Source organism: Elaeis guineensis, chromosome 16 (genome assembly GCF_000442705.2).
Source record: "Elaeis guineensis isolate ETL-2024a chromosome 16, EG11, whole genome shotgun sequence".
Lineage (NCBI taxonomy): Eukaryota > Viridiplantae > Streptophyta > Magnoliopsida > Arecales > Arecaceae > Elaeis > Elaeis guineensis.
Genome location: NC_026008.2, coordinates 30,470,579 through 30,542,667, shown reverse-complemented (window position 1 = coordinate 30,542,667; position 72,089 = coordinate 30,470,579). Strand labels below are relative to the sequence as shown.

The 72,089-nt window shown below is 36.6% G+C and overlaps 1 protein-coding gene and 1 pseudogene across 2 annotated transcripts; one reads left to right on the top strand and one right to left on the bottom strand.

Annotated features, from left to right (window-relative positions):
- The first annotated feature begins 11,808 nt into the window (after positions 1 to 11,808).
- On the top strand, positions 11,809 to 19,798 carry LOC105059343 (transcription factor PCF2). 2 transcript variants are annotated; one of them, XM_073250026.1, is made up of 2 exons: positions 11,809 to 12,991; positions 19,606 to 19,798. In XM_073250026.1, the coding sequence occupies exon 1, from the start codon at positions 11,906 to 11,908 to the stop codon at positions 12,989 to 12,991; it is 1,086 nt and encodes a 361-aa protein (XP_073106127.1). In that variant the 5' UTR covers positions 11,809 to 11,905; the 3' UTR covers positions 19,606 to 19,798. The 2 variants fall into 2 exon arrangements, with proteins under 2 accessions (XP_073106127.1, XP_010940911.1); XM_010942609.4 differs by lacking the exon at positions 19,606 to 19,798 and adding an exon at positions 14,807 to 15,219.
- Positions 19,799 to 43,373: 23,575 nt separating this feature from the next.
- LOC105059344 (cytochrome P450 704C1-like) lies at positions 43,374 to 57,961 on the bottom strand (annotated as a pseudogene).
- Between the last annotated feature and the right edge of the window lie 14,128 nt (positions 57,962 to 72,089).

The following is a 72,089-nucleotide window of genomic DNA, read 5'->3' as shown; positions in this document are numbered from 1 at the left end:
TTTTGTTAGCCTTATTAGATAACATCTGGTCTATTCATAAACTATGCTCCAACACCTACTAAATCATTAGAGGGTCAAAGGGCACTTTCTCACTCGAGCTGCAAGTTCGTCTCTATTGCTACAAAGGTCCAATGGTGTAGTTGGTTTGGGTTTGCTAACCATGGCCTACTTCCATTTGGAGGCTAATGGCTTAGCCTCAAACTGAGCAAGCCGAACAAGGATGGCCTCCATAGGAGCTGTAAAATGAAATGAAAGGATTAAGTTAGTGAAGAAATGATATTAATCAAATTATCATCAACTCATATTTATAGCCAAGAGTTACAAAGATTTTCCTCTAGAAAGCTAGCAAATTCCAATCTAAGCAATAATCACCAATCAAGATGACCGAGCTATCGATAGTGGATTCAATGGGAGTTACCAGGTCCTCACTTCCAAATCTAGCCATTATCCATGGAGGCTAAGATCTAACCAACCATGCATGGAATTGCTTGCCATAGGCCGTCTAATCTATATATAGCCTCGACTATTTTTTCTTAGCCATATATTTTGCCTGAAACTCTATCCTCAAATGAAACTTGACTTTTTATCTCCAAACCTCATTAACATGCCCCAAAGGCCTAGCATTTTTAATCCTATAAAATTTTTTATTTTCTTAATGGCATCACAACATCTTAGAGAATACCTTTGTCATCGAAGAATGTTGAATCTATTTTACCTACATGTTGAGAAAAAGAAGGATCATCGATTGTATTTGCAGCAACAAAAGATGGTTCACCTTCTAACTCGAAGTCATCAATCCAAGCAAGGATGGCAATTGCCAATTCATACAAAACTTGTAACATATAGGCATCCTACCATATGTGGAGGCCCAGCTTTGCTATTCATATATGGATGCCTGTATTGATGACGGGTAGATTGACCGAAAGTGGCATGTAAGTATTCAAATCTAGATGATCATTAACCATCATTAATGGTAGGAAATATATTCTTCTTACATTTCACATGTATATGGAATTCAAATTTTTCTATCTGAAATGGAGGCTCAACTTGTACAAAATTCTTCATTCACCATATGAGTACCATAATGCTGGATAAAATATCATTGTGGTATATCCTCCAAAAAAACTTAAAAAATATAATCATATTGTCTCTTTTATCATTAAAATCTACATTACTTTTTTTTTGTGGATGAGTAAAAATAGATGTTAGATTTTTCTAGAGGTATATAGAATATGATCTAATGGTGGATTGTATTAAATTTGCTCATATTCCACATGGCCCACTTGAGCTCGGCACTTTGAAATGGGCTTGGGCCACATTTTTCAACCTGACAGATCAGATCAGGCCTAAAAATTAGACCTGTTTATTAAACAGTCGGACCCAACTTGAACCTGATATATAAATTTTAAATTAATAAATATAATATATAATTTTACTATATCCTTAAGAATTTAAACTATTACTTCCCTATCCCTCTCCTACTTGTAATCCTTAATCTATCACTTTTTTTCATTGTGATTAGAAGGGGTTCTTGAGGAAAGAGGTGACGGTAGCTCTAGGGCTGCTCCTCCTTGCCACTTGCTTGCCTCTTCCTTGCCTTCTGCTTGTTGCTCGCATCCTCCTCCGATCCTTGCCTCCTACTCACATCCTCTCGGCCTCTCTATCTCCTCCTTGCCTCACCACCTCCTCCTTGTATCCTCAGCCTTCTTGCATTCTCCTAGTCTCTCAGCCTCCTTTTTGTGTCATCCCTACCTCTCAGCCTCCTAATCTTCTCCTTATCTGCTCGCCACCTTGCGGCCTCCTTGCCTCCTCCTCACATCATGTTAGTGAAGCCTACAGTCCAGCCTAAAAGCTTGAAACATGGTATGGAGTGAGCTTTAGCCTAGGAAGGAGGCCTAAAGGCTGAACCAAGTAGGCTTGGGCTTGGAAAAATGCTATAATACGTCGGGCTGAGGTTGGTCTAGTCCGTCTGATAAGCTGCCCTAGATTGTATTTTGGATAAGAAATTTTTATAAGAGATGGGGAATAAGTAGAGAGCAACTCCTGGGTAATTGAGTGAAGAGACGGATCTAAGCATTTCAATTCTCTAGTGAAGAACCCTACATGTTGCATAGTGATTGTGTCACAAGCAAGCAATTCTGGTGTCAATGTTTCACTTTAAAAGAACATACATGAAAATTCCAGTTGGTGAGCCCCAACTAAATTTTTGTCTAGATTAAATAAGAGGTTAAGAATTGAATGCAATTCTTAGTTAATTTCATCTTGATGAGACAAGATATTAAGAATAAAATGTGATGTCCATATATAATATACTTGATCGAATGATTTGTGTTGCTATAAGACTCCAGTCGAATGTTGATGTTGCTGGAGTAAGGCACCATCCGAGATGCTGAGACATCGGAGGGCATCTGCAAGAAAAATCTGCATACGCCAAGGATTTTCCGACGGGGGACCCTCCGATGTCGAAATTAGTCAGAGCTTGAGAACAATAGAAAAAAGAGAAATAGTGTAAGAGAGTAGAGTGCTATTTTCCTTTTCTTCCTTGTTGAGCTTCCTTATCTTAGGGTCCCCTTCATACATCTCTTGTAAGGAGGTTAAGCCGTTGGCTATTAGCTGGAATCTATAGGTTATTAGACTTGATTCTTTAGGATGTTCAACCATGTTTAGGTCGTTTGATGGAGACAAAGATCCATCCACCAATCTTCAAATAAAGGTTGTTAGTCATGAATCTCTATAGTGGGCCTCACCTGTATGAAAAATTGAGTTGGTGGTCTAAAACATGTGCGGGGTCAAGATCCCGAGCCTGGATCCAGCATAATTTTGTTGAGTTGATCTAGGTGCACTCCAGAGAGAGGAGTTATCTCGATCGGCAGATTATCTCCACAACACTTGTCCCTCACTTTTGAGTTCGAAGTAGCTTTTTAGCTTTGAGTGAAAAAAATAGTCAATTTGATTACTGGCTGCCAATCTGATTCCCTTTTGAAGGTGTCTGTCTTACTACATAGGATATCGCTTTATAGTCCATACCATTATTATGAGGGAAGGGAGCTCAAGGAGCCACAGAACAATATCCTAGAGAGGAGATCTAGAGATCGTTCCTAGACCCATCAAGACCTACCACATGTCAGATTTTGATAAGACTCGAAGTATGCCTCGTAGATTGCCTTATGCGGCTTGATATGAAAAAGAGGGTGCAATGAAGAGTCGCGGGGTTCGCTGCTCTTAATGTTGGTCAAGTAATAAGATCTGATGATTTGATGGTTGAATATGTACCATCGGTGATCCGTATATTAAGTTGGTGGTGAAGAAGAGAATAATTCTTCCAACAAAAAGCCCTCTTGAAAAGGTCAAGGAGTACCCAATTGGAGATTCCTGATCCTATTGCATCATGATACCTGGGAGCACAAGTGTAAACTTGGTGGAGACTAAAGATGAGTCGGTGTTGTTGGGCTGCATTGTCTACCACATTAACAGTTTTAGAGCCGCTTTGAGCTCCCTATCCTTCATCAAGTTGGGCCTAGCTTTCCCCCAGGATGTCAAGTGGGTCAGCGAGGCTTGGGGTGGATCTTTCTTTGCTTGAAGGCAAAGGGAGGTAAGCCACAATTGCAAAGTCGATGCAGAGGGATGCCTTTGCCCTTCAAGACCATCAGTCCGCTTGAGAGCTGATGGAGTCGATTCTGGTGTTGGTCGATCCATTGAAGAGGGGATCTTACCCTTCAGATGAGATCGTAGGGACCTCTTATGCCAGTCTTCTCAGGGTGAGTTACTGATTCTCATACTCATTTTTGACTTTTGGTCATGGCTTTCTGATTCTTACCTTTTCATGTAGTTGGCGCATGACATTGTTGTCCTTGATGGGGAACTCTGGGCGTCCAAGGCTCGAGCTCGGGCCCCGGCCATAAAGGAGGCAAGGCACAAATCATCAAGGTGGCTAGAAAAGTGGTTGAGGACAAGTTGAAGGTCATCGAGGCTATTATCAAGGGGGAGAAGGCAAAAGTCATCGCTGATGCTAAATGCCAAAGCATCAAGGAGTATAAGGCCTTGGTGGAGTTTGAGAATGAGATTGTCGAAAGCACCTCGATCGTCTATATATATGGTATTTAGGACTATAAGGCATGCCTGCAACAGATGGTCCCCAAGTTGGCTTGAGGTGCCTTCATCCTAGGAATAGCGACAAAGAGGTATGGGCATTCTTGTTGGATGAGAACGAACCCACCTCCTCCAAGCTTAAAGAGGCTGTCGAAGCCACCGAAGGAAAGTGTGGTGGGTGATGTGCATATATTTTTAAAATTTTATAGCAGAATATACATAGATTAAATAGTTTAATCTATAATGATGCATAGATTAAATCTAAATCACCATACAAGATCTATGATATAAACTAATATGTATGTATACACATCTAAAATCTAAAATTCAGCAAGTACAGAATATATCTAATTTATATTTAGATCATATCTAAATATTAATTGAATTTAAAACTTCATATTTGAGTATGGATAGCGGATCACTGCATCCAAAATCTATGATAGATGATTCTTCATGATGCTTAGCAGCCGAATATATATCCGGCCTCTACAGATATCCACACGAAGCCTTTGTACTGATCGATCTCTCCAAGAGTGCTAGCTCACAAGGACACCATCTTTTGACTGATCTAAGAAGAACATGATAAAATTGAAGGATAAGAAGACCCTCTCATTTTTCTTTCTAAATCTATGTATCTGATCTCTACAATAGAGATCAAGAGAAGAACCCTTTCTTCTCAATTTTCATGTATAAAAGAGAATCTTTCTCTCTTCCTTTCACACCTTTAAGAAGAACTTTTCTTCTTTAATTTTTCATGATAAAAATCAAATCAAATCTAATTTTTTATGCAAAAAATTATATAAAATCTTAAGTTCTAAAAAAATCTAAAAGAGAGATCCAAGAGAAGAACCGTTCTTCTCTTTTCTTCTTCCTTTTCTTCCTCTATCTAGAACTCTAGGAAGCCCCAAACACCCAACTAAATTTTTTTGATATTTCTTCTCTAAATTTTTATATTAAAAATTAGATCTAATATAATTTTTATCTTAAAAAAATAAAAAAAAGCTGAAAGAAGAACTCCTTCTTCAAGACTGCGCACAAGGAAGAAGATTTATCTTCTTTGTTGATCTAGAACTCTAGAGAGCCTCAAACCCCAACCAAAATTTTTTTTTGATATATTTTTTTTAAATATATATATTAAAAATTAGATCTAATCTAATTTTTATCTTAAAAAAAATAAAAAAAATCTGAAAGAAGAACTCCTTCTTCAAGACTGCGCACAAGAAAGAAGATCCATCTTCTTCCTTGATCTTTTTCTTTTTGAAAAAAAAAAATTTTCTTTAATTTTCTATTGTATAACCAGCAAAGGAGCCTCTTTTTAATATCCAAAAACTAACAACAAAAGATTTCAAAAATTTTTCAAGAAGGAAGGAGAAGAGGAGAGATAAGATGTATAAGATATGGGGTGTCCAACTCTTGGACGCCCCCTTCTCTTACCTTTTCTTTTTGGGCGATATGAAAGAAGGGAGGATGCCTCCTTTTTCTTCATAGAAGAGAGGAGAGGGCACACAAAGAGGCGTGAGAAATATTTTTCACGATGAAAGGGAGGTGTGGCGTGGAGATATAATTATCACATGGGGTGGCTTGGTTTGGATTTAGTCCTATTCCAAATAGGATTCAAGATTTTGATCAAACTTTAACTAATTCTTAGACTCAATCTTAACTAACATAGAAATTAATTATAACAAACTAACTAATTGGATTCTAGCCCAATTATTAGGCCCCAATTGAATTTGTAATTAGTTAGATTGTAATTAGTTAGATTAAAATCCCATTGATCCAGAGATTGATTCTTGATGGATATTAGGGAAGCTATTTGATAATAGGGCTTGATCCAATCAAACCTATTATACAATAAAATTTGATTCAATCAAAAATATATATAAAATAATTGATTCATATTCAAGTTAGAATTCAATTTTGCATCTCTGAGATCTATTGGAACAAGTCCTATTATTCAATAGGAATACATCCAATCAATCCAAAATCAATCTAATTGAATCCAATTTAATTAGATCTAATCCAATCCTCATGGCTTAATCAAATTGAGCCAATTAATAATCATATTATTAATTAATTATTTTTTTAATTTACTAACCATTAGTAAATAATTTATTATAATTTTTATAAAAGATTAATCATCAATCAAATTGATAATTAAATCCTTCAACGATTCATAATCATCGATCAGCCATTTGATTGGATATGTACTTCTATGTATGTGATCCCATAGATTCGAACCTAAGCCGGTAGCACATGAATAATTTTTGTATTAATTGATGTAATCATTTAGCAATGGGACCCGACGTCCAGATAGACCGAATGTATGCCTAGCAACACTCTAGAACCCATGTGGATATAGTTACCATATAATTTATCTCTTTGACACTCAATGCTTAAAGATGACTTTGGGTTAAACTGTCAACCCAAAAAAAGTGATCCACATTGTGTCTCAACTTCATAATTTCTGTGACTCCTCACTAGGACTACTTTGACCAAAATTTTACTGAATTGAAATACAATGATGCATCATCTCTAATTTTACTTAGAGCAGTCAATCCCATCTTGACTCGCACTCAGACTTCATAAGTATTTGGCTGTACCCAGAAGCCTTCAATCATCGAATTAAAAATTTAGATAGTCCAACATCAAAGCACAGTGAGTTGCTTGCAAGTCATCGAGACAGCTTCAAATCCGAGAAACACATATACAGTAGAGTACTCTGAAAGTGGTCACCTCAGTGAAATATACTCGTACATATCATCCTATGCCATATCTGTATCACTACACATCTTGATTAAGAGGACAACCAACTAATATGGCATACAACGACCTACACTCGATATAATTATCGTCCTTGTGATAATTGTATCATTTGATCGCGAGCAAGATTTAAGAACCACATGATAAATCTTTCTTTGTCATTTTGGTAGTAGTTCTAAAGACTTCATCATAACATATGAGTTCTATTTTGGAAGATATATTCCTTATGATGATCTGTCAGATAACATTTATTATTTTATAATTCGTATACTAGTATGAAACACAATCATCTACAACCTAGATGATTGACTTTAGGACATATTTTTTAACTCCACCAGAAGACTAGCTTTTTTTTTTTATCATTATTTTTAATTTTTTTGTTGTCAAATATCTGCAATGAACATTGATTAGCTTCTCGTATGGTCGAGTTTTTTGCCCAAACCATACTCCTAAGCCTCGGTGTAGGAGGCCATACTACCAATGGTCGACGCAAAGTTATCTCGCAATGGTTTTCACCAAGTTATTGTTGTTGGCTCCAAATAGCCTTGTGAAATCTCCAGAGGGTTAGTCCTTTTACTATCATTGCTGTCGGTCTCAAACAGTCGTGCAGGATCTTTAGAGGGTTAGCCTCTTCATTATTGTCGTTGTAGGCCTCAAATGATTGCACAGGATCCTTAAAGGATTAGCTCTTTTATCGTCATTGTTGTCGGCCTCAAGTGGCCATGCAGGATCTCCAGAGGGTTAGCTCCTTTGTCATCCTCATTGTCAGTCTTAAGTAGCCATGTGGGGTCCCCAGAGGATTACCTTCTTCATTATCGTCATTGTTAACCTCAAGTGACTGTGCGGGATTTTCGGAGGTTAGTTCCTTTGTCATCATCGTTGTTGGCCTTAAGTGATTGTGCAGGGTCCCTAAAGGGCCAGGCCCTTCATCGTCATCGTTGTGGGCATCAGGTGGACATACGGAATCCCTGAAGAATTAGCCCCTTTGTCATCATCGTTGTCGACCTCAAGCGGTCGCGCAGGGTTCTTAGAAGATTAGCCCTTTTGTCATTGTCATTGTCGGCCTCAAGCTGTCAGATGAGGTCCTCAGAGGGTTCACCCCTTTGCACTTTCATAAATATCGAACCCTCTTCGATCCCCCAAGCCTTGGGAGATTTGAAGCTTCATCCATGTATAATGTCTGATAAGGAGTCTCGGCTCCCTTGATTTGCTCTAGAGTTGGTTCCTCATTGGGTTATCTCAAACTTCATGAGCTTTCTCAAGATTGTGCCAAAACACACGCTCATTGGTGTTAAGCCTTACTTAACCCCACTTTGGCCAACGCATGCTTCCACTTGATCATCAAGCAATGTCATTCTTCAAAGAGCATCGTAAAACAATATGTTTGTCGAACTTTCATTGCGAACTGAAATTTTTTTTATATTATGGCTTCCATCGTCAATAATGTAATGATAGCACCATTGCGAGGAGTGTACTCCCTTCAAAAATTATTATTAGAAAAGGAAACAATTCCTCCGAACACCGTATCTTTTTCTTCCTTAATTTGGTCTTCTGCCCCCTACCGCCCGCAAAGCTGGAGATGGTGTTGATGATGCCGATCATTGATCGGTTGCCATTATTTTTCTTATCGGATGCTTGATTCCACTGCTCTCGAATATACTTGCCGAGATGATCTTTTCAGATCAGAATCTTGATCTCATCCTTAAGCTGGAGGCATTCTTTAGTATTATGGCCATGATCATGGTAGAAGTGACAGTACTTTCTTTTGTTCCTCCTATTCGGAGGGACTTTCATTGGCTTAGGTTGCTGTACATATCTTTGGTGCTCGATCTCCATCAGGATCTGAGATTAAGAGACACATACAGGGTTATAGCTATCGAACTGCTAGGTCGGGCTCCTCGGTCTATAGCTTTTTGGTGGTCAGAAAGATTTTCCTTTCGATTGGGCCGTCCAAGGATTTGTTCGATCCCTCTTCTTATCAGAGATCTTCTTTCCTTCTACTTGCTTGCACACCATCCAGACTTCTTTTACCTAGGTGTACTTTCAAACTCGGGCCAGTAGATTAGCGTAATCCCTTGAGAAGGTCTGATTGAGAGAGAAGATGAGGCGCTCATTGCACAGTCCTCGTTTGAGCAACGACAATGCTACTGACGCATTAAGGTTGCGCACCTCTAGCATGGTGGCGTTGAAGCACGCGACATAGTTGCGCAGTGACTTGCCCTCTTCTTGTCAGAGAGAGAAAAAGCTATCGAAATTTCTAGGTTGAGCTCGATTGTTGTCAAAGTGGGCAATGAGTAGCCTATCGAGCTGCTCAAATGAATGGATGGATCCGGATTGGAGTCCGAATACCACACCTATACCAACTTTTCAAAGATGGCCGGAAAGATGAGGCAAAGGAGGGCGTCCGAAATACTCTACAATATAATAATGGTCCTGTAACCCTCCAGGTGATCGAAAGGATCTGTGGAGACGTCATATGGCTCCAGCTGAGGCACCTTGAAACGATCTGGAATCAGTTTACTCAGAATGGTCTAAAAAAAGGAAGATTGGGAGTTGAAGTTGAGGACGTCATTACTCCGATAAGGCCTACTCTGGACTTCATCAAGACAGCGCTCGATATCTTGGATTTTTTTTTTGAGCTCCTCCTCTCACTGCGATCTCTTGGATCTGGAGGAGTAACTCAGAGTCGAATCTCTAACGAAGGAAGAGCCTCCCGATCGAGCCTCCTCCCTCAAGCTCTAACAGGAGGAGGATCACACCATAGGGATGGGGGAATGACAAGAGTGTCGCCCGAGGTGGATCTCAGGCTTCGAGAGTGAGATCATTGACTGCGATAGGAAGGAACTGCTTGAGGATTCGGCTTCATGCATTACTACTGTTCCATCACTTGTTGGAGCCACTGTACGGCGCCAGTCAGTTCCTAAATCTGGTGAGCATGGACGTCGAGCGGCAGTGGGACTATTATGGCCAGGAGTTGCACTGCAACAGATTTGCGGACAGTACTACTTTGACTACGACAGATAGATTGTCGGTGGGAGGTGATAGAATTACGTGTTCTCATTTGCACCATACTCTTTTTTCTCTTAAAGAGAACTAGGCTCTTCCTTTAATGTCAATATGTTATTATAAGACTCCGATCAAATGTTAACGTAGCTAGAGTAGGACACCGTCTAAAAGTCAGGACATCGGAGGAAACCTGCAAGGGAAATCTGCATGCATCGAGGTTTTTCCAGCCAGAGATTAGTCGATGTCTAAGTTAGCCAGAGCTTGAGAGTAATAGAGAAAAGAGAGATAGTACAAGATAGTAGAGTGTTATTCTTCTTTTCTTCCTCGTTGAGCTTCATTACCTTATGGTCCCTTCGTACCTCTCTTATAAAGAGGTTGGGTTGTAGGCTATTAGTCGGAATCTATAGGTTATTAGGCTTAATTTTTTAGATCGTTGGATCACGTTCTGACCATTTTGTGAGAAGGATAATCCACCTGCCAACTTTCATATCAAGATTTTTAGTCATGAATGTTTGTTGTGGGTTTCATCCACATAGAAAATTGAGTTGGCGGTCTGAAACGGGCACAAGATTAAGATCCTGGGTTTGGATCTAGTGCAACTTTGCCGAGTCGCTCTAAGTGTGCCTCAAAGAGAGCGGTTGTGCCGGTCGATAGGTTACCTCCACAACAATCTGGACCATAAGATTAAGCAAACCATGCTCCATGCATTGTGTGAGTTATATTGTTAGCCACTAACCTGAATCAAATCCAATCTATGCGCCATTCCTACAGCTGACCATGTGTTACCGCGTGCGTGAGGCATGTTGTGGGGTTGGTTGGGTCAACTTAGCCACAATTTATATTTTATGTTGACGGAGTTTAAGATCCAAAAGAATTTATCAAAAAAAAAAATCAAAAAGAAAAAATGATTCCCCATCCCAAAATATAAATTTATAAGTATACTTGGACCCAACTCAACCCAAGATGTCTTGCGGGCTGGGTACGGTAAATTCTTATTGGGTCGTTTTCCAGTTGTGTCTCGGAGGACCCGTCCTATTTGTTTTTAACTAATTTCGTCCGCAGGCAAAGCAAATGGAATCACCTCCCAGACCAAAGTTGCACTAATCCACGCTATCCAGTCAATGGACCTCCGCCAAACCATCTACCCCACATCACAGACGGTACCATCAATCATACGGCTCAGATGGAAAGAAGCTTCCCGGCAGTCACCATCGCTATCAAAGCGATAGCACTCACCACCATTGTTATTACGCTCCCATCCATTCATTTCAAGATAAATTTTTCTGCAGAGAGAGAGGCATGAAGAAGTGCAGCTGTTCAAAAAACGGCGCATAATATATAAAATTTTAAATTAATAAAAAATAATAGTATAGACTATATGAGATCAGATAATGAACTTTGCTCACGATCAAACATGACGCGTCATTACTTTGGCCAATCACAGAAAAAGAGATACGTTTGGATCTCGGTAACTCGGTGGTCCCACGCTCGCTGGCTCCAGCTGGTTGGCTCCGCAAGCTTTGCTCGTCCGATCAGCGCACCCTATCGTACCACAGAACTGGATCCTCTGTTGCCCACGATCCATGGTAAAAAGAAAATTATCCACTTGAAAATTCGACACGTGTACACTGAGGACATCAAGGCACGTAAATTATGGGGCCCACGCAGATTCGAGCCGATGAAATGTAGAAAAACGAATGGAGGGATGCCATGGGTACGGGTGCGAAAGGGACGGCGATGGTGTGTCCCAGAGACGGTGGACCCAACGGACGGAGGAGACGCGCTCGATGTTTATGAAGAATTAAATTAAATTACAAGCATATCCTGATACGACAAATTACGCTGAACCGTTGGATCCGGTGGGGCTAGCTGGATCGGGCGATTTGGTGGGCGAGAAGTGGGGGCGGCGGTGGGGCAGATGAGGAGAGAGGGGATAAATGGAGGTGCCCCCGGCCTGGGTTTCAGGGTTTTGCTATGTAATTGCGTGTTTTGGAGCTGGAGACGAGGAGGGAAAGCAAGTAGGCTGCGCGTCTTTTTGCTTTTGGAAGGGATGGATTTGCAGAAGCAAGAAGAGGAGGAAGACGAGGATAGCCAGAGAACTGATCTTCGGATGGGCGGTGGCGGGCGAGGAGCCGCGATGCCGGTTCACCACCGGCTGATCGTTCCCAAGCCGGAGCCGATGGAGTTCATTGGGGCGGGGCCGCTACCGTTTCTTAAGCGGCGGCCGGCCGGGCGGAGCAAGGACCGGCATACCAAGGTGGAGGGCCGCGGGCGGAGGATCCGCATGCCGGCCGCTTGCGCTGCGAGGATCTTTCAACTCACCCGCGAGCTCGGGCACAAGTCGGACGGCGAGACCATCCGGTGGCTCCTCCAGCACGCCGAGCCCGCCATCATCGCCGCCACCGGGACCGGCACCGTACCCGCCATCGCCACCACCGTCGACGGCACCCTCAAAATCCCCACCGACGTCTCCTCCTTCTCCGGCTATACCACCTCCGCCGGAGGTGAAGAGTCCGCCAGGAAAAAGTTACAACCCACGCGGGCAACCGCTGTTGCTGCCAACGGTGGCGGTGTCGCAGCAGTACCGTACTGCTGTCCGGTCGCAGTAACAGACCCGCTACTCCAAGGCGGCGGCGCCATTTCCATCTCGACGGGGCTGGCTCCCATCGCGTCGGTGGGGGCGGCGCCGGCTGGGCTGGTACCGATGTGGGCGGTGGGGAACACCGTCGGCGGGAGGGTAATACCTCCCGGAGCTCTCTGGATGCTACCGCCCTCGTCGGCGATCGCGGCAGGGCCGTCGACACAGCAGCCGCAGATATGGACGTTCCCGACGCCGCCGCAGATCATCAACCTCGCAGGTACCGGGCCAGTTCCCGCCGTGTTCCCCGGCAGCGTCCCGGGGTTGAATCTTGTGGATGCCCAGCCGCCGCCGGCGGACGGCTCGGCCGCCGTCGGTGGCAAGCGGGGCGGGGACGGGGCCTCGGCCGCCGGGGGGGCGGGGAAGACGCAAGAGTTACAACTGATGGGAGAGTCGGTGGCGAGCCAGCACGGCCAAGAAGCTGAAGAACAACGGCAGGAGCCGGAGGAAGAAGAAGAGGACGAGGAGCCGCTATCGGAATCTAGCCCGGAAGATTAGGTTTTTCTCTTTCCTTGTTCTTTGTTTCTATTCTTGGCAAAAAAAAAAAAAAAAAAAAAAAAAACGTTGTATTTAGTTCGGTAGAGTGGCGATGGCCCATGGACGATTTTTTTTTTTTTTCCCACTTGTAATCCTAAGCAATGGTCAAAGTGGGACGCACGAGCGCACGTGAGTATATATCATCCTATATCATCCTTTTGCTGCCTTTCTAGAGCTCCTGTTTGGGTTTCCGGATGGTGGTCCCCACTGGCGGAGCCACCAACTATCCATCACGTGATTGGGTTGGCAACGGGACCCAAGGAAGGGTAGGTGGCAACCGAGCAGTGAACCCCATCCTGAGGGTGTACGCGTCCTGTGAGAGCCGCAAGTGTTTTGGTGGGTGGGTGGGGACCGAGTCGACACGTGGACCGGGGTAGACGTGGGGACACCGAATATTCGCTTGGTGGATTCCGTCTGCTGGTGGGGCTTCTCGGGATGAGAAGCTTGGGATGGTGCATATTATTATGATGTATTAAATGCTAACTTTTTTTACTCTAGGAATTAATGTTTTAATTAATTCTCTCACCTCGCATGCTTTGTTGTTTTCTTCTTCTTCCCTTTTTTTTTTTTTTTTTTGGTGCTGGGCTACAATGGGTTCTGGTTGTAGGAACGTGGTAGTGGCAGTTTTTTCCTATGTGTAAGAGGAAATGAGTTATTTTATCGAAAATTTAATGACCTACAGATTTTGGATGGAGTAGAATGTTAAATTGGTGTTGATATTTTCACACTTCTTAAAAGCTGGTAAGGCATAAAATCTTTTTTAGCATCTGAGGGCTATAATGTAAATAAACCATTTAGGTCCTTCCAGTACATTGTGGATATTGCAGCACAATGTCACATATAAACCGCTTAACTACATTATTCCTGCAATTTACGTTTTTTAAATCCAAATGAATTGGTATTGCAAAACATAATGGATATCGCAATACAATCCCATTGGCAAAACATAATGGTTATCGCAATACAATCCCATTTGTAAAACATAATGGATTTGCGGCTTGGACATATTCTTGATCTTCTTATAGATCACTGACTTGAAAAATTTGATTACTTGATCGAGCTTCTAGCATCGCCACAAGAGGATTAGGTCAAGGTTTAGTGTTAGAAGCAAGATTTTCGGGCTCAATACCCTGTGAGATCGAGCACGAATAAATTTAAAATTTTTATTTGATCATTATGCAAGTTAAAGATCAAGTAAATATAGACGTAATTGTTTGAAAAATCTTATAGTTTTTTTTTTCAATTTTAATATATTATTTAAATTTTTTAATTAGATATATGTACTTTGTAAGTTGTTGCATTGCTGGTTGATGGACGATCAACGGACGTCCAACTCTGCCTTTAAACTATAGATATGGTAATTTTGATAATAAAGTTGGAAATATTTTGGAACATAAGTCGGATTAGCAGAAAAGGGGTGGGAAGGAGAGATAAAGGGGATAAAGACTTATCTTTAGGTCTTCATTTGTTTGATAATTGGTGAGAGGCCGAAATTGGGAATTTTGGAAGACTTCCAATAGATGTTCTTGGAAGCTTTGGATATGATCAAGAAAATAGCTATCTCAGCCACTTCAATAGTGTTCAAAGATGAAATGCAATATCATCACCAAGTTAAAGTTGGGTTGTATGTTTCATTGATAAAAGAATCCAGGAAGAAGGTTTCTGCAATGCTAATCTGGGAAGATATTTTTTTTCCAAATGCTTAGCTGAAATTAGAAGCTAGTACTTATTAATTGAACTATAATTTTGTAGGATAATAAGTGTTTTTTTTTTCAGTGGATTGACAATGATATGTGTGATCGTGGAAAGGAGGTGGTTGCCATATTAAGTAACCAGAGAGAGGGATTTAAAGAGAAGCTTCGACTGGTAGAGGAGAGGAAAGAAATCACTAGAGAGAAGGTGAAAATGATGGAAGAGAAGAGTGTCAAATTGAAGATTTTGAAAGCAAAAAAATGAAGGATAAGCTTGAGAAAATAAAAATTGAGTATGCAAAGTTGCAGGAGGAGAACATGTCTATAATGATCAAGATTTTAGAATAAAAATGAAGAAAAAAAATTATGTTAGGACTCTCATACTCTTGTAGATAATAATGCTACTGATGTAGTGGCTGTTGCTGAGGATGAATTGAAAATAATCTCAGTAGTATTTATCTTAGTTTCTGATTTTTCATGTGAGATAGTGATTGAAGATTGATGTTTCATGTTTTGATGTTAGGATATATTGATGTTAGGACGAGAATGTTAATTACGGTCAATAATTTATATTATGCTATATTAATATCTATATGTCCCAATATAATGTTTTGGTGTGTATGTACTCATTGAATTTTCATTAACATGTTTTTGAGTGGACCTATGTTTTCACTATTATAAAGTAATTGGTATTGTAGAGTGCTTTAATAGTTTTAGTTGTCATGTGTTGGATACAATGCAGCTGTCTAAACTAAAGTCTTGAATTGATACAAATACTTGCATATTAATATAACAATGAAAAGTTACAAGCTATGACAGAAATATGCTAGTTTGAACAATATATAGTTAATTTAATGGATAGAATCAGTAGTTCATGTGATACAACCATTATATCTAATCCTATGACAAAACTACAACCTATTGTTCTGGTCCCGTAGTTAATATAGTCTTCAATTCGTATGATATAACTACTATGTCAGTAGTGAATCATCTGAATAAGTGAAAGTTTCAAAAGAAAGTTTCAGAAGAAATATATATACTAGAATAGGAGCATTACCACGTATGAACAAAAAGAGCTGAATAAAAAAGGGAATTTCATTTCATGTTAATCCAATATAGATTTGCAATGGCTATTTAAAATGTCACTGTCCAGAACAAAATAATTGGAACACTTGTGTATGACATATTCCAAACCAAAAAAATTTATAAAATCATTTACAAATTATCCAAAACAACTGAAACAATCTACTATAATAAACACTCTATTGACTCTCTTTTTCTCTCCGACTTAGCTGAATCTAAGTTAATGAAGATATTTGGCTACCCCCAAAGCTTTCTATGATTGAAGTATTTTTAAATGATGGTTTAATTGCAGTACCTTCAATTATAGATCTGATGATAGTACCTTCAAGAGTTTGAATGGTGCTACTTTCAGGCATCTTTAAATTACAAACATTATTAATGATTAGAGTCAACATTACATAGAGACTCAATACACCAGCAATTATAAATGATGTTACTCTAATATAATTTAGTCCAGTCTTAGGAGATTGATGGGCACCATAATCTTGCATGACCTATGATGAAGAATGTATACAATTTTAGTATTATAGTGCATAGAATTATAATTAAAAGAACTAATATTCCAACTGAAGTAAATATAAAATAATGTTATCTTTTGTCTATCACTTGCAATTGGATTTTGCCCTTCTTGCCTTTCCAAGACTCTTGGCTTCTTGCACTCATTAGTATTTAAGAAGTGGCTCCCGCACCTTGGTTGTTTCGTGGTCTCCCTCTTTTCCTAACCTGCGAGTAGCATAAAATTTTGTAGAGTCATTGTGACTTATGCAGAAGGCATTATACATTATATTCTTTATACATATTGGGAGCTTCTTAGGTCTAGATCATTCAAATTAGTTCTTGTACTTGCATATTCTTTTGTTATGGTCATATTGGCCATATGTCTTGCATTGTATTTTCAGTCCAATCCTAGCTAGCTTATTATTGATCTTGGATTCTTCATTTTTATCTTTCCTTCTGCTCTTCTAAGACTTTTCAGGCATTTTTTTGATAGGAGGGGGCAAGATAGTCTTATTATTATCTCGGGGCTACATCTTTTGGTCATTCAATGATTGTAATATATACTGATAAGCCATCAAGTATATTTTTTCTTGTAGCAATTATCAATATATATATTTATATCTTGTTTTATCTAATTTATGCATGAAATTGTATGGATGCAAGATATACCAATTAAGTCCTACTATCTACATGAGCAAGACTTCTAAGTAAGATCTATAATATATGTATTTTCTAAAACTCTAACTTTAAATTTTAATTTTCTATTAGATCTCGAAGTACAAATCCTAGATCCCACTTTAGCATTTTCAAACTTCTTTCTTATTCTTGGACATATGTTGTCATCTCTAAGTCTACCATCATTTGTTTCTTCTCAAGCATCCTCTCCCTCAATGCAGCTCTTATTTCTTTTAATATATTTATTACATGTTTATGTCTTGCTTGAACAATATAACTATTAAAAATCTCTATTAAGCTATGGTGAATTATGTCACACTTTGAAAAGATATTGATAAATACTTTACAAAAATGGCTGCACTTTAGTTTATAAAATGTTCAATAGTCTTGCATGATAATTCTTGTATCTCCTTAAGGGCATCATTAAAATGTCTGATTTGAGTACAGCTATCCAAAACTATATTTTAAGTATATGATTAGGATTGGATTTCCTCTAGTTGGCATATATATGCTTCGCACAGTTTCAATGCTTTATATGTGGAATTATTTTTCTAACTGCATTAAGAAGGCTCTATAGCAAACAAAAATTATATATTAAGTTATTAATATAATATAAGAAAAATGATTAGAAAAGAAGGAAAATAAGTTGTTAAGGTACTAATAGAAGTACTTTCAACAGGTCACTAATAGTGTGTAGCCGTAGCTGTTATGAATTCTAAGATCATCAGGTAGTAGTTCTAAAAATCAAATCCAAGTATGTTTATTCTCATCCTTTACAACTGCCTAAGCTATTAAGAATATTTGGTTGTTCCTATCTCTTTCTATAGCACAAAGAATTGGCCTTTTAGAAATGTCTTTAAGAAACAATCATCCAATTCAATAATTAGCCTGCACCTTACTAACCAACCTCTCTTCAGAGCATCAAATTCTGTATAAATAATCTATGAAAATATGGCTTCCCTCCAGTAGTTGGCCTATTATCTTCAATCTTAAAATTTCTATTTTTATTTGTCCTTCTCAACTCTGTAGTATAAGATCACAACTTGCTATCTTGATCTTTTAGAGTACTTGCAATTATTGTCAATGCCCTCTACTTAGCTCTATAATACCATATCCTAGTTACAATCAAGGTATTTTTTTTTACATCTTCTTTCATCTTTTTTACACTCTAATTAGAATTAACCCTGAACCTATTAAAATGTTCCTTGACAAGCTATTTAGAATTAGCTTATCTATTTCTCAAACTTATGAAATGCTTGTGTTCATTTTCAAGTGTTTTAATAATAAATATCTTCTGCATTTGCATCCAGTTTGCTTATATCTTCCAAGAACACTTATTCACATATTTGATTTCTATCTTTTTCTTACCACTTCTTTTCCATCTAGTATTGTATCCATTTACTATAACATATCTCTAAATGATTTCTTTAAAGTGTTTAAGACCCTCGAATTTCATCCTTAGTTCAATTTTACATCATTATTGTCATATTTTGGATTATAATAAGTATATCTTATCCTCTACTTACTTCTAAATTCAAACTAATCATCCTCACCACTTTATGGAGTTAGAACTTCAGCATTTGAAGCTTCATAGTCACTATGATAATCATGAATTTGTATAGAATGGGATGCTTTGTTATCTTTAGCTATTTCAAAATTTAGCCCAATAGTATCTGGTCCTTGTGTATCTAATCCAACGGTACTCGATCTAACATCATCAACTCTACTTATAACTCCATCTGCTCCAAATCCAAAATTACAAACTCTAGTACCATCCTTTTACCTCACATCTTTTTTCTTATTCTTCGTCATCTATTATAAGCTCATCATCACTTAGAGTCTCTTTAGATTCATTTGGCTCCGTTGACATATAGTCAGGATCATTATCTTCATTAGTAAGTCTGTCACTATCTACAAGTGCTGCAATCTGATTATTTCAATCAATTTCATGTAGTGTATCAGTAATGATAACCTCAGCATCGAACTTCTTAACTTTAATTATATTTTTACCCTTCAAGTTCTGAAGGGCCATAACTTCTACATGCATCACAATGGTCTCATATTGAAGTGCAATGGGCATCATTTCCATCATTGCACTATTCTTCTTAATTTTTCTAATATCCTCACTTACATTCATGTCTAGAACTCTATACCAAATTTTGATATTTTTTCATACCCTAAGTCTTTAACCATGTCTACAAACTCAAAATATAAAATAAAATTTAGATCATAGTTGTCCCCCATATCAACCTTCCCTCTTATATATATCATTTCTAGATGCCTTTGCAAAGTATCCCTATGACGCATTTGTGTATTGAACCTATCTTTTATTCTATATGATAAAATTATACTATTATATATTGTTAGTAAATAAATAATATAAAAGTTATTAAAATAATTAATTTGTAACCTCCATCAATTTAATTATTTAATTTCAACTACTCAAATATTTCAAATAGCATATCTGACATATGTTGTATAATGCATATAACATTAGGTAATAACCTAATAATTTTTACTTGTTTGTTACCCTAATGCGGTATAGAATTATAGTTAATTAATCAAATAAATAATCAATTAAATATAATATGAAACTCATCATTGTCTTTTGTTACAAAAATATTTCAGGCTTTTATTCAAATAGCTTGGTGAGAGACCATCGAGGGAGAGGTTCGATGAGGGATTATTGAGGGAGAGGTTCGATGCTTTGTTATCGTAGTGATTATCTATACCATTGTATCGAAGCTTCCAAGGCCTTTGGACTTGCATTTTCTCAATTCCAAATCCTAATGTAACCTTTTATCCTTTTAAGCACATACAAATACGGGGCATTCAAGAATAAGTTCTAAAATACAAGTCTTAAACTCAATCCTCACCCCTTCAACCCTTCTCCTCTCTCTTTCTCTTCGTCTCCATCTCTCTATCTTGGTATTTCTCTTATTTTTTCATCTATTTTCTGTGCTTAACATTGTATATAATACGTCATCTTTATAATGTTGACATATCATTTCCACATCTACAGTTTAATGGTAAAGTTGGATATTGGTTGACAGTAGGCCAATATTGCAACAATTTATAAAGAATACCTACTTAATAGAAAAAAATTAAATGATATACCAAAATTGAAAATGAGAAAAAAGTATAGGATTTTTTAAGTATTAACCTTAAAATATACCTAAACTTGAGTTTGCTTTTTAGGAGTATTTATCTCCATTGGAGGAGTTGGCAAAGTGCTCAAACTTGATAGCACTATAAGGTGGCATTCGGTGATCTCAATAGGATCACCAAGATGATTTTAGATCATTAGGATAATCTTAGATCATTAGTTATCTTTATTCCGACATAACATGATCCTCGATAATCTAATTTCATCACATTTGGTATGTTATGTTATAGTGATAAAAGATCTTCGAGCATCCATGAGGTATTTCATGAGAATCCAAGATCACTAGTTATATAATATCAAAACTACCTTTTATATAGTTCATAAATATATTTATTAATTATATAAAATATATTATAATAAATTATTAATATATTTATAAATATATAAATTATTAATGCTATAAAATATATTAATCATCATTATAAAATTAATGCTTTTATTTATAAAATATATTATTATTTTAATACTAATATTTATTTTGCAGAGAAATATAAGGTAAATAGAAGTAATATAGTAAATCATTTCAAAATATAAATATAAATTATGATAATATATTTCTATTATACTTTAAAATTTTAATCGAGTAATAAAATGATAATAATAATATATTGCAATATAATATGTATATCATCAATATAATATATATAATTTTATTATAATATAATATATAGCATTGATATAATATATTAGGTACATTGATATACTATTTTTTATGTTGAATTGAGAGGGTTTGGTCTCCAAATTTCAGCTCAAAATTGTCGCCTTAGGATGATTTTGGATATTGACACTCAAGATCAGATTTTCTTTTATTGGGTTCGGATGTAATTTAAATAGTCGGAACAATTTGAGATCAATGTCATGATCACCCTTATGTAATAAAATATGGTGATCTCATTAGTGCTATCCAGATCATCTTTGAACAGTTCACCTCATATTGAATGATATTGGATGCTAAGGATGTTAACAAGATAGATTTAGTATGATTAATGAAAAAATTGAAACCAAAATCGAAATTCACTAATGCACTCCAAAATTGAAACTTTTTTGAAATAAAAAATTCATAACCACCATCAAAAAAAGCAGCACAACCAAAACCAAAGTAAAAAAAAACTAAAAATTGTTTAAACTTTTTATTTATTTCAAAATTTTCACACATAGATAACTAAATGAAAGATATCATCTATAGTTTTTATAAGATAATTCGTTCCAATTTATCTAATAAATATATTCTAAAACAATAAAATAATTATCTAACAAACTCAATAATTCAAAAATAATAATATAATCATCCAACAAATCCAATAATCTATTCTAAAAATAAGTCTAACTACATAAAAAAAAGGATTTACCTTAAATATAAAGAATATTAAATATACTAAATATCGAGTATATTCAATTTTGGATTCGGTTGAATAATTTTAAATTTTTAAATCTATCACTGAAACTATTCTATTTAATTTCAGTTAATAATGCGCTATTCCATTTGAGGATGGATAAAATATTTGAATATCCGTTCCGTTACCGTTCCTATTGGAGGCTGTGTTGAGTGGCGCTTGTATTGGATCAACGGAATGTCGTCATTCATTTCATCCCTATCTAAAGCAGAAACCTTTCCCTTTGATCTTGAGGGTGGCAGTGGTCGAGCTACAGGATGGCCAATAGATCTTATGATGGCAACCCGAGGCAAAGCAGTTGTAACCTTTGCAAAATAAAATTTGCATAAAGAACTGTCCTAACAATAAATAAAAATATATAAGACTTGTTTGATTTACGAAAAAAATTTTTTTTTTAGAAAATAATTTTCTGAGAAGTAATTTTTTAAAAAATTACTTCGTGCGAATAGAATTTTGATATGTTTGGTTAATTATGAGAAGATGGCTTATTATAAAGTAGCTTATGTTTCGGTGAGTATCTATTTTTTTAAAAAAATTGTATAAAATATCTATTATACCTTTAGTAGATATAAAATCATATATTTTTACTTATAAATTTTATATAAATATAAATATTATATTTATATTAATATAAATATAATATTAATATATTATAATATAATATTAGACTATAATAATTTATTATTTTAATATAATATTAATATATTAATATTATATTAATATAATATGAATATTTTAATATAATAAATTTACTAATATAGATATAAAAATAATATAATATTAATATAAATATTACATTAATATTAATAAAAATATTATATTAATGTAAATATTAAAATAATATTAAACTATAATAGATATTAATATTATATTTATATAAATATTAAAATAATATTAATATAATATCAATTACTATTCAGTATTTCATTCTAACTGTTTATTGATATTTTACTAAATTTTAACTATAGATTTTAAAAAAATATTTAAAAAAAATATCATCATTTTTTATGTCATGAAAAATGTCAAAATCCATCTTTTTCATAAATTTTTATTTCTTATCAAAAATATTTTTATTTATTTTTTTCTTCTTAAAACTTCAACCAAATAATTTTTTTTTCTATTTTTCAAAAAATATATATTTTTTTTATTCACTTCTGCCGAGTAAACGAGTCCTTAAAAATTGAAAAATACTTACCTTTCTCTTCTTGAGCCTCCCTTCTTGCTGAATTCCACTTTGGGAGGTGTTTGTTGCTGCACGCCAAAGAAACGTCAGAGGCTGGCCGAGAAGAAGCCGTGTTAAACAAGTTATTATTTGAACCAAAGTTGAGAGAGGCAAGGGAAAAAGGTGTCTAACTCGACTTTTTTGGGCAGAAGGTGGAGGATCTCTGGTCAACTACTTAGAAACAGGATAGCTTGTTCAAAGGTGACCAAACTTGATGGACCCAAAAGTACTCCACCAAAAACGAACCATCAAGCAACGGACATGATACCATGTGCTGCCGGAGGCCCCCAATCAAACCATAATTCGACCGGGTAGTAGGGAATGGTGCAGATTTACAAGGAGAGGACTTCGTTTAGTATTTGCAAATGAGTCTATTGTTGCTTGTTTCTGCTGAAGTCGGAAGAAAGAGGTTGCGCTTTTGGAGGAGGTTGTTGTGGAGGTGCTCTCCTCCGAATAAAGTGGTTCAATCTCTCCTACCTGATGAGCCTCTTAATCTTGTCACAGAGCTGAAGGCAATCTTTGGTATTGTGATCGTAGTCACAATGGTAGAAACAGTACTTATTTGGATCACGATGACACTCAGATTTCATTCACATCCTCGGAGGCTGAGGCAGCTTGACTCACACCTCTATCAATATCTCTCTTTGTAAACATTCAAAAGCGTATAATTAGTATAACATCTCGGAGGTGAGGATTGTCGATCCCTTCTCTGAGAACTCCGAGATCGACGATTCCAAGGACCCCCATTTTTTCATCTTTGGAATGGAGATGGGGAGTGTTGACGGGTTCTCCTCTCCCACTTTGGAGAGTGCTCCTTATTATGTTCTGCCATAACAGAACTGGTAGGAGTCTTTTCTGCAATTTTTTTTTCTGTGCGGGCATACTTCTCTGCATGAACAAGCATATCAGACTAATCCCAAGGAAAAATCTTTATTAACGACTTTTTAAGATCGTTCTTCAATAGTCCTCCCATCATAACAGACATCGTGACCGACTGATCTAGGTCACGAACCTCCAGGATCATCGCATTAAAACGGCTGACAAAAGTGTGGATCGACTCCCTCTCCTTCTGCTTGATGGTGTGGAGATAGTCGGACTGCTTCTTCTATCGCCGACTACTGATAAAGTGACTGATAAAGAACTAGCATAGTTCTTTAAAAGAATGGATTGATGCCAGTTTCAAACTTGAGTACCACTACCGAACTGCCCTTTTAAGAGTAGTAGGGAACACTCGATAGAGGGTGCCATTTGTTGCTTCTTAAAGGAGCATTGCCATCTTTAAAGTCTCCAGATGATCGACGGGGTCGGCGGTCCCGTCGTAGGTCTCAAATTGGGGTACCTTAAAGTACCGAGGGAGTGGCTCCTGCATTATCCTCGATGCAAAGGGTGGCTCACTGTTGAACCTTTCGTAGGGCTGCACCGAGGAGGTATTATTGAGAACATTCTCGATCTTTTTATTGAATGCCCAGAACCTTCTCTCTATGGTAAGATCTTGGACGGTGCAGGCTTTAGAATACTGAGAAAAATGGCAACCAGAGATTGAATCATGCACTGATCGTAGGCTGGAAGATCGCTACCTTATCGATTGTTGGGCCCTAAGGCGGCTTTGATGAGTCTGCCTCTTCTCTAAACTCCAAGGAAGAACCCATGGTTGCTCTGGTTGTGGTAGCGGCTGTGGAGCCGAATTCGATGGGGGTGCCGCTGTAGGAGGTGCTGGTGGCGTCATCGAGGAAAGTACCGGTGGCACTGCTAAAGCGGGTGCGGGAGCACTCAAGTGACTTTTGTGAGAGATATTTCTTAGTTACCCTCCACCTGGAGCTGCACCAAATCCTTAGCTCCACGAAAAGCTACGTATTATCTTACTAGATTGTATATTCTTTTGCATCTAATCAAATTTCATGCTTTCTGCCTCATACTTTCTTATTTGCTATTCAACAGATCAGATTCATGCACTTGGCCTCGAATCTTTTCTTCTTTTTGTTATTATGACATCCTTTTGCATTGTTTATTGCTTGCCTTCTTTTCATTGATTGCATAATTTTTTTTAGAAGCCACTAATATTGCTCTTGAGAATACCTAAATAAGTTATGGAAAAGAAAATATATCATATTATTTTTTCAGAATTTTGCTTCTGTTAGTAAGATTTTTGAAGAAACTCATTGTCTTGTTCATGAGCCACGGATGAGAGGACACCACACATATTGCCATTTAGTATTTGCTAATGAAGCTAGCATGCTATTGGGGCACCCTTTAAATCCATCATACGTGGTCTTTATTTTTGGAAGTTTAAATCCTCTATAGCCTTAAATGTTGAAAGTACCCGAGAGCTCATACTGAATATAAGGAGGAAAAGTCTGCAGCAAGCTAAGATAAAAATAAAAGTGCACATTGGTTGCGAGTGAGGGCCACGAGGATCTCCGTGAGAATGTATTTAGTTCTACATTGATTGTGCATAATAGTTCTATTAAGTTAGGTTGAGCCCAGATATTGGTTAGCTTGTATTATGAAGATATAGAGTCTAATTTGTTCCTACCTTATCCAGGGAAGCATCAAACTGAGATTTGCTTGGAATAATAAAAAAAATATCGGATTCAAATCAGATACAGAAACCGTTTGCACCCGAGAGTGAACTTCAGGAGATCCTGACAAATATAGAGTACTTGTAGGAGAAGCTAAAGAAAGAGAGAGAAGGCCAGATCGACTGGCAAAAAGAGAAGCTGAAATCATAAACCAGACTTATAAGACAGCATTCTCTATAGACTTTGATAAATGTAAAATAATGGCTCGAGCACACCTTCCGCCAATAGTGTCGAGCTTCTACAAACCAATTTTTCAAATAAAAGTCTGAAGGCCATGATAGAAGATAGCATAGGGAGATTTACAAAAATATTTTGATGCATTATTGAGACAAATAAAGTCGATACGGCCACCCAAACAGAAGAGACTGCCAGTGCTGAGGAGGGTTGTGCGGAAGAGAATCATCCTAATAGCGCTATGAGGCAATGATGTATTTCTCTTTCTATAATCTGAACTTTGTAATCATTTTGATGCAAATGAATAAAATTTAATTTTGTCATTAATATTCACCATATTTGATTGGATGAGTGCAAATCACATTCCGAGCCATATTTGCCGAATTTTGATCTATACTAGGAATTTAGTTATGATTCAAATCTTAAGGCATAATCTAAGCCACAATCCGAGATATAATCCGAGCTATATGATTCATACCTATTGTGCATATTTTGAAAGGATCGGAATTCAAATTACCTCCACGTGGCAAGTACCATCACATGTCTCTTCACGTTTCTTCAAAAATGGCATAGGACATGATTTGCCTATCACTGGCATTAACTATCATATCGACTGTAGGAACTATTCTCGATTGATGATTCCACATATCAAATATCTATTCAAACCTCATTGATCATGCCTCCTGCCATTAATGCTCTGAGAGAAAGTATCGTTTGAAGATCTTTTGAGTTTGGATTTATTTAAACCTCAGGTGGGATTGGATTCAGGCTTCTAGTGTTTTCGATGGTCCTTTGCTTTTGCCGCAGGTTCTCCTCTTTCATCTTTTAGCTTAGATTTTTTTTTTCTATGAGGAGAAATGGCATCTGGAGGCTCCAACTTTGTCCCACTGGAATTCCAATCAGAGCTAATAGAGAGGGATGTGGTATTGCTCCATAAGCAGTTTTAGATCTCTCCGACGTTCCAACTGAAAATCTCGAGGCCGAACGATCGAGTTTGCCATCCCCCCAGGCCAAATAAGCCTCTATGAAGAGTGCTTCCGGACTGGACTAAGGCTTCCTCTCCATCCCTTCTTTATAACTCTTCTTCAATTTCTTGAAATGTCATCATGCTCGATAGTTCTGAACTCATAGTGGCATATCTGCGGTTTTACCGCATTGTGCGTATTAGCTAGGATTGATTCCAGTATCATATTTTTTCACTCTTTCTTTAGCCTAAAGAGGCATCTTGGATCACGTTGGTGATGGTATATGTTGCCATAAAAGAAGAAGAATGTTCGCCTGTTGATCCAGGATGCTCCTTCCGCTGTTCATGGCTGAAAAGAGCATTTTGTCTTCATCTCTCAGACGTCAGACGAGGATTAGGGGCTCGTTGTCTGGGGTGAACCTCAGAGGACATATTGAAAGAGATTTCATTAGATCAGCGCTTGAGGTAGGAGGTGGAGACCTTGCACAACTTTAAGGTCCCGACACTGAAGGAGCTTCTATCGATACAGATATTGTTTAATATTGACATCAGTCAGGCCGATCCCCAAGGTGCGCATGGGTTGCTTGCCTCAGAGCCGTATGCTCTTTTTTTTATAAAAAATGCTAACCACTTGATTGCTTTGGTCGCAAAGATAGATTCGAATTTACTGAAAAAATTAGAGTAGAAGGCCCACCGAAAAAGGGCAATAGCGCCTGTGGGTGGCTGGAGCACCCGCATCAAGATTAAAAGTCCCCCCATGCCGCTGACTTTCGGGTCAGAGGGATCCGAATCTCTTTCCATCGATGACTTCAGAGTCATGAGAGTTCACTCGGGCTCAGCTTCTCCAGTCTTTAATGGAGATCGAAGAAGCCAAATAGATCAAGCCCTTGAGGAAGCAACTCTGAGCCTACCGAAAGAAGTAATTCTGAGTCTACCAGTCCCTTGAGTTGTTGACCTTTCCCTAGAAGAGGTATCAGTCGAGACAACCAGGGCTTCTGGGACTGCGCCAGCTGGCCTGAAGCTCGAGGCTTTAGCTTTAGAAGATTACAAGCCGGTGCACGAATTGTTCACCAGGATGCTCCTCCCGACCGATGCAAACAAACTGCTGGTCTCATCATGTGGGGCAATAAGGAAAAGAGCTGTGGAGTGCTTCATCCAACTAAGTTGAAGCTCCTGCAGTATTTTATTTATTCTAAGCATATGCTTGTGATATTATTGATAAGAGGCTTTCTTTCTTCAACAGCTTGCCCATTATCTGAATGGGTATATGGAGCACTCCCGTGAGGTTTCAGCAGAGGTGAGGAAGCACAAGACCGACACCAAAACACTCAAAATCACAAAGGACAAGGCTGAAAAGGAGACTGGAGAGGTCTCCATGAGGGCTGATGCTTCCACGAGAAGTGCTAAAGACGTCGAAGCAGTCCTGAGAGGAGCTATAGAAGAAAATTCTCAGCTGCTAAGCATCCAGGAGGCACAAACAGCGAGAATAAAGAAGCTTGAGATTCTCCTAGAGAAGAATAAAGCCATGGTCAAGGCAACAGAAAGAAAGATAACAGAGGCTATCGCAAAGGTTGTTGAAGATTTTTGAGCATTGGAGAAGTACAACATGAGAAGATCGAGTTTGCTGCGGATGGTTATATCGATAGGAAGCAACTGATCTGGGATAGAGTTGCTGCCAAGTATCCAGAATTAAATCTAAATTTTTTGGATGAAGTCTGAGAGCCCACTGTAGTCGATGCACGCCCGAGAGATACTCCTGCACCAGATGCTGTCCCTTAGATTTTTTGTTTCTTTTCTTTTGTACTTGGACCTTTCAAGGTTATTGTAAAGCTTTGAAGAAATGAATGAAGTTTATTTTTTTTCATACTCTCCGCATTTTATTTATGGTCGCATATTTTTATTCAATACACAGAGATAGCTTCGATCTAAGAAACTTAAGAGTTATCCCAACTTGATTCAATTCTGACCTTAAGAATTTAAATGAATCCGTTCCAACTTAAGGGAGATGGAACTGTCCCGAGCGAAGGAACTTCAATAAAATGGTTCTAACCTAAGAAACTCTGATTTTGAACAAAGAAACTTTAGCAGCAACAGTTTCAAATAAAGAAACTTTAACGGCAACAGTTCTGAACAAAGAAACTTTGATTTCAAATAAAGAAACCTCAGCAACAACAGTTTCGAATACAGAAATTTTAGCAGTAACAGTTCTGAACCAAAAAACTTTAACAGCAATAGTTTCAAATAAAGAAACTTTGATTTCGAAAAGAAACTTTAGCAGCAACAGTTTCAAATAAAGAAACTTTGATTTTGAATAAAGGAACCTCAGCAGCAACAGTTCCGAACAAAAAAACTTTAGTTTCGAACAAAGAAACTTAAATAGCAACAGTTTCAAATAAAAAAATTTTGCTTCTGAATAAAAGAACCTCGACAGCAACAGTTTCAAACAAAGAAACTTTAGTTTCGAATAAAGAAACTTTAGCAGCAACAGTTTCAAACAAAGAAACTTTGGTTTCAAATAAAAAAACTTTAGCAGCAACAGTTCCAAACAAAGAAACTTTGATGGAGCTTTGGCCTTTTATACCACTTTTATATTCAAACACAAGTTGATGAATCCAAAAATTCATATATATATATATATAATAATAATAATAATAATAATAATAATAATAATATTACAGCATCATTGATAATATATACACAAATTGGCCAAATTTCATGGCCTGGGGAGTGGAGTTCTATCGAGTTGCTTCAGTCGATAGGTCTCCGGGCATGCCACTTTGTCCACCTAATAGAGACCTTCCCAATTGGGTGTAGCTTTTCTTGCTCAATGGATCATGAAACTTCAGCTCATCGCAACACCAAGTCATTAACTCGAAATTCTTTGGCCTTGATCCAAGCATTATAATACGTAGCCACCCTCTGGCAATAGGCAACCATTCTAAGAGCGGTGCATTTTCTGCTTTCTTCGATCAAGTCAAGGTTAGTCTGAAGCTATACTAAGTTGGTATCTTCAATATACTCCTCGACTCTGAGGGATGGAAGTTCAAACTCCACAAGTATAACTCTCTCAGTCCCAAATATGATATTGAAAGGAGTTTCGCCAGTCAGGAGCCTCTGAGTGGTTCGATAAGCCCATAACACATGATGAAACTCATCTGTCCATGACCTTCCTATCCAATCCAATTTGAACTTTAAGTCCTGTTAGAGAGTTCTATTGATTACTTTCACATCTTCATTTGCCTATGGGTGACCTACCAATATGAAGCGATATTCTATTCTATGACTTTCACAGAATTTGCGAAGTCAAGCACTGTAGAATTATCTACCGCTGTCTATGATCAGCACTTTGGGAAGACTATACTGATAGATAATGGATTTTCAAATAAAATTATTCACTCTCACTTCAGTTCTATGGGTCAGAGCTCGACTTTGATCCATTTTGTAAAGTAATCGATAGCCATCATAAGAAATTTATGCTGATTCGATGCATGAGAAAAAAATCAAGAATGTCCATTCCCCACTGAGCAAATGGCCAAGGGGTGCTGATGGGAATCAGAAGTGCTGCCGGCTGATGCTGAATATTAGAATTTTTCTGACATCGATCGTACTTCCTAATAAAGTTATCTGCATCTTGTTGCATAGTGGGTCGGTAGTAGCTCTATCGAAGAATCTTATAAGACAGGGATTTATCCCCCAAGTGACTACCGTAGATTCTTTCATGAACTTTTTATAGCACATAATCGATCTTGGACGGGTGCAAGCACTTTAGAAGAGGCAGAGAAAATGATTGCTTATACAACTTGTTATCATATAGAACATAGCGGGCGGCCGACCTTAAATACTTGAGTAGAGGATCAATCCAGCTAAGTTTCTCATCAACTTACTGGACAACAAGAGGCTCTTCGAGACTCGAAATTTTTAATACCTCAAAGTAGGTCTCTTTTTCTAAGTTAGTGGGCAATAAGGCTGCTAATTTTGACAGTGCGTCTGCCTTAGCATTTTTCGTTCTAGGGACCTGTTGAATATCAAAACTCAAAAAGGATAAGGTTAAATCCTTTATCTTTTGAAGGTATCTCTTCATGTTTTCCTATCAGACCTCATATCCATCCTTGATTTGTCCAACTACTAGTTGAGAGTCACTGAAGAGCTTCAGGTGTTAAGCCCCTGCTTCTTTCGCAACTTTGAGACCAGCAACCAGAGCTTCATACTCTGCTTCACTATTGATAGCCAACAATTTGAAATACAGGACATATCTTGCGACATCGCCTTTAGGACCGATTAAGATAAATCCGACTCTTGATCTTGATGCATTCGATGAGCCATCGACATGCAAGGTCCATAGCTCCTCAAGATCAGATCCCACATCTACTTCTTTACTTCTCGAGCTTTCTCCAGCTTTTGAACTCTCTCCATTTTTTGAACCTTCTCCACTCTTTGAGCTCTATTCGCTTGAGATGGTGCATTCAAAGATGAAGTCCGTCAATACTTAGGCTTTAATAGAAGGTCTCGGATGATACTGCAAATCCAACTTTGAGAGTTCTAGGGCCCACTTTGCAATCTGTCCCGAAATATCTAGATGATGAAGAATGGCCTTGATTGACTGGTCAGTAAGCAACACAATAGTATAAGCCTGAAAATAGGACTGAAGTTTCTTCACTATGATGATTAGTGGAAAAATCTACTTCTCCAGCTTGGAGTATCTGATCTCTGCATCATGAAAGACTTTATTGGTGTAATATATGAGTTTTTAAATCCATCCTTCTTCTTGGACAAGGACTGAGCTAATCGCCACTGGAGAAATGATGAGATATAGTAGTAGCTCTTCACCAAGCTGAGGATTCAAGAGCAATGATGCTGAGCTGAGATATTATTTCAACTCTTCAAATACCTTTTGGCACTCAGTAGTCCACTAAAAGTCTTTTGGCTGTTTGAGGGTCTAGAAAAAAAGAAAATATCTCTTGGCCGATCTGGAGATGAAGCGATTGAGTGAAGTAATCTTGCCAGTCAGATGCTATACCTCTTTAATAATTTTTGGTGGTGTCATCTCAAGAACTGCCTTAATCTTCTTGAGATTTGCCTCGATGCCTCTTTGCGAGATCATAAATATGAGAAACTTACTTGAGGTAACTCCGAAGGTGCATTTTGCTGGGTTCAGCCTCATCCAAAATTGACGAAGAGTATTGAAAGTTTCTTGGAGGGTCAGTAATATGATCTGAAGTTGCTCAACTCTTGATCAGCATGTCATCTACATATACCTCCATATTACAACTGATTTGATCTTTGAAGATCTTATTCATCGATCGTTGATAGGTAGCCCCTGCATTCTTTAAGCCAAAGGGCATCACTTTGTAACAAAAAAAAGCCCATGGTCAGTAATAAAGGCTACTTTCTTCTCATCCTCAAGCACCATCCGGTCTGAATATAACCGAAGAAGGCATTCATAAAGGTGAGGAGCTCATGCCTGAAGTTACATCCACCAGCTACTCGAAGCTTGACAGTAAAATATCGTCAAGCCATCGCCTGATTGTCTCAAATTTGCCCTATGCCATTCTTTATTGAAAACTTCACCATCAAGTGATAGCTCAACACTACGGCCTTCAAAGTCCATAAATTTGGACGGCCAAGGATTGCATTATAGGCCGAAGAATGTTTGACCATTAGGAAATCAATCTGGATCATTGTTTACTGAGGTGGGGTGCCTATTATGATAGGTAGCCTAATCATCCCCTTTGAAATCATCGAGCCTCCAGAGAAATTTTGAATTGAGAGATCGAACCTACTCAATTGATTCGAAGTAAATTTCATTTGGAAAAAGGCAAAATAATATAAAATATCGATCAAACTTTTATTATCGATAAATATACGGCTTACATTATAATCTGAGATATTTGCAATTATAACCACCACATCATTGTGTGGAGCTTGCACACCCTCTGCATCCTGCTCAGTAAAAGTGATGGCATCCTTGAGCCCATCCTCAAGCCTCGGCCTCTTCACCTTCGGTAGCTCTGCTGATCCAGACGACCCTCCAGTTATCATATGGATTTCTCCTCATATGAATCGATCTTCTGCTACCGTCTGTCCTCCTACTTCTTGTCTCTCCAACAGTGTTGGTGCTGGCTGTGGCTGAGGCGAAGAAAATGACTGCTGAGGTAAAGGAGGTGGCTGCTGAGCCCTTGGAGGAGGTCGTCGTAGAGGTGCTCTCCTCTGGATGAAGTGGTTCAACCTCTCCTACTTGATGAGCCTCTCAATCTCATCATGGAGTTGGAGGCAATCTTCGGTATTGTGACCATGGTCATGATGGTAGAAGCAGTACTTATTTAGATTATGACGGCGCTCAGATTTTGTCCGCATCCTCGGAGGCTGAGGTAGCTCGACTCGCACCTCCATCAATACCTCGCCCCTAGAAATATTTAAAGGCGTATAATTAGTATAACGCCTCGGAGGTGGGGATTGTCGATCCATTCTCTGAGGATTTCGAGATCGATGATTCCAAGGGCCCCCATTTTTTTGCTTTTGGAATGGAGACCAGGAGTGCTGACGGATTCTCTTTTCTCACCTTTGAAAGTGCTCCTTATTCTGTCCTGCTACAACAGAACAGGCAGAGGTTTTTTGTGTGAAAATCTTCTCCGTGCAGGCATACTTCTCCACACAGACAAGCATATCAGGATAATCCTAAGAAAAAATCTTTATTAATAATTTTTTAAGATCGCTCTTCTATATTCCACCCATCATAGTGGATATCACGACTGACTGATCTATATCACGAACCTTCAGGACCGCCACATTAAAATAGCTGACAGAGGCATAGATTGATTCTCCTTCCTTCTGCTCGATGGTGTGAAGATAGTCGGATCGCTTCTACTGTTGTCGGCTACTGACAAAATGATCGATAAATGACTCACATAGTTCTTCAAAAGAATGGATTGATGTTGGTTTCAAACTTGAGTACCACTATCAAGCTGTCCCTTTAAGAGTAGTAGGGAATGCTCAACAGAGGATGCCATCTATTGCTCCTTGAAGGAGCCTTGCCATCTTGAAAATCTCCAGATGATCGATGAGGTCGTAGGTCTCAAATTGGGTACCTTAAAGTATCGAGGGAGTGGCTCCTGCATTATCCTCGGTGTAAAAGGTGGCTAGCTATTGAACCCTTCGTAGGGCTGCGCCAAGGAGGTATTGTTGAGAGCATTCTCGATCTTTTTATTGAGTGCTTAGAACCTTCTCTTTATGACAAGATCCTGAACAATGTAGGCTTCAGAATACTGAGGAGAATGATGATCAAGGGTTGAATCATATCCTAATCATGGGCTGGGAGATCGCCGTCTTGCCGGTTGTTGGGTCCTCAAATGGCTCTGGTGGGTTTGCCTCTTTTCTAGACTCTGAGGAAGCACCCACGACTGCTCTGATTGTGCTGGCGGCTGTGGAGCCAAATTCGATGGGGGTGCCATTACAGGAGACGCTGGTGGCACCATCGAGGGAAGTATTGGTGGCACCACTGAAGCGAATAAGGAAGCAGTCTGATCAGGTTGCGGCACCATCAGTGGAGGCACAAGAACAGTTTGGACCACATGAATGGTGGCTATCAGAGTCTGGATCTGTTGGAAAAATAGGTTAAACTAGTCCACCATGACCAATGCTAGTTGGATTGACGGAGGAGTCTCTATCATCGATGGCTGTATCGAGCTGTCAGCCTGACTCCCTGTTTGATGGGAGGTGGCGACGTTGGAGAGGCAAGATGAGACTCATTTTGGTGGCATAATGTGAAGATTACACTCTTCTTCTATCTATTGCTGCTTGTTTCAGCTAAGATCGAAAAGAGGACGATTGAGCCTTGTGCAGTAGTGCTGGAGTAACCTGCAAAATAAAGTCCGGACCGAAGGCTTTCGCTCCGATGAGGACCCTCCGATGCTTAAGTCAGGAATCAGAGAATAATAAAAGCAGCAACTGGTTCTCTGAGAGAGGTTACTTACTTGGATCCTCGGGACTTTAGTTATTTGTAGAGAATATGGCCCAACAACTATGGGAACATGCAGTTTCGAGATTATCAGGTTGTTGGATATATTGTTAGTAGGCCAGATATTCTGGCCTTTATCTGCTCCCGCGAGATATGGAAAGTTGGTTACATCCGAACTTATCCACTTGGGATGGATAGCTACTGCACGTGTCAGAAAATTGGTAGGCTAAGGTAACAGAGGAAGCTCACGTGACAGATAGGCCGCACAATAGACTAGATACAAATAGCTCAGCTCCACATACCTCAGCTCGGTACTTGGGTCGGCAATTACGATGATAACTCACTGATCTGAGGTATTCCATGATAATACGCCAATCTAAGGTATTTATGGTACTACCGTAACAGAGTCCATTTGCTGGAGTATGTTCGGTGGAAGATTCTCCAACGGTCAAGTTAGCTGAAAGTCAGGAATAGAGAAAGAAAGACAGAGCAAAATAGAAAAAGATAATTAACCCTCAAAGATGTATGAGAGACTTATCTAGGGGGTCTCCTCTTCTCTTTTTTGTAGATAGGGGCCAATGATTGTTTTCAAAAGGGTGACAATTGGCTATTCTATAACCATATATGTGGAATCAATGCGTAACGCTCATTTTGTTATTCCAGCAATGATATTGCGATCTTGGCAATTTTCTATCCTTTTTGTAAGATTTCGAGGATTCTTCATGTGGGGCATTTGCTAATGATCTAGGGCTGATATAACCTCTATATTAGATCGAGGGCATCTTAACCGCATGAGCCACCTCAATCTTAGGATATCTGATTTCAGTATCATCCGAGGTCAACCCTGTATCACCATATTTGTTGTTTGACAAGATTATCAAATTGTTATGAAGATCATGGTCCATCAAGAAACTCACCCATGGATTATTCAATCTGATCTTTAATGATGTACGTGTTGGCGGAGCAGATGGAAGGTCATTCCTTCTAGTCTTCAAAATGAATTGCTTCAAGTTGAGGAACCAAGGTGGCCCATAAGAAAAATGGAGAAAAGGGATGTAGAGATTATCATCATCATTGATGTTAAGATAGAAGGAAAAATCGATATACTCTCCTGTTGGGGTTAATAGGACCTTGCAGAAGCACACTGGTAGCGAGATTCAATAACAAACACCATGCATCGTCCAATTTGATAGAAAAATAAACAAATGTAAAACAATATGAGTGAATATAGAAGATTTATGTGATTCAGCAAGACCTTGCCTAATACCATGGAGAGAAAAACCAAATCTATCACTTGCTCATTGGGTCTATCAATAATATGAGCTACATATATACAACAATCTCTTTTTATAAACTGGTTGATGGCGAGTCCATTAAGGATTTTATAACCAATGAACTTTGAATCTCCTCTTAAGCCCAAACATACATCAACTCAGATGGGGAATAATCTTGCTAGGGTGCAAATATCCCATAAGAAATAGTCGACCTTGATCAGAAGCAAAGAGTGGCACATCTAATTCTCCCTTGAAGTTGAGCTCAACCATAGGAAGATTAATATTTTCATAAATCCCAACCTGCTTCCATATATGCCCTTCTCTTTTCAACTTGAATACACCAAGCAGCCTGGTTCTCATCTTCTGTGATTGCTTTTGATGATGGGATGGTCATGTTTGAGGTTTTTGATCCCACTTTATATTGAAGGTAATTTCTCTAAACTCACATGGCTTCATCAAGAAATAAGTGGATAAGTATCCTCTACATCTTGAGTGATTAAGGATCTTAGACATGGACTGACCAAATATTGAGCTTTTTCGTTGACCATGATCACAACAAAGGCTTGGAACGAATCTTAGAAGTGTCTTCGATAGTGCATCGTTACCAAGGAGATAAAAGAGAATGGGCGGTGCAGGAAACCGCACACCATGTAGGGTGATTCGCTCATGCATGAATCCAGGGATGTCGGCGAAAAAAAAAATTGCCGGACTGCACGTGGTGCACAAAGAATTTTGGTAAGCCGAAAATAGAGCGCGAAGAGATTTTGGGCCGGGCCTCAGTTAGAACTTGACTTGGTCGCTGACTGGCCTCAAGTTCGAGCCCAATCCAGGCTCAAGACCTTTCTGGAATCAGGTGCAAGATCAATCTAGAATCGAAAAATTCTTTGTGCACCGCACATAGTGCAGAACGCATACATCGCATGCGATGGTTGGCTCACGTACAGAGTCAGACAGCTCATAATTTTTTTTTTTTTTTTTTTTTTTTGTTGATCCTATGTGTGAGCCAATCACCACACGTGTGCGCTGCGTGCGGTGCACAAAAAATTTCTCTCTAAAATCAAGCTCAACGTCTAACTCGAGCCTAAACCCAACCACAACCTAAGCAGCTGAGTCAGTCTACCTAGACTGTGAGTCTGTGGCTTAGTCAATTCGTCAATGGGTGAACCCGAGCTCAAACCAGGCTGTTTGATCTAATTTCATCCAACGATTTGACCAATCCTAATTTAACGCATCATCAACGGTCAATCCCTAACCCTTGATTTCCCCACTTTGAGATCCTTCCCTCCTTTGTTCCTTCGACTCGACGGCTTGTTGCTCCATCCATCCAAACTTTGTCCATCTCTCACATCCCTCTCCCATTGTTGTTGATGACCAGTCCAAGTAGGATGACATGATCATCCTCTCGTCAGCTGATAGCGTTGCTATCAAGTAGGACGACGTGATTGTCCTCTCGTTGGGTGATAGCATTGCTAAGAACCATCATTGCTATATGCTCAATTGGTAACCCATAATTTCCTTCAATCATCATTGATTGCCCGTTTCTTACATCCCTCTCCCATCGTTGTTGATGACGGGTCCAAGTAGGACAACATGACCCTCCTCCCATCTTGCCGACGGTGTAGCTAAAAATCAACTTCTTTTGGTTGCGCCACCTTTTCTCGAGTTGCTGGTGGCTATTGGCGAGGTGCTGATGGCTAAAATTGTTTTTTTTTGATAGATATTGTTTTGTTCACTGATTTTCTTTTCAATGTGATATATTGAATTCTATGCCTTTTTGCTTTTAGGATTTCTTCCCATTTTTTTTCCCTTCATGGAGAACAAGAAATTAATGATTTTATTTGGTATCCTTGCGATGATCTAAAATAAATCAGTGATTTTCCAGTTTAGTGTGTTCTTCACTGAACAATTGCTGCTTTTGCCATTTTTGGTGATGAATTTGGTACATCTTTTGGTAGGATATAGTCATGATGTTGCTTTCTATTGCATATTGTTGTAGTATAAAGTGGGGGCTTCATTAGCTCTACAGTGATTGTGAGTCAAAGAGGACTCTGATTTATGTAGGAGAAAACTATTCTTCCCCCGTGAGGTATTTTTTAAAGAACAAAACCGTGAGACATATGGGTCGGAGCGGACAATACATTACATGCCCAGCTACGAACCCTTGACCATCACATTAGTACCCACTGTGGGGCCTATGCATCTCCTTCGGACTGTGGGGCTCCTCCCACCTATACATCAGTCTGTGATAAAAATAAGGAGGACACCTTCCGTCCGTATACAGACTTTTCCAAAAAAGATTCCTCCAGAGGGGCTGTGCTAAAAATAAGGAGGAGGGCACCTCTCATCCGTATACAGACTCTTTTTTAATTGAAGGGCTATGTTGTGGTATAGGATAGGGGTTTCATTAGTTACATACTGGTTGTAAGTCAATGGAGACTCTGGCTTATATAGGAAGGGATCATCCTTCTCAGATCAAATATTTTTTAAAAGACAAAACCATAAGATTCATGTATTAGAGTGGATAATACCTCACATACCGAGCCGTAAGCTTTTGATCCCAATACACAACATGATTTTTTTTTTTAAAGGGTGCATTTGGTCAGCCATTAAAAAAATATTTTTTTTACTTTTTGATTTTTAAAAAGTAAAAATCAAAAAGTAATATTTTGTAATACCATCAAAAGCAAAAAGCAAAAATCAAAATAATCAAAATAATTATTTTATATGCAAAGTAAAAAAATTTTACTTTCCAAAATTTGCTTTCCTGCTTCTCCACGTCTAAAACGTCAAACCAAAAGGTAAAGAAACCGAATCCTTCTCCCTCATTGAGCTCTTTACCTCTCCACTTCCTTCTCTCTTTCTTCTTGAACTCTTCTTCCTCGTCGAGCTTTTCATCTGCCATCTCCAAATATTATTTTTTGCTTTATAGCAATATAGTTACCAAACATTTTTTTACTTTTTTACTTTTACTTAATAGTAAAAATAAAAAAAAATAAAAAATATTTTTTTAAAAATAAAAAATCAAAAAAATGTAATTAAACATACCCTAAGGGTATGTTTGGTTAGTCATTGAATATTTTTTTATTTTTTAATTTTAAAAAGTAAAAATTAAAAAATAATATTTGATAACATCATAAAAAATAAAAAGTAAAAATTAAAATAATCAAAATAATTACTTTATATGCAAAGCAAAAATTTTTTACTTTTCAAAACTTATTTTTTTACTTTTTTTTTGTTTCTCCACATCTAAAACGCCAAATCAAAAAGTTAAAAGCCTGAATCCTTCTCCCTCGTCAAACTTTTCACCTCTCCGAATCCTTCTCCCTCCCTTTCCGAACCTTTCTCCCTCATCAAGCTCTTCACCTGTCATCCTCAAATATTGCTTTTTGCTTTATAGCAACATAATTATCAAATATATTTTTTTATTTTTTTATTTTTATTTAATAATAAAAATAAAAAAATAAAAAATATTTTTTAAAAATCAAAAATTAAAAAATATAACTAAACTGTTAGGATTTGACGCCTCGAGATTCAGCCCACATTGAGCCCACAGTGAGGTTCGCGGCGAAAAACGGAGTCCAACGAGACCAAGATCACCTGAATCGGAGCTCGGATGGAGAAGATACGAGCTTTCGAAGATAGCACGAAAACCGAGGCGGCGGAGGACCGCCGGCGACCGGCGGCGGGCGGCAGCGGCGCGGCCGCAGGCGGCGGCGCGCGGGACGCGCGTCCCAGGCCCGCTGGCCCGCGTGGGACGCGGGACCCAGGCCCGGGCGGGACGCGGGACCCAGGCCCGCGCGGGACGCGCGTCCCAGGCCCAGGCCCGCGCGGGACGCGCGACCCAGGCCCAGGCCCGTGCGGGACGCGCGACCCAGTAGCCTGCTGGCCCATCCCCGGTCCACCGTGGACCGGGTGGTCCACGGCGCGGCCTGTGGACCGCGTGGACGTTTCCCACTCGATTCTCGCGGTCCACGGCCCTATTCCGTGGACCGGAGCGCGATCTAAGGGTCCAGAGAGCTCCCGGTGTTGATCGGACGGCTTGGGACGTGATTTGGCTTGATTAAGGATTCCTAATCACCCTCTTTAAGGCTTTAAAAGGCCTGAGACACAGCAGAGAACGAGTGGGTTTGGTTTCTCGCCGCCGTACGAACCGAGGAGAGAGAGAGAGGCGTGAGGCGCTGTGAGAGAAGGAGCAGGAGGCTCCTGGACAGCGGTCGCCAGGCTCTTCAGGGGTTCAGGGGTCTCCAAGAGAGAGAGAGCTTTTGTGAGGGGAACTTCATGTGAGAGAGAATTGGGTGTACAAGGGTTGAGGGTGAGGTCTCCTCTTGTAAAATTTTCTTTTCATAGTGAAGTTTGCATGCCCCGTGGAGGCGAGCCCTTTTGTGGCTGATCCACGTATTTTGATTGTTTTTTCTTCTGTTTTGTTTCTTCTTTCTTCCTGCTGCATCGCGTGGTACTGAAAGGGTCTTGGGAGGTGGTGTCCTGGCCAGACATCCACCCAACATAAACGTACCATAAATTATTTTGGAGATTGCTATATCCAATCACACTGTGCAAGGATGCTTGGTCGTCACGGTTGGTGCGGAGATGTTTGTAGCTTCGTACTTTAAGCAAAGGTTGAAAGTGGAGGAAATAGGTAACTATAAATTGCTTTTGGTTTTGGCTGGATTTCAGCTTGCTTTTCTATAGCTTATTACGTAAATACATATTACAATGGTCCGCTGGTACATTAGACTCTTTTGGATCAAGAAGATGAGTGGGGGAACCCTGAACTTGAAACCATCGTAGCTGCTGTTTTTTTCCTTTTCTCTCTTTTTTTTTTTTTTTTTTTTTTTTTTTTTTTTTTTTTTTTTTTTTTTTTTTTTTTTTTTTTTTTTTTTTTTTGGGGGGGAGTGGGGGTGTGGTGTCGGGGGAGGGTTGGCGCAAGGGGGGGTGTGGCGGGGCAAAATATAGGAGCTAGTGGCTATATATCAAATAGTAACAAAGTGAGTATAAACGAGTGCACATAGGGGATAGGAACCACCAAAGAACTACAGACCGTCTGCTGTGCTTCAAACATGGGAGTCATTGTCGCTGCTGGTTAATGCTTCAGTCTAATTCCATCAAGCGATCGGTGTCGAATCATTTGCCCCGCTTCCTTTTCTTTTCTTTTCTTTTTTTTTTTTTTTGGTGGGTTAGTCTGATTGGGTTCAAGCCAGATCTGGGTTAGGACTTAGGTGGGCTCAAACCTGAATTTTATAATGTTTGGAGTTTAGGGTAATTCTTTATGCACCACATACAATGCAACAAAAATGTATCGCCCCATCTTATTGGGCCACATAGCCATCACTTTCCAATGCACATTTAATGTCTGCAGTTTTATTTTTTTCGTTTGAAATTTTGAATGATGAAAATACTCCTCCTCTTTCGAAAAAATTATGATATTCTATGGGCATATTATGATATCTTGCAATCAAATCAAAATCATAATTTTCTTCCAAAAGTCATAAAGAGAGAAGGTCATTTTCGTCATTGAAAATTTATCATATTTTTAAATAACGAAAATACTCCTCTCTTACTTATGACATCCCGCGATCAAATTATGATTTGCTATTGTGCAGGAAATCATAATTGGACCGCAGAATATCATAATATAATACAGGATATCATAATTTAAAAAAAAAAAAAATATTTTCGTCATTCAAAATTTCAAACGAAAAAATAAAGTTGCAAGAATTAAATACGCATTGAAAAATGGTGGCTACGTGGTCTAATAAGATGGAGCAGTGCATTTTTGCTACACTGCATACGGTGCACAAAAACTTTCTCTTGGAGTTTAAGACTTTCTCTTGGAGTTTAAGCTCAGCTCAAGGTTTAAGAAGAAAAATTTAGGCCTAGATCCATTTGGGGTAGGAATCCATCCTCCCCAGCAATGGCCTCAAATCTCAGAAAATAGTTGAGGAAGTTAGACCTAGATCCATTTGGGGTAGGAATCCATCCTCCCTAGTGGTGACCTCAAGTCTCAAAAAATAGTTGAGAAAATATAGAACCTTTATCTCAAATTGATGATGTAAATAAGATTTAAGTTCATGAATTCCTGTAACATCATCTTCAGTGATTATCATTTCATCTGCATATAAGAGAAGAAGAGTTATCCCCTCACTAGTAGATGGAACAAATAATGTAAAATCATGAGAACTAGGAATAAAGACAAGGTTGGTGACAATGTAGTTGAATTTAACGAATCAAGCTCGAGGTATCTGTTTAAGTCCATACAATGCATGTCAAAATCGACAGACTTTTTCCAAGGGAATAGAAAAACCCAGGGGAGGTTGCATATAAACCTTCTTAGAAATGCCTACGTTCAAAAAAGTATTTTTTTGCATCAATCTGATAAAGTTTCCACTATCAAGCAGCCGCAACTATCAACAATATCCGAATGGATGTAAGACAAGCTAGTGGCGCAAAAATATCCCTATAGTCTATTCTGTACTCCTAAGTGAACCCCTTCACCACAAGACAAGCCTTGAATCATTCAACTGAACCATCCAAGTGAGACTTGATTTTATAAATCCACTTACCACTGATCATTAATTTTCTAGGAGGCAAGTCAACCAGATCCCATGCATGATTCTTTTCTAAAACATGCGGTTCATCAAACATGGCTTGTTACTATTCAGGATGAGAAGAAGCTTCTTTGAAGAATATAGGTTCATATAATATGGCAAGAGCATGACAACAATGAAAATCACATAAGTGTTTGGGAGGTTCTCTTATCCAAGTAGATCGACGAGGCTTAGTTGATGTGATACTAAGATTATCTTGAGGGGCGGCATCAATGGGAGAGCCGAGGTTATCAAAAAAGCTGAAACTTCTTACATCTGAAAGAGGCATTCGAAAAAGATCTAGTGAAATGTTATTAAACAATGGAATGCACTTGGATGGACTAAGACTAACTCCTGATAAGTTGAAAAATATTTTATGTTTCCAAAAGATCACATGTGTGAAAATGAGAGAATTTAGGATGTATTTTCTTTTGTGATGATTAAATATACAATAAAAGGCTCCTATTTATAGACAAAGCCTTTGACTGAAATTAAGAAATATAGAATTTTCTGTACATAATTGTATAGAAAATCAATCAATCAAAATTAAGAAATATAAGATTTTCTATACATAATTGTATAGAAAATCAATCAACCAAAATTAGAAAACACAGAATTTTTTGTACATAATTGTACAAAAAAATCAATCACAAAACCTTACCTAATTTACACAAATTGAATCTAGACCAATATACAAGATATATATTTAACATAGCTATCCTCCAACTTTCAAACTTAGCCTCTAAATTTGCCCCATACATCACACGTATTAATGGCAAAGGTTTCTTCACCTAGACACTCTACTAAGAAAAGATTAATAATCCAGTCTATGTTTCCTCATAGAAGCATGTTTGTCCATTGTGTTCGTGTGAGCATATGCACCTATACATGCTTTTTATTTTCTTTATAATTCTTTTTGTGTTTTCATGATCATACTAAGAATCTGATCAAATTTTATTTATCTGATTACAACGGCCTGCTGAATGCTCATCCTTCAAACTTAACCATGTATACTGTATGCCTGAAAGTAAAATTTTACGACTGATTGTTTACATGACAAAACTTGAATGGCATTCTTCTAATCATAAAATAAAGCCACTCTTTTTATTTACGAATGATTATTGACATGACAAATCTTGAATACAGAGCTCTATTTAGTATTAATTATGAAATGATGTTAACTAGAGAATCAGATTGCTGGTTCTTTGTATTTTTGGCATGGACTTACCAAGCCAGCTAAAGTAAATGTAACACAGAACTCAGAATTCTAGTCTCATCTATGGAATGCATGGAGATGAAGACCCTTGTCAATTTGAAGTGTCAGCATGGTCCTGTATTTAACAGGTTGTGTCTCATTACTTAGCTTAAATCTGAAAAAACGCAACAGTAGTGCAGTGAAGATCTTCATTTGCCTGTAAGCTATTTCCTTTCCCAAGCATATACGTGGACCAGCCTGCATGCCCACCATAAGAAGGCCATGTCAGTGTCTTGCTGAAAGTAAACTTAATACCATGAGGTAGAAAAATTAATGTTTGGTCGACATTTTTCTTTTCAAATGGCATCAGATGCTCCAGTAAACCATCTTTACATTATGACCCCCTCAACAAAGTGGACAAGTGGGAATTCTAAAAATTATATAATAACGATTACCTGGAATGCGGTAAACTTAAATGGGCTTTCAGGAGAGAATACTCCATCACTGTTAAGCCACCTCTCTGGCCGAAAGTGTTCGGCATCATCACCCCATTACATAAGGCATATAAGCCACCATATCCCCCTTCTTCACATCATGCCCATCTGGCAAAGTATCATCTGCGAAACAAATCTTGGGATTCTGTATTGCAAGTCAGTCAGAGGACTTATGATGAGATTAGCACATCATCTTAGTTTCTGCATGTTATTGCATTCATGAATGACTTTTATGGTAAATATTTACCAGGGGAACTGCTGGATACAGCCTTAAAGTCTCTGATAGTGTTGCATGGAGATACTGCATCTTGTCAATGGTTTTTTCAGTTAAACTTGCTGCAAATTCTCTGATAGATGCATCATTTCCAATCTCTTCAGTAGCAAGGATCAATTCTTCAACTACCCTTTTTTCGACAGAAGGATACTTGCAGAGCATATAGAAGAGCCATGAAAGAGTGACCGCTGTTGTATCTTTTCCCGCAACCATGAAGTTCAGGATGATGTCTCTCAAGTACTTGTGTGTGATGTTTTCTGGATCCTGCTGACTCTCAACCAGAAATCTTGAGAGGAAGTCTTCCTTCTTCGACTGCAATGTCACTCATGCAAAAGAATCAAACATTCAATTAGAACTCTTAAGGCCTACTCTTGTCTATTTATTATTATGAGGATGTTTATATATCTCCTTATTTTAATCTTATGTACCATTTTCACCATCAACTATAGCTTAAAATAAATATAAAGTGTAACAGAAAAGCAGGAGAGAGGGATGTGGAGCCAATAAACCAGTCTTACCAAATCATATTGCTTTCTCTTGTTGTATATCACTTTGTGCACAAAGTCATCAACCACTTGAATTCTTTTCTTTAGCGCTGCTTCAGACCCAATGTTTAAGAGCTTCTTAATTTTCCAAGAGATATCAACATAACGCCATGTGATTAAGGCACTTGAGTCATCAAATGCCTCAGCAAATTTGCTCCCTTCTTCATTAGATCCACACAAACTGTCTATTTCCACTCCAAAGGCGACTTGGAAGATTGAATCCATTGTTGACTTCATGAATAGGTCCTGAAAGAACAACATTTATGTGATTACTTTACATGAAGGATTTCAATTCCTTATCCTTCTAGTGGCTTATCAGTTAGTATAAGGTGATAAAACAAAGACATTACACAATGATTCTATCACTCACTTGAATATCCATTATCTTGCTTGATCTTACAGCCTCTGAAATGATTGAAGCAAGCTTAGTTGCATTGTAGATAAAGATTGCATTACTGTAATCTCTCAACACCATTTTGGAGAATTCAACACTAGCTACTTTTCTTTGGTGGTGCCATTTCTCACCATCAACCGCAAATATTCCATCACCAAGGAGATCCTTCATATTGTTGTAGTTATATTCTCCCTGCAACATAAACTAATTTTGATACCTTGTAACATAAACAAGAATATTGGTTGCTCCTGAACTAGCCAGATATATTAAAGAGGCTGTGCACGTTGTTGAGAGAGATCTCTGAGGTTATCACTTGCTATTCAACAAAACCTATTTATAGAGTTCTCTCATATTTGCAAATTTAAACTCTCTTGTAAATGCTAATTGTTTAGAAAACTAATTCTAACAAACCAAAACTTGATAAAACCATAAAAATGAAATTCAGTTTGAACATTGCTTGGCTCACCAAAAAGACCACTTAAGAGGCTGCCTCCCCAAGTACAATCCACTATATTTGAATTTAGAAAACTAATACTAACAAACCAAAACCTGATAAAACCATAAAAATGAAATTCAGTTTGAACATTGCTTGGATCACCAAAAAGACTAAGAGGCTGTGTTATAGCCCAAGCCCATGACATCAGGATCCAAGCCCAAAAAAAAAAAAAAAAAAAAAAAAAAAAAAAAAAAAAAAAAACAGAGTAAAAAACCGGGAAGAAGACTCCCGATAGGAGTCTTCTTCTCCGGCAAAACCCAAGTAATTTGGAAGTCCTAGGACCTCTCAAAGTCCTAGGACCCTCTATAAGAAGATCTTCCCTCTCCTTAGAATCGACCATCGGCCTCCTCCCTCTCTCTTTCTCCCCATTTTTCTCAATCGGAGCCGCGGACACTGTTGGGATTCTCGCCGGTGAGGTCACCGGAGGCCGGGGTGAGCCTTCCTCTCCTTCCTCTCTTCCTTCCCTTTCTTTTCGTATTTTTGCTTGAGGCTGCCGGCGACGAGTGTCGCCGATTTTTGGTCGGGAAAGACCCCTGTTTTGGGCCATTTTTCCTTGGATTTTCCGGCGCCGGCGATCGAAATCGACCGCCGGCCCTACTCCTCCGTAACCGGGGGAGCAGTCTCCCTCTACCGCCGGTCTCCGCCGCAGCGGCCGCGGCCTGAACGGCCGGCCAAGGAAGGACCACGTCGGTCCTCTGTTCCGGCGCGGGAAGGGCCGAGAAGAAGAAGAAGAAAAAGAAGAAAAGGAAAAGAAAAAGAAGAAAAAGAAGAAAAGAAAAAGAAGAAAAAGAAGAAAAAGAAAAGAAAAAGAGAGAAAAAAAAAGGGGGCGGAGAGAGAAACTCTCTTTGCTCTCTCTCTCTCTCTCTTTAGATTTTAGGATTTATGGAATTAATTAATTAAAAAAAATAATTAAATTAGCAATAAAAATAAAAATAAATAAATATAATTAGGGTATCCATGGATTAGTTCGAAAACCCTGGATGCTGTCGACAAATTGATCCTCGTGGGGACATTAGATTTTAATAATTTAGTTATTTTTTAATTCGATAAAATTTTGATATAAAACATGATATTTGACGTATCAGGTTCAGATCGAGAAGGATTTTCGAGATTCCTAGAATTTCTAGTTGGATTTTCTTTTAAGGTAAGTAGTGTTTACTTTTACTGAATTTATCTGGTAAAATTTTGAATTAAATAAATTTATGCATGCTTGTGATTAGAATTATTTATTGAAATAATTGTTGAAATTATTTATGATTAAAGTTAATTATAGAAATTATTTATGATTGAAGTTATTTGTTGAATAATTATTATGATGATGTATGATCACAAAGAATGACATGGTTGATTTGACTCGAATATCATTTATTTATATTATTTTGAAAATAATATATAAATTGAAAGACAATATGAAATTGACAACCTGACTGTGTTGAGGACCTTGCCAATGGGGGCATATACGTTGGCAATTGACTGTCCTGAGGATTTATGTCGCCAGTGAGACCAGCGACATGTCGCCAGATAGACCAGCGACAAAACCGCCAGCGAGACCAGCGGTTCCAAAGGACTTGGCTGCCAGATGATTCGCAGCCCACCGCAAGCAGATACGCGGTATTATGATCCTGCCACAGGGATAATGTGGTCATAGTCATGGTTGGTAAGAAGAACTTAAGAAATTAATGAATTTAAGATGGAAAGCATAATTAAAAATTACGATGAATTGACTTTTATATATGATTGATAGTATGATTTTTGATTTCATGAAATTACATATTAATTTTGTTATATCAGTAAATCGATATGTATAGAAATAATTGCCTGATTTATTCAGTTAAAGGTATACACTGCTTACTGAGCTATTTAGCTCATGATGAGTTTTATGTTTTTCTTACAGATCTAGAAAATTAGCGTGACGCGGGATTTCGGTTGGGAGAGCGATTAGAGATGGAGTTAACTTATTGATTTAGGATTTTCTCAGAATTTATTTAAGACTTTTTAGCTTTGTTTTTAGTATTGACTTTGTCAGACAGTTATTTTCTTTTGAACACTGAGTTTTGATTTGTTATTTGAACTAAGGTTTGATTATTAAATATTAAAAAAATTATTTAGCTGTTGTGAAGATATTATGATGAGATGCCTTGCATGCTTATGGGAAAAGTATTCTATAAGTATGCGACGGTTGCTATGACCCTCGATTCAAATCTCGGGTCGGGGGCATGACAATTAATATGGTATCAGAGCCAGGTTAGATAGATAGAGACATGTAGAACAGAGTGAGCGAGTGATGGGTAGACATTAGGAAATTGAAAGGTTAGTTATGATGATTATGATTTGACTTGTCACAAGTAAGTTATGATCTTTTTAAGGATAAGTTATTATCTCAAATCTATCATAGGTCAATATGCCTCCACGACGAGCGAGGAATACTCAAGGAGCGATAGGAGGGACATCAAATCCACTTGGCGATAATACTCCCCAATTAAACAGCGGCACAACTCAGCAGGAGGGAATCCATGATCCTACCGGAAATACTCTGACAGTACAGGAGGAGCCGAACATGACTCAACTAATGCAAACTCTGATCGGAGTAGTTCAAACACAACAGCAGTTACTTCAACAACAACATGCACAGCCACGTCAGCATTTTTCACCGACACCTGGACATGGAGAACATCCAATACAGAGAAATAATATCGTCGAATTTAAGAAGCTAGCTCCTCCAGCCTTCAAAGGGACCATTGAACCACTGGAAGCAGATAATTGGATTATGAAAATGGAGAAGGCTTTCGCCGTGCAAGAATGTCACGATGAAGAAAAGATCCGCTATACAGCATATCTGTTACAAGGCGAGGCATACAACTGGTGGCGTATACTGGAACAAAAATATGAGCACGATAGGATACCACTCACTTGGGAGAGATTTCGAGATGAATTCTTTGATAAGTATTTCTCCCGAAGTGTCAGAATGCAGAAAGAGCAGGAGTTCATTCATCTGAAACAGGGAAACAGATCCGTTGCAGAATATGAAGCTAAATTCACAGAATTAGCCAAGTTTGTTCCAAGATTAGTTGAGATTGAGCAAGACAGAGTACACAAATTTGAAATGGGACTGAAGACAGAAATCAGAAAACAGGTTGTACCATATGAGCTAACTACCTATGCCTCAGTTGTGAACAAAGCTCTAAAAATTGAGAGAGAAGTTAATGAAGCTCATGCGGAGCGAGAACGGAATCAGAAGAAGAGAAATAGGTTTAGTGGAACTCAAGGATGAAATCAGAACAATAAGGTTCCAGCAAAGAAGCCAGCAATTGATAAGAATCGTGAGAATGAGGCAGCTAGATGTTCGAGATGCGGCCGAAGAGAGCATGAGACTTCTAATTGCCCATGGAATACTGGTTCGTGTTTTAGATGTGGACAGAAAGGACACAAGATTGCAAATTGCCCCCAGATGGACGAAAATAGATCAACACAAGCAAAGGACGGAGGTCAAAGGCCGAAAACTCAAGGAAGGATCTATGCACTCACACAACAGGATGCTCAGGCCTCCAATGCTGTGGTGACAGGTATCATTCCTGTATCTGGTATTCATGCTTCAGTTTTGTTTGATTCTGGTGCTACACACTCCTTTATATCCACTACTTTTATTAGACAACATGATATAGTATGTGAACCTATGAAAACCAAATTATATATTGAGACACCAGTAAGTGGTATTTTGAGTACTGAAAGTGTGTGCAAGTCCTGTAGTATCAAGATAGGAGAAAGAGAATTACCGACAGATTTGGTAGTCCTGGATATGCATGATTTCGATGTCATTCTAGGAATGGATTGGCTAGCTACTTATCATGCTACTGTGGATTGTCATGGAAAGAGAGTGAACTTTCACATACCGGGAGAATTAACTTTTAGTTTTGATGGAAGTACAGGAACCACCCCTCCACGTATTATTTCATTTGTGCAAGCTAGACAGATGATAAGAAAGGGATGTAAAGGTTACCTAGTATCAATAAAGAATAAAGAACATGATGAATTGAAGTTACAGGATATTCCTATCGTAAATAAATTTTCGGAAGTATTCATTGATGATTTAGTCAGACTACCACCAGATAGAGAAATTGAATTTACTATTGAGTTGGCATCCAATACCAGTCCGATTTCTAAAGCTCCTTACAGAATGGCCCCTATGGAGTTAAAGGAGTTAAAAGATCAATTACAGGATTTATTGGATAAAAATTTTATAAGGCCTAGTGTATCTCCTTGGGGAGCTCCAGTCTTATTTGTAAAGAAGAAAGATGGTAATATGAGACTTTGTATCGACTATAGAGAGTTGAATAAAAATACTATCAGAAATAAGTATCCTCTACCTCGAATCGATGATTTGTTTGATCAGTTGCAAGGTGCACAAGTCTTTTCTAAAATTGATCTTCGTTCAGGGTATCATCAGTTAAAAATCAAAACAGAGGACATACTAAAGACTGCATTTAGAACTCGTTATGGACATTATGAATTTCTAGTAATGCCTTTTGGGTTAACCAATGCTCCAGCAGCCTTTATGGATTTAATGAACAGAATATTCAGATCCTATCTTGATAAGTTTGTTGTCGTATTTATTGACGATATCTTGATATATTCAAGAAGTAAATTGGAGCATGAAGAACAGTTACGGTGTGTACTACAAATATTGAGGAAAGAAAAGCTTTATGCCAAATTTAAGAAGTGTGAATTTTGATTGGATAAAATATTCTTTTTAGGACACATCGTATCTAAAGATGGAATTTCTGTGGATCCAGCAAAAGTGGAAGCTGTAATGCAGTGGAACAGACCTACAAATATTTCTGAGATTCGAAGTTTTCTGGGAATGGCAGGATATTACAGACGATTTGTAGAAGGATTCTCCCGCATAGCTGCACCTTTGACTCGTCTTACTCAAAAAGGGATTAAATTCGAGTGGACTGAAGATTGTGAACAGAGTTTCCAAGAATTAAAACAACGATTAGTTTCAGCCCCTATCCTTACTATACCAACAGGAGATGAAGGTTTCACAATATATAGTGATGCATTTAAAAAGGGACTCGGCTGTGTATTAATGCAACATGGTAAGGTAGTAGCCTATGCCTCAAGACAATTGAAACCATATGAACAGAATTATCCGACACATGATTTGGAATTAGCTGCAGTGATTTTTGCCCTAAAAATTTGGAGACATCACTTATATGGTGCGCAGTGTGAAGTGTTTACAGATCATAAGAGTTTGAAGTATATTTTTACGCAGAAAGAATTAAACATGAGACAGAGAAGGTGGTTAGAACTATTAAAGGATTATGATTTAACAATCCATTATCATCCGGGGAAAGCTAATGTTGTTGCTGATGCCCTTAGTAGAAAATCTGTGGAAAATTTGGCAGTTTTAATCACACACCAAAGTCAATTATTAAAGGATATAAGAAAATTGAAATTAGACATCCGAATATATGACTCAACAGTACGATTAGCCAACATGAGGGTTCAGCCAACACTCATAAAAAGAATTACAGTTGTCCAGAATGATGATCCACAACTATTGAAAATAAAAAATTCAGTGAAAACTGGTGTTCAATCTGAATTCAAGATACATGAAGACGGTTCATTAAGGTTAGAAAATAGGATTTGCGTACCCAATGATTCAGCACTCAAGCATGAAATACTTCAGGAGGCACATCAGATCGGTTATACAGTTCATCCGGGAGGTACCAAGATGTATAGAGACTTAAAAGAAATGTACTGGTGGAATAATATGAAGAGAGAGATCGCTCAATTCGTGGCTCAATATTTGGTGTGTCAACGAGTTAAAGCTGAACATCAGAAACCTGCGGGACTACTTCAACCTCTTGATATTCCAGTTTGGAAGTGGGAACATATCATTATGGATTTTGTAACTGGACTACCGAAGACTCCCAGTAAAAATGATGCAGCCTGAGTGATTGTGGACCGATTGACAAAGTCTGCACATTTTCTACCAATTAGAGTTGGATTTACTTTGGAAAGACTAGCAAAGTTATATATGAAGGAAATTGTAAGGCTACATGGAATTTCAGTGACCATCGTATCGGATCGAGACACCAGATTTGTATCACAGTTTTGGAAGAGCTTACACAAGGCATTAGGAACAAAATTGAACTTCAGTACAGCTTTTCATCCACAGACTGATGGTCAGTCAGAGAGAACTATTCAGATCTTAGAAGATATGTTGAGAACCTGTATTTTGGATATGAAAAGTTCATGGGATGAGCATCTACCTTTAATTGAGTTCGCTTACAATAACAGTTATCAGGCTAGCATTGGAATGGCACCTTACGAAGCTTTATATGGTAGAAGATGTCGATCACCGATTCATTGGGATGATGTTGGTGAGCGAAGAATTTTGGGTCCCGAACTTGTTCAACAAGCAGTCGAGAAGATTAAATTAATCAAAGAATGACTTCGGGCAGCATAAAGCAGACAGAAAAGTTATGTAGACAACGGGAGACGAAAATTAGAATTTCAAGTCGGTGACCATGTGTTTCTCAAAGTATCTCCTTCAAAAGGAATCTCAAGATTCGGCATTCGTGGCAAATTGAATCTCAGATATGTGGGTCCGTTTGAGATTTTGGAAAGAATTGGTGAGGTGGCTTATCGACTTGCCTTACCCCCTTCACTTGCAGGAGTACATAATGTTTTTCATGTTTCTATGTTAAAGAAATATTTTCCAGATCCAAGTCACATCGTGGAACTTGAACCAGTACAAGCCAGAAAAGATCTAACATATGAAGAATACCCGATACGGATCGTAGACCGTAAAGAACAGGTGCTGAGACGTCGCAACATTCCTTATGTCAAGGTACAGTGGAGTCGACATTCAGAAAGAGAAGCTACTTGGGAGCTAGAGGAAGAAATGAAGCAAAAATATCCCCAGCTCTTCGAGACTACAGGTATGAAAAATTTCGAGGACGAAATTTTTTTTTAGGGGTGAAGAATGTTATAGCCCAAGCCCATGACATCAGGATCCAAGCCCAAAAAAAAAAAAAAAAAAGAGTAAAAAATCGGGAAGAAGACTCCCGATAGGAGTCTTCTTCTCCGGCAAAACCCAAGTGATTTGGGAGTCCTAGGACCTCTCGAAGTCCTAGGACTCTCTATAAGAAGGTCTTCCCTCTCCTTAGAATCGACCATTGGCCTCCTCCCTCTCTCTTTCTCCCCGTTTTTCTCAATCGGAGCCGCGGACACTGTTGGGATTCTCGCCGTGATTTCTCGCCGGTGAGGTCACCGGAGGCCGGGGTGAGCCTTCCTCTCCTTCCTCTCTTCCTTCCCTTTCTTTTCGTATTTTTGCTTGAGGCTGCCGGCGATGAGTGTTGCCGATTTTTGGTCGGGAAAGACCCCTGTTTTGGGCCATTTTTTCTTGAATTTTCCGACGCCGGCGATCGAAATCGACCGCCGGCCCTGCTCCTCCATAACCGGAGGAGCAGTCTCCCTCTGCCGCCGGTCTCTGTTGCAGCGGCCGCGGCCTGAACGGCTGGCCAAGGAAGGACCACGTCGGTCCTCTGTTCCGACGCGGGAAGGGCTGAGAAGAAGAAGAAGAAAAAGAAGAAAAAGAAGAAAAGGAAAAGAAAAAGAAGAAAAAGAAGAAAAGAAAAAGAAGAAAAAGAAGAAAAAGAAAAGAAAAAGAAGAAAAAAAAAAAGAGATGGAGAGAGAAACTCTCTTTGCTCTCTCTCTCTCTCTTTAGATTTTAGGATTTATGGAATTAATTAATTAAAAAAAATAATTAAATTAGCAATAAAAATAAAAATAAATAAATATAATTAGGGTATCCATGGATTAGTTTGAAAATCCTGGATGCTGTCGACAAATTGATCCTCGTGGGGACATTAAATTTTAATAATTTAGTTATTTTTTAATTCGATAAAATTTTGATATAAAACATGATATTTGACGTATCAGGTTCAGAGAAGGATTTTCGAGATTCCTAGAATTCCTAGTTGGATTTTCTTTTAAGGTAAGTAGTGTTTACTTTTACTGAATTTATCTGGTAAAATTTTGAATTAAATAAATTTATGCATGCTTGTGATTAGAATTATTTATTGAAATAATTGTTGAAATTATTTATGATTAAAGTTAATTGTAGAAATTATTTATGATTGAAGTTATTTGTTGAATAATTATTATGATGATGTATGATCACAAAGAATGACATGGTTGATTTGACTCGAATATCATTTATTTATATTATTTTGAAAATAATATATGAATTGGAAGACAACATGAAATTGACAACCTGACTGTGTTGAGGACCCCGCCAATGGGGGCATATACGTTGGCAATTGACTGTCCTTAGGATTTATGTCGCCAGTGAGACCAGCGACATATCGCCAGATAGACCAGCGACAAAACTGCCAGCGAGACCAGCGGTTCCAAATGACTTGGCTGCCAGATGATTCGCAGCCCACCGCAAGCAGATACGCGGTATTATGACCCTGCCACAGGGATAATGTGATCATAGTCATGGTTGGTAAGAAGAACTTAAGAAATTAATGAATTTAAGATGGAAAGCATAATTGGAAATTACAATGAATTGACTTTTATATATGATTGATAGTATGATTTTTGATTTCATGAAATTATATATTGATTTTGTTATATCAGTAAATCGATATGTATAGAAATAATTGCCTGATTTATTCAGTTAAAGGTATACACTGCTTACTGGGCTATTTAGCTCATGATGAGTTTTATGTTTTTCTTACAGATCCAGAAAATTAGCGTGATGCGGGATTTCGGTTGGGAGAGCGATTAGAGATGGAATTAACTTATTGATTTAGGATTTTCTCAGAATTTATTTAAGACTTTTTAGTTTTGTTTTTAGTATTGACTTTGTCAGACAGTTATTTTCTTTTGAACACTGAGTTTTGATTTGTTATTTGAACTAAGGTTTGATTATTAAATATTGAAAAATTTATTTAGCTGTTGTGAAGATATCATGATGAGATGCCTTGCATGCTTATGAAAAAAGTATTCTATAAGTATGCGGCGGTTGCCATGATCCTCGATTCAAATTTCGGATCGGAGGCGTGACAGGCTGCCTCCCCACATATACTCTACTATATTTGATGTACAGTCTTTATGACCATCATTCTAATACCATAATCTTGAATAGCATGCTACATTCCCTCCTCTACTTTTATAGAATACATTGGTTTTTCAGGGGTGGATTTTCCAATAATTAGAGACTGCCTAGTTGCTATTGTAATGATGGATAGCACTTCTTTTCACCGTATGTTTTTATTCTTCTCCTGCTTATTGACCTCATGACTCCCAGATGTTAAAAGGAGAAAAGATGGACAGATTTCAGTTTTGGCATTCTAATTTTTTGCATGTTACTGTGGAGGGTGCCAACTAGTACAATTGGTCAAGTTTTTCGGGGCTCGCACCAAGAACGTAAGTTCAAGTTCTATCCTCATCCCAACTTCAGCTAGAATTTCTCTCATTCTAGTTCAACAAAAAAAAAAAAAAAAAGAAGAAGCATGTTACAGTGACCTGTGTTAAGGGAACATCCTAATATCTCTCAGAAAATCAAACTCCAGTTGGAAGTCAAATATGTACAAGGAATGCATTGTGATAAAACCCCTTTCATTTTGCCTTTAACAGAAAATTTGACATTGTTAGGCCTCGTCTAAAAGAAGAGTGCATATCTGAACTGTAATGTTTTTTCACTTAATATAATTATTAAAAGATTATCTGCACCGCTTATTTTTTGGGTTTAAGTCAGAATTTTCAGATAATTGCAAGGTTTTGAGAAAAATGGCTTGTTAGCTTCAAAGGGTTTGCTTCATCATCTTCCTTACACATCAACAAATTAACACATTGTTTAAGAAATTCAGAGTAGACTGGCCTCTGCACACCTATGTTATTCTCAGCAGCACTTATCTGTTGGACCAAGTCTCTGATACTGTTTTTTTTTTTTCTTTTTTTTTTTTTGGAAGAGAATCACTGACACAGTCTTTTAACAATGGTTATCTTTTAACAATGGTGTATCACTAATGACCCTGCTGCAGCGAAGGTGGAGATGGGGTTCAAATGAACTTTTCTCCATTCTGTCTTTTTACAAGTTCTTGAATGAAGGGGTTTTATCTCTCCTTTTGCAAATTGTTTTTGAAAATGCCCTCTCTATATTAAAATTCTGATAAACTTTTGGCTTGCCATTTTCAACAAAATTCAGACCACCCAAAACCATAGGAAGAAAGGGTGTATTGTCCCTTCGATCTTTCATTTTGTTATCTTTGGATCTCTCTTGAATTTGAAACATTTTCTAACCACTTTTTTCTTGGTGGTCATTGTGGAGAAAATCTGAAATTCAAGCTAGACAGAGACAGGTGGGACAACTTATCTATTATCATTTGCTAGTGCTTGTGGTTGGAGAAAAAGAAGTTCTCCAACATTGAAAGCCAGATACATGAGTTTATCAATAATGTTATTTTCTTGGTCAAGGACTGGTTTAGACCAATGTCTGATAGGTGTAAAGTTAGAATCCTCCCTGTGTTGAATTGTTGTAGCATGCAGATGGAATTCCTTTCATGTTCTGTTTTGCTCTAAGCTGAGCTCCTCGTATAAGTAAGCTATTCTACTTCTCTCTCTCTTTCGCTCTCTAACTTCATGATCTTAATGAATTTGACCAGGTTCTGCTCAATTTTCTTCTCATAAAAAAAGAAAGAAGTACAGCGTAGACAAACAGCTTAGCATGATAAATGCCTCGAAGAACCATCAGTGAGTAATCATTTGCAAAGACTAACATTTTCTTCCTTTAATACAAAACTCTTGAAGCAACAAGGAGATAGTCTCCAACAAAGTTAAAGAAATTTGAAAATCAGATTTTGATTAACATTTTGACAATGACAAAAGATCCAGCAGCAATTTGAACTCCATGGTTCCTGCTGTGCTTAGAACTCCTCTCACATTACATGCCTCTACTATTTATAATAACTTGTTATTGAATCCAAAAAATAACTCAAATTGTAATTTTTTTCATATGGCCTGAAGTCTTGACCTGTGTCATAGGATGAACCAGAGTTTGCCGTCTTGGTATCAGATTCCATACTGATACCATTCTGTTATAGTGTCGGTATATGATTCGGTACAGTACGAGACAATGTCCCAAGTGTCGATATGGTACGAGAGAGCATATATGGGAATGAGACTGGTATGATATAGTATGCCTTGTACTAGGTGGTATGGGGCTGTAGGCAGACCATGGGATGAACCTAATATATCACATATTTGTATATGTCATGATATTTTAAATCTAATGGATTGTCTTTATACTCAAAAGGTTATAAGTTAATGGAAGAAAAAAATGTTATTAAAAAAGCAAATAACCAAATTTAATAATGACTTGACTGTCCAATACATATTTGTGGAAGACCGGCCATTTCCATGCATTAGAAAACTGAAATTTCACTCTAACCTTACATAAAAAGGTATTAGAATGAAAAAGTGATGGCATGGATTTCTGGGATAACAAATCAGCATGGCAATATCAATTCATTTGAATTGATGGGTTCCCTGTAGGGTCTTCAACATGTAATTCAAGGCTCCGATTGCAAGATGTAGCACAACTGTAATGAGCTTTCTTTTTGGAAGACCACAGCATTTTTGAAAGACTTCGGAGTGATTTGTACCAGAAAAAAAAAAAAAAAAAGAAGAAGAAGAAAAGAGAAAGAAAGACTTCAATGCCTTTCATTATCCTCTATTACACATGAGCTATATTGTATATCCCAATAGTATTCTAAGTAAGGATAGAATGCAGAAAATCTAATCTAGATCCACATCTTGAACTTTGCATTACATAGATGGATTTTTACCCCTTGTACCTTTCAAGAGAGCGGAAAAAAAAAAAGAAGAAGAAGAAGAAAAAGATGACTGGGTGGATGAAGTATACCTTGCCATAGTTAGAGAAGTTGGTTTTGAGGATGTACTCCACATTAGCTGGATCGGCAGTGTAGATCTCACTGCAGAAAGGGGAAAGCAGCCTGTAGGTCTTGTGCTTGCGAGCAAGGCTTGTGGAGAAGTCATGGAGCCGACCAAAGTTAAGGAGGTGATGGAAGATGGTTCCAGCAACTGGGGGATATCTTTTCTCCTTCCTAGTGGCCTTTCCAAGTGATCTCCAAACAATCAGGAGTCCGAAGGCAAAGGCAACAGCAAGCAGTAGCAGAGCTGTCGCCATGGCTGAGAAACCAAGGGGGTGGGGGTCTGAAAGAAAGAACATGGTGAGCTGGAGAGCTCTTTTCTCGAATAATACAAAAAAAAAACTTTTTTACCAAAATATATTCAAACCAAACTTATTTACCAAAATGATGTGAGAGGGAAAAATGCCATTTTGAATGGCGTTTTTTCCCCTGCCACGTCACCCCCCATTTCCACGGTGGCATCGTCCCAAAAAAAAAAAAAAAAGAAGAAACGCCATTCCAAATAGCGCTTTTAAAAACGCCATTTGGAATGGCGCTTTTAAAAACGCCATTCCAAATGGCGTTTTCCAATTTTCCCACCCAAAAATAAAGGAAAAAATCGTGGGAAAATAAAAAATTATGTTTTTTAAAATTTGAAATTAATAAATAAATTTAAAATTTTAATTTTGATTGAATTTTAAAATATAAAGATTTGAATTTGTAATTCATTAAAAAAATTAATTTAGATTTTTTATTTCAAATTTTTTTTAAAAGATGTCCAAAAAAATCTTAAGAAATTAAAAAAAAATTATCATAGAAAATAAAAAAAGAGAAAAAAATATGAAAGAAATAAAAATTTGAAATTAAATTGAAAAACATCATTCGAAATACTTGTCTTCAAAATTTTTAAGAAAATTAAAAATTATAAAATTTTTAAAAAATAAAAAAAAAGAATTATAATGTAAAAATAAAAAAGAATAAAATTTTAAAGATAAATTGAAATTAAAATATTATTTCAAATTACTTTCTCAAATAAAAAATAATAAATTAAAAAAAGATTCAAAAAAATTTTAAAAATAGGCTAAAAAAATTTTATAAAAATAAAATAAGTCTTTAAAAATGCCATTTTGTAAATTGAACTTTAAAAAAAATAATAATTTTTTAATTAAAGAAAAAGAATACGTAATAGAATGCTAAAAAGAAAAAAATGGAAGAGAAATGAAATTATAATTTCAAATGATAACTATTTTAAAATAAATAAAAAAAAGTATCATAGGAAAATAAAAAAATAACAATAAAATAAGAATTATAATTATAAATTTTAAAGAAATTTAATTTTAATTTAAATTAAAAATTATCATTTAAATTATTATTTTCATTATATCATTTAATTTATTTATTAAAAGATTACAAATACATAATATAAATTAAATTAATTTAAATGATAATTTAAATGAAATAATGAAAATAATAATTTAAATGATAATTTTTAATTTAAATTAAAATTAAATTTCTTTAAAATTTATAATTATAATTCTTATTTTATTGTTATTTTTTTATTTTCCTATGATACTTTTTTTTATTTATTTTAAAATAGTTATCATTTGAAATTATAATTTCATTTCTCTTCCATTTTTTTCTTTTTAGCATTCTATTACGTATTCTTTTTCTTTAATTAAAAAATTATTATTTTTTCTAAAGTTCAATTTACAAAATGGCGTTTTTAAAGACTTATTTTATTTTTATAAAATTTTTTTAGCCTATTTTTAAAATTTTTTTGAATCTTTTTTTAATTTATTATTTTTTATTTGAGAAAGTAATTTGAAATAATATTTTAATTTCAATTTATCTTTAAAATTTTATTCTTTTTTATTTTTACATTATAATTCTTTTTTTTTATTTTTTAAAAATTTTATAATTTTTAATTTTCTTAAAAATTTTGAAGACAAGTATTTCGAATGATGTTTTTCAATTTAATTTCAAATTTTTATTTCTTTCATATTTTTTTCTCTTTTTTTATTTTCTATGATAATTTTTTTTTAATTTCTTAAGATTTTTTTGGACATCTTTTAAAAAAATTTTGAAATAAAAAATCTAAATTAATTTTTTTAATGAAGTACAAATTCAAATCTTTATATTTTAAAATTCAATCAAAATTAAAATTTTTAATTTATTTACTAATTTCAAATTTTAAAAAACATAATTTTTCATTTTCCCACGATTTTTTCTTTTATTTTTGGGTGGGAAAATTGGAAAACGCCATTTGGAATGGCGTTTTTAAAAGCGCCATTCCAAATGGCGTTTTTAAAAGCGCCATTTGGAATGGCGTTTTTAAAAGCGCCATTCCAAATGGCGTTTCTTTTTTTTTTTTTTTTTTTGGGACGATGCCACCGTGGAAATGGGGGGTGACGTGGCAGGGGAAAAAACGCCATTCAAAATGGCGTTTTTCCCTCTCACATCATTTTGGTAAATAAGTTTGGTTTGAATATATTTTGGTAAAAAAGTTTTTTTTTTGTATTATTCAAGAAAAGAGCTCGTGAGCTGGATCAGTTACTGAGAGAATGATTGGTCATGTCTCCAGTCACTCATCTCACTCAGATACAAAGGAGAGGTGGGGTAGATTGGACCACAAGCTTCTCATTTTCATAATTAATTGTTTTTTGGTAAGTGGTTGGCTGTTGATGTAACGTAGATATGATATGTCTCTTTCACACACACACACACGCAAAAAAAAACTTGGCTATAGATGTCTCCCCCAAAAATTGAAGGCAGTGTGATTTATTTTTTCTTTCATAAACTTTCTAATGTTGCTTTAGCTTTTCTGTTTCTTCTCCAGCATCATCATTTTTTCGTTTAGAAAATACAAACCATCAGCCTTCTGATCTATGGGAGCTAAAAACTATGTATAGTCGCACCATATGGTAGTTAATAAAAATAATTTATATATCAAAAAATAAATTAATTAAACTAGAAATATTAGATATCAAACCTTAATAGCATGCTTAAGTGTTGTAGTATATATATTTGAAATTATTTTTCTGATTATATCTTAATTTTATAATTAAAATTACATATAATTTATCTAATATAATTTATAAAAAAAATAATAATTAAAAATATGTAATATATTTATATACTTCTATTTTGAGTTTGATCGGACTCAACTCACAAAATTTAATTTTATCTTGGCTCATCCATTAATCAGGAGGCTTGAATTCAGGTCAGATTCTGAAACAAACACAAAATTGGGGACCCAATAACTTGCCTTTGTTAATTATAGCAAAAAATATATTTCATTCAATAGTTTATTTAAAATCAATTATATTATATATTTTTATGAGTATTAATTTGAAAATATTACTTTTAAAAAAAATTTAAGCATAGTAATAATTGTTAGTTGATTGCTTTACGAATCTTAGCTCTAATTAGGGGTATCAATGAAAGCCAATAATTTGCTAGCTCGATCTAAAACCAACTTAAAACATATCCCTTTCCCTCTCGATAACGGAAAAAAAAATGGAAACAAATTTAATGCTATCTCTCTGTCGAGCGTTCTGTCCTCTCCCGGACCAAAATCCTAGTAGCTCCTCCCAAGCTTTGCCAGCATCCCGCGTCCTCCAACTCCCGAGCACTGCTCCACTTTGCCTTTTTCGAGTTGGTTCAACAGCAAGGATGGCAATAGCGAGCCTAACTACTCTTTTCCGTTCTCTCCTCCTGTCACGCCCCCGACCCGAGATTTGTGAATCGAGGATCGCGGCAACCACTCATAGAAAACTCTTCCCATAAGCATGCAAGGCATCTTATCATGCTATCCTAAAATAACAGCGGAATAATTATTCAATAATTTAAATCCAAAACATAACGACCTAAAATTTTTTTTTTTTCTTTAATATCTCAATAAATTCAACAATAATTCAAAGGCTTTGCATCAAATTCAATAAGCCTTCCAACCTAAAATAAAAATACGAAGATTCTGCTTCTGATCACTCCTCTATTCATATCTTGTATCATCTTAATTCCTCAACATCTGTAAAAACAGTAAAATAAGAGGTAATGAGCTAGACAGCCCAGTAAGCAACGATCACTTCTCAACAGATTTCATCAGGCATATAAGTAAATAATCATTTATAGAAAATAAGCATATAGAGTTCATCAATTCGAAATCAATTTCAATTATGCAATATAATTCATGCCAAATTCATTTCTTTTTTTCGAAATTTCAAGTTTCTTTCGGGATTTCAATTTCTTTTGTTCTTCAATTTCTTCTCGTCAACCATGAGCTATGACCACATTATCCCTGTGGCAGGGTCATAATACCGCGTATCTGCTTGCGGTGGGCTGCGAATCATCTGGCAGCCAAGTCCTTTGGAACCGCTGGTCTAACTGGCGGTTTTGTCGCTGGTCTATCTGGCGACATGTCGCTGGTCTTACTGGCGACATAAATCCTCAGGACAGTCAATTGCCAACGTATATGCCCCCGTTGGCGGGGTCCTCAACACAGTCAGGTTGTCAATTCTTATTGTTTCTTATATCATAATTCTTCATAAATCATATTTCATATTCTAATTTCGATAATAAAACATATAATCATGTAGTATCGAAATCAATCAATATAATGCATCATGAAATCAATATATTCAATCATGCTTCATCATAACATTTCAAATAAGATATTTTCATAACAAAAATACCATTCATCCAATTCATGCATCGTTTCATAAATCATATCAGAAGAATACACTATAATTTGCCGATGAATCTAGAAAAGGTGAAACATTACTTACCTCGAACGCATTCCAATAAATCCATAAAATTCTATAAATTTTCTTCCAAAAATTCTGTTCGTAGATCATATCGCGATATCCCATGATCAAACATCCACAATCCTATACAGAATCAATTTGAATAATTAGAAAGAATACGAATTCTATATTTCAACGGTTTAGATTGGGTCCGATTATCTAATTTCATCTAATCAAAATCTAATTAAGACCTAAACGATCCAAAGTTTGACTATCAGATCAAATCGGATTCGAAGTGATAGGACCAAGGTTTCTTCATCGATTTCATAAAATCAAGTGGAGAGAGAAAATCAGAGGAGAGAGAATTCATGAGGTATAATTCGAATTGATCAGGTGACACAATCCAATATTACGATGGGTCCAATATCTCGATTGGTGAAATCAATGTGATCAAATCAAGTCATGGCTAGATCGGAATCATGGATGATCAAATCTAAAGATTCATGGTCTGATTAGAGTGGGTGCCAGTACGTTGTCTGACAATCATGGATCAGGATTCTTCATTAGAATCAGATCAGACTTATTAAAAGAAATTTCTTCATTCACTAACTTTTTTTTTTAGAGAGAGAATCAATCAAGAGAGAGAATATTTTAGAGAGAGAGAAAATTCTAGAGAGAGAAAATCCATCTTGAATTCTTCAGACAATATGATTCAACAAATTCTGATTGATCATATCAAATCATGTTAAAATTATCATGTGGATAATTAAATAAGATCATGAGAAATAAAATCTAAAAATACTTGATCTGATCAAAGTGGATGTCGGTGTACCGTCCGACGATCACGGATCAAAAATCCATCACGAGGATCATTTAAATTCATCATCATTCTTCTCAAAATTCTAGAAATCTTAGGAGAGATAATCTAGAGAGAGAATTCTAGAGAGAGAAAGTAGAGAGAGAAAATCCAATTCTAGAGAGAGAAAAATACTAATTCAAGCTGAAGAGAGAGAGGGAAGAGAGAGAAACTCTCTTTCTCATATTTTATTATTTATCTCATTATTTATTAATTAATTTTATTTTTCTCTTTCTTCTTTTCTTTCTTTCTCTCTTTTTTTTTTTTTCTTTTTCTTCATGGAAGAGAGAGAGGAGAAAATCCTATTTATTATTATTATATTATTATTATTATTTTTTTTTTTTCCTTTTCTTTTTCTTTTCTTTTTCTTCTTTTTCTTTTCTTTTTTTTTTCTTTTTTTTTTTCTTTTCTTTTTTTTTCTTTTCTTTTTCTTTTTCTTTTCCTTCTTCTTCTTCTTCTTTTCTTCCCGGGCTTTCATTGGGCCGAAACAGGGGACCTAGAGGTCCCCGTGCCTTGATCGATCGATCACGGCCATCTTATGGCCGGAGGTGGCCGACGGCAACGGCCGACTCTCCCGGGTTCGGAGAGACCAGGGCCGGCGGTCGGCGTGACCGTCGGCGCCGGAAAATCAGAGGAAAGAGGCGGCGAACAGGGGGGTTTCTTTCTCCAACTAAATCCGGTGACACCCATCGCCGGCCATCGTGCACACAGGCACGGGAAAGATGGGAGAGAAGAGAGGGAGAGGAGGGAGACCTTACCACAACCTCCGGTGACCCCCACCGGCGAGAAATCGCGGCGAACATGGGTCGAGGAGTCACGGCTTCAAACGGGAAAATCGGAGAAAAATCTCCGGCAATCGACGGCGACGGAAGGGTCTACCCATAGAGGAGAGGGGAAGGGTTCTTATAGAGCTCGTCCTAGGGTTTTTCAATGGCCCTAGGACTTCGATTCTTGATCGGAGAAGAGGAAGACTCCGATCGGGAGTCTTCCTGCTCTGTTTTTCTTTTTTTTTTTTTTGGGCTTAGGATTCGTTGCTTGGGCCAGGCCTCACATTCTTCCCCTCTAAAAGAAATTTCGTCCTCGAAATTTTTCCTTGCTTGAGTCTTCATAGTTTCTTATTTGAATCTCATCCACAAATATTTTAATTCTTGATATAAATTCATTCTTAAATCATTTCATAAGAAAAAGTCAATACATTAATATCAATCTGATACGGAACTATTCATTTTCTTATTCATCAAGATCAACATCTCAAAGATTTTCAATATTTCAAGATTTCAAAATTATGATCTCATTTCTTGTAAAAATTAATATTCAATATCTCATGACTCAAATTAAAATCAAATCTATCTCTTGTGAATAGAAAAAGGTCAATGTCTCTATTCTTGCATAAGAACTTCATTCATCATCATCATTCATTTTATTTCAAAATATTAATCACTCTTAATTTCAACCCATCATAAGATAGGAAATCATACTTCTATGAGTCATATGATGACATCCCAATCAATCAAAATTCAAAAATATTTTCTCTTATTCGTACTTTCAAAGGTTGAAGATTTATCATTTCAATCTCATTCTCGAGCTTTTGATATTTTAATTCTCGATACAACTTCATCATTAAGTTATTTCATAAAGATCAATATCACCATTGTTGATTGAATCAATATCATTATTTTTAGTCATCGAAATTTTCTTACTCAAATCCTCAAACTCTTAAATATTCTAATTCTTGAAGCAAATTTTATCATTAAGTCATTCCATAATAAAATCAATAACTCAAAAATTGATCTAAATCAAAACTATATTTTTCTTATAATCAAAATCAATGTCTCTATTCTAAGTAAGTATATCAATTTTCTTTATCTAAACATTAACAACTCTTAATTAATCGATTCATTATCAAATTATGAATAACTCCATTCTATCTTTTGTAGAACAATCGTCAATATCAACAGATAACCTCAATCTTTTTCATTCAGTCTGAGAAATAATAATAATCAAAAGAGTTCTAACTTCAAATTTCATTATACCCTGGAGATAATTATTTGAGTATACTAATCTAAGATCAAAATCATCATTCAATAAACAATCTCAAATTCTTCCTAGTAATTAGAGAATTATAAAATTTAATTCTAGGATAAAAAAAATTTATCTCTAAATATTCTAAATCTAAAATCAAAGGTCTACTCATCCTAGAATTAGGATGCTAATTATTTTTGTAGCATAGTAGATGGAAGCACTACTTTTAAAAAGTCACATTAGGATATCTAAAATAATTCAAAATTTTAAAATATTATTATTTCTAATATCAATAAATTTCTTGTATCAAACCATATCATCTATCATAATTCTTTAACTCAAAGGGTCAACATTCCTGACTTACTCAAAGTAGTCCAGATTACCATGCTTCCGCTGCGCACTCTGATCTAACAATTAAAATTTCTTAGGTTCACCAAAAAAAAGTTTGATCAAATTATTTCTTTACCTTATCAATAGAAAAGATCTAAATTTTCAAATTTCAATTGAAATCAAAGATTAACTTTCGATTCTCATTCATACCTTTACTGGTGTACAATAATCTTGATTAACCCTTGAGTCCAATATCATATTTAAACCATCATATAGATTTACTATAATCAATATGAATTAAATCTTATTTCTCATATCAATTCAATTCGATAATTTTCAAACCAAAAATTTTTATAAGTCAAATCAACGAGAAAATTCTTCGATGCTCCATCAAATTTGGACATAATCTGAATATATATGAATTTCAAATCATTATTATATTATTATTATTTTCTAAAATTTCTATCATCAGAATCTTCAATATCTATCAAATATCCTTTCATAACAATCATATAAGCTTCAAAAATCAAATCTCCATTTAATAGTAGATTCAATTAAGAACCTCGTTAACAAAAGCAAAGGAACTCCATATCAATTCTTAAATCCAAAATTTTTAAATTGTAAATTCACATGGATCTCTTAATCTGAGATAAATATAAATCATATCTTTTATCTTAATCTGAAGATATCAATTTTTCATTAACAACCTCAACAATAATATCAGAAAATCTCTTGATCAACTTAGATACGAAATCTTTAAATTGAAATTTCATACACATCATGTAGTCTCCAAGAGACATAATAAGATCCATTATTTAGATCTAAGGATGATGATTAAAGCTTCTAGTATGATGAATATCCTATAATCTCAAAATTAATTTCATCAATAAGACAGGTTTCTTTGCAATATCCTCAAATATGTATTCATCATAATATGCCACTTTATATATAATCCACATACCAAATTCAATTTCGATAAATATTTCAAATCAAGCATCATAAAAGATTTTTCTTAGCCCATTCTGGAATAATATTTTATTATCAAATCTTTATCTTGCCAATAATAGTCAATTTCTCAACTAGAAGTAATATCATAGTATTATTCTCACATCGAATTTGAACTTACGATTCACTTGAATAACCAATGATCAAATTAATAACCATAATGCACAATAAAATTTTATATCAATCCTTTTGTGATTACTTTCGATCAGGATCTAACTAATCATATCATGATCTATAGATCATCCATCATATTTCAAACTCCATATGTCATAATCTCTTATGATCCTTTTATACATAATCTCAATATTTAATCAAAATTTTTAAATATTTCTCCCACAACAATCATTAAAAATCTACACTATAATGTCCCTGGTGTCTATCCACTTACACCCATTCTATATCTGATTCTATGTTTCATAATTCATTCACTTATGCTCTGATACCATATTAATTATCACGCCCCCGACCCGAGATTTGTGAATCGAGGGTCGCGGCAACCGCCGCATACTCATAGAAAACTCTTCCCATAAGCATGCAAGGCATCTTATCATGCTATCCTAAAATAACAGCGGAATAATTATTCAATAATTTAAATCCAAAACATAACGACCTAAAATTTTTTTTTTTCTTTAATATCTCAATAAATTCAACAATAATTCAAAGGCTTTGCATCAAATTCAATAAGCCTTCCAACCTAAAATAAAAATACGAAGATTCTGCTTCTGATCACTCCTCTATTCATATCTTGTATCATCTTAATTCCTCAACATCTGTAAAAACAGTAAAATAAGAGGTAATGAGCTAGACAGCCCAGTAAGCAACGATCACTTCTCAACAGATTTCATCAGGCATATAAGTAAATAATCATTTATAGAAAATAAGCATATAGAGTTCATCAATTCGAAATCAATTTCAATTATGCAATATAATTCATGCCAAATTCATTTCTTTTTTCGAAATTTCAAGTTTCTTTCGGGATTTCAATTTCTTTTGTTCTTCAATTTCTTTTCGTCAACCATGAGCTATGACCACATTATCCCTGTGGCAGGGTCATAATACCGCGTATCTGCTTGCGGTGGGCTGCGAATCATCTGGCAGCCAAGTCCTTTGGAACCGCTGGTCTAACTGGCGGTTTTGTCGCTGGTCTATCTGGCGACATGTCGCTGGTCTTACTGGCGACATAAATCCTCAGGACAGTCAATTGCCAACGTATATGCCCCCGTTGGCGGGGTCCTCAACACAGTCAGGTTGTCAATTCTTATTGTTTCTTATATCATAATTCTTCATAAATCATATTTCATATTCTAATTTCGATAATAAAACATATAATCATGTAGTATCGAAATCAATCAATATAATGCATCATGAAATCAATATATTCAATCATGCTTCATCATAACATTTCAAATAAGATATTTTCATAACAAAAATACCATTCATCCAATTCATGCATCGTTTCATAAATCATATCAGAAGAATACACTATAATTTGCCGATGAATCTAGAAAAGGTGAAACATTACTTACCTCGAACGCATTCCAATAAATCCATAAAATTCTATAAATTTTCTTCCAAAAATTCTGTTCGTAGATCATATCGCGATATCCCATGATCAAACATCCACAATCCTATACAGAATCAATTTGAATAATTAGAAAGAATACGAATTCTATATTTCAACGGTTTAGATTGGGTCCGATTATCTAATTTCATCTAATCAAAATCTAATTAAGACCTAAACGATCCAAAGTTTGACTATCAGATCAAATCGGATTCGAAGTGATAGGACCAAGGTTTCTTCATCGATTTCATAAAATCAAGTGGAGAGAGAAAATCAGAGGAGAGAGAATTCATGAGGTACAATTCGAATTGATCAGGTGACACAATCCAATATTACGATGGGTCCAATATCTCGATTGGTGAAATCAATGTGATCAAATCAAGTCATGGCTAGATCGGAATCATGGATGATCAAATCTAAAGATTCATGGTCTGATTAGAGTGGGTGCCAGTACGTTGTCTGACAATCATGGATCAGGATTCTTCATTAGAATCAGATCAGACTTATTAAAAGAAATTTCTTCATTCACTAACCTTTTTTTTTTAGAGAGAGAATCAATCAAGAGAGAGAATATTTTAGAGAGAGAGAAAATTCTAGAGAGAGAAAATCCATCTTGAATTCTTCAGACAATATGATTCAACAAATTCTGATTGATCATATCAAATCATGTTAAAATTATCATGTGGATAATTAAATAAGATCATGAGAAATAAAATCTAAAAATACTTGATCTGATCAAAGTGGATGTCGGTGTACCGTCCGACGATCACGGATCAAAAATCCATCACGAGGATCATTTAAATTCATCATCATTCTTCTCAAAATTCTAGAAATCTTAGGAGAGATAATCTAGAGAGAGAATTCTAGAGAGAGAAAGTAGAGAGAGAAAATCCAATTCTAGAGAGAGAAAAATACTAATTCAAGCTGAAGAGAGAGAGGAAGAGAGAGAAACTCTCTTTCTCATATTTTATTATTTATCTCATTATTTATTAATTAATTTTATTTTTCTCTTTCTTCTTTTCTTTCTTTCTCTCTTTTTTTTTTTTCTTTTTCTTCATGGAAGAGAGAGAGAGAAAATCCTATTTATTATTATTATATTATTATTTTATTTTTTTTTTTCTTTTTTTTTCTTTTCTTTTTCTTTTTTTCTTTTCTTTTTTTTTTTCTTTTTTTTTTTTTCTTTTCTTTTTTTTTTTTTCTTTTTCTTTTTCTTTTCCTTCTTCTTCTTCTTCTTTTCTTCCCGGGCTTTCATTGGGCCGAAACAGGGGACCTAGAGGTCCCCGTGCCTTGATCGATCGATCACGGCCATCTTATGGCCGGAGGTGGCCGACGGCAACGGCCGACTCTCCCGGGTTCGGAGAGACCAGGGCCGGCGGTCGGCGTGACTGTCGGCGCCGGAAAATCAGAGGAAAGAGGCGGCTTACAGGAGGGTTTCTTTCTCCAACTAAATCCGGCGACACCCGTCGCCGGCCATCGTGCACACAGGCACGGAAAAGAAGGGAGAGAAGAGAGGGAGAGGAGGGAGACCTTACCACAACCTCCGGTGACCACCACCGGCGAGAAATCGCGGCGAACACGGGTCGAGGAGTCACGGCTTCAAACGAAAAATCGGAGAAAAATCTCCGGCAATCGACGACGACGGAAGGGTCTACCCATAGAGGAGAGGGGAAGGGTTCTTATAGAGCTCGTCCTAGGGTCTTTCAATGGCCCTAGGACTTCGATTCTTGATCGGAGAAGAGGAAGACTTCGATCGGGAGTCTTCCTGCTCTGTTTTCTTTTTTTTTTTTTTTTGTTTAATGGGCTTTAGTGGACTTGGTTTGGGCTATAACAGTTTCCCTCAAAAATCCATATGTTCATTGTCAGCCAGATCTTATATGCAAGTATATCCCTAGGATAGTGGTCGTTCTTGATGGCTGCCTCTATGCACCATCTCGAATCAGAACTAGGAAGGTCTCGATTAGAAAGTTCAACTGTCGTAGATTTAATACATCCCCAACAAGCATCCAAACCCAAATGGCTCGCCCACACTTTAACAAAATATGATCGACGAACTCCTCTAGTAAACATCATGGGCAGATCGGGGAAATGGTCAATCCTGGTCTGCTCAAAGCCCCGTAGTAGGGAGCCGGTCCCATGCCACTTTGAGGACTACTCTCGAATGGGCTGCAAGCCTCCAATCCATACTAAGCGCTTTTTCTAAGTCGGATCACCTCTAAAAGGTGTGTAAAGATCCCTTGCCCAAGCCTCAAACTATAAGAGGTCTCCCAAACTCTCACATTAGGAGTATCAAACCTCAGGATTCTGAGGGTCCATACCCTCGCTACAGTTGCTCCCCAAACATTTGCCCCACTAAGGTGGGATTCCACCTTTTCTCTTTCGATAGCAGTAAGTCAACAATCCCAATCACTACAAGAAAATAAGGTTTTAGTGACCGCAAAATTGGTTGCTCAATAGTAAAAGTTGATTGCTAATTTTTTTTACGATAGATTTTGAGATGGATAAGTATCGATTATAAAAATCGATTGTAAATATTTTGCTATCGAAAAAATCGATCGCAATATTTTGCAACCGATTTTACGGCTGAAAATAAAAAAAAATTAATTAAAATTTTACGATCGATTTATCGATCGAAAATAAAATATTATGTACTATTTTGCAACCGATTTACCAACCAAAAAATCGATCGCTAAGTTTTTTAAAATATTTTTTATTTAAACAATCGATCATAAATTATTTTTATAATATTTTAAGTTTTAAAATCAATCACTAAATTTATTAAAAATTATTAAATTAACATCGATCTGAAAATCGATCTCAAAATTGGTTGCTAATTTTTTTAAATATTTTTATTTTAAAAAATTGATCGCAATATTAGTCACAAATTTTTTTATAATATTTTTCTTTTCAATATCGATTGTAAAATCAGTTGCTAAATTTATTAAAAATTATTAAACCAGAATCAATCTCCAAATTTATCGCTAATTTTTTTAAAATATTTTTTATTTAAAAATTGATCTCAAAATTGATCGTAAGTTTTTTATAATATTTTAATTTTTAATATCGATCATATAATCGATCATTAAATTTATTAAAAATTATTAAATAAAAATTGATATGAAAATTGATCTCAAAATCGATTGCTAATATTCTTAAAATATTTTAGAATTAAAAATTGATCGCAAAATCGATCGTAAGTTTTTTATAATATTTTTATTTTTAATATCATTTACAAAATCGATCGCTAAATTTATTAAAAATTATTAAATTAAATTCTATCTGAAAATTGATTGCAAAATTGATCAAAAATTATTTTAATTAAAATAATTGATCACCAAATTGATCTTTAGAATTTAAATTCAAAAAAATAAATTAAAAATTATATTAATTTTTTTTGTTACAAGAACTGCAGCTTCATTAAAACATAATAGAATCAAGCAACATCATCATCCATCATATACAACCAAGCAACATGTCTTAAACCACAAAGTGGAACAGTAAAAAGATCAAATATACTCATCCTCTCGTGATAAAAGTAAAACAAAAGACCTACAATCACACATCCTGAAAATATCAAAGATAAATAACATAAATTTAAAATAGAAAGAAACAAAAGATAAAGAGACCATAGTAATCTGTGGAGCCATTCTCTTCAATATCCATTAAGTTTAGATCATCATCCTAGAACGTAAGAAGGCAACTATAAGAATATAGCAAGTAAAATCTATCAACTCCCATCAGCTTTAACACATTATATGGGAATAAAAAAAAAAAAAGCCATAGCATATCTTGTGCCAAATATATCACTTGTTTAGTATACCTCGTGTTAAATGTATCATAATCATAAGCTGTCTTTGTCTTTCTTAGACAACTCACCTGACAGATTTTCCAAAGTATTACTTATAGCAAAAACAAATGATACCAACATAATATATAGAGC

Coding starts and splice junctions, on each gene's coding strand:
- LOC105059343 (XM_073250026.1), top strand. CDS start 11,906: ATGGATTTGCAGAAGCAAGAAGAGGAGGAAGACGAGGATAGCCAGAGA.